Below are 69,474 nucleotides of genomic sequence, written 5' to 3'. Positions count from 1 at the left end.
ATCCTGTCAGCCGGGTTGTTCTCAAGCTGACATTGCTGCAGGCGCCTTCTCCGCAGCCTTTCCTCAGATCTGCCTCCTCGGGGGACTTCTAAAGAGGAGCCTGAGGTTTCTCTGTTACAGCCGGCTTCACTCGCTGCCCTCAAGCAAAGCCTGGGCTCCCAGGGGGCCGCAGGGAGAGGGGGCGGCAGGGGGGCAGTGCCAGGCCTGATGTTTTCGCAGGAAGAGGGGAGGATGGAGGCGGCTGTATCCCAGAGGCTTCCGGATCGAGGGTCAGACTTCGGGCAGGAGCCCCACCAGAGCTGCTGGTCTCCTCCAGTGGTGGTGGAGTCTTGCTCGGATGTGTGGGCCTGAGAGGGGAAACTGAGGCCAGAGCCCAGGGAATTCAAGCTGGTTCTGGTTAGGGAGGAGGCAGAGGGATCTGCGATTTTCTGAGTCTGCCTGGAGATCACAGCTCAGGGTGGATTTACAGAAAGGATAGCTAGGGTCTGCCCTGCTCATGTAGATGAGAAAACCGTATATATGCGCTCATCAGTTGACCTGTGGAACATTCCTAGGTGCTGGGTGCTGGGAGAGAAATGGGAAAGGCAGCCTAGTGAAAGGAATGAAGTGTGAGCTGGGCATATGGGCCGGGTTCCAGCCCAGCTCCACCAGGCAAGTGCTGTGTGGCCTCAGGCCAGTCACTTGGCTTTTCTGAGCCCATCTCTGTCTTCTACAAGGCAGTGGGAGGTGGGACATGGGGGAGGTTATACCACAAGCTACCTTGAAGGATCAAGGTGAAGTTTCAAGGCATAGTCTGAGCACCTGGGCTTTAAGGATGATTGTTAACGACTCTTGTCACCATCCACTGGGGACATTAGAGTCCAGAGTATTTTCTGGGTCTTCAGGAAGGGGTCTCTGTATGCAGGGGAGTGAGCTGAGAGCACACGTCTTCAGGTGAGCGTCTGTGGGGGGTCTGAGTAGGGTCTTGGTAAAATTGTTAAGTCCCTGCATTTGAAATCAAGCTCAGTCACAACATGAACAAACATCCAGGATAGTGGGCTCTGGCCGGCCCTGCCCCTCTGACAGTCCCATCTGCCAGCCCGTGACGTACCTATCCTGCCAAGGGGACAGAGATATGGGAGGCTCCTGGAAACCCAGAAAGGGTTGCTCCTTGAGTCCCCTGTCACCTGGCTCCTCTTTCCTGGAGCCTCCTCAGGCCCACAGCTACTCCCCGGACTAATTTAGAAGGTAGTACCTGAGACCCCAGGCACTCAGCTTCCTGTCCTGGGCATTTGCCTTCAGGCAGAAAGCTCTGAGATGGGGATGCAGCCTGGGTGGGCTTTGAGAGAGAGCACTGGCTCTTCCTGTTGCCAGGATTTACTTAGGTGGGTGGCCTTAGACAAGTTACTAAACCTCTCTGAGCCTCAGTGTCTTCCTCAGTAACATGGGAACATTACTGTTTGTAGCACTGTACTGCGGTAATAAGAAATAGAATGTTGACAACGTTTTAGGTTTCACAAATGGGAAAAAATGTCAAGAAGTCAAAACAGTCAGATCAAAATGTCATATACATATGCCTGGCACCTAAGAGACAGTGAGTAAACTCTCCTTTCTCCTTTCTCTCCTTCCTTCCTCCTGCCTCTCTTCCTCCCTTCCTTCCAACCAAACTGATTTTACCATTCTGCTGATCAATTCATTCCTGCCCTTCAGAGCAAGTCAAATTCCCTCCTGACCCAACCAGGAGGCTTCCAGCTCACCTGTGAGGGAGGGGCTGCCTTCAGGGTCCACTTAGGGCACTATCACCTCCAAGTCTTTAGGAAACCACCAGACTCAGAACTCCCAGGAACTTGCCACAGATGCCAATTCCTGGACATGCTCCACCTGCTGAATTAGCACCAGGGGTGATCCTGGGCATCAGTGTTTCATAGGCCCCCTCATGATTCTGACAGCCACTAGATTTGAAGGCCACCTCCTTGGCTCTCTCTTTTGTACTAGGTCCATGCTGTGTGGTCTCAAGTTTGTCAGGCTGTGTTGAAAGTCCTTGTCTTGGGAATGTGGCTGCTTCTTCTACCAGCCAGGAGACACCCATGGGACAGTTCTGGGAAAACCCAAAGCCACTGGATAGGACCAATACCAGGCCACCTATACACACACCTCCCCCACAGTCTTCAGGAGTTGGGGGCTTCCTGACCCATCTTCCACAGTGGCCCCGGCCTTCCTCAGGTCATTACCTCTGGGTTTCCCCAGCCAATGGTCTGAAATACCACTCGGGCTCCATGTCAAGTCAGACAGAATCTCCCGGCCCTGGCATTCAAGGAGACAGGTTCAGGAGGAGCAGGTTGCCTTCAAACTTCCCTAGAATCTCTCTGCACTGGGGCTTGAGGAGCAGGGCAACTTTGCTTGGCTTCTTCCCTCCCTGGACCATCCCCCAAAGGATGGCTGCCTTAGTGTTTGGGGGAAGGACTGGGAGGGGGCCCACTTCAGGTCTCTGAGGGCTCACATACCCCCTACATTCCAAACCCCACACCCTTCTAACTATTCCCACCTGCCTTCACATGGGTTAAGTTGACCAGAACTCTACCAAGGGAGGTGCCCCTGGGAGAAGGGGGGCAGTGGGATGTGTGAGTTGGAAGTCCTGGCTTTTCACAACCCATTGAGCAGACAATGGCAAGTCCCTCCCTGTCCCTACCCTCCCCTCCCTTCCCTTCAGGGAGCAGCACCTGAAAGCTGGGGCCCCAGAGAATTACTTCTATAGGTGCTAAGTGAGCACAAGGTATGGATCTTTTTATCTGTATTTTATAGGATGAATCCTTTTGTACTGCCCCCAACAGGTGCAGGCTACCTAGGAAGCCCCCTGTCCCAGTGCCACCTCTCAGGGAGTCCCAGCCTCAAGCTGTCTGGCTCTTAAAACAAGCCCATCTGTTTGAGGGGGATTCAGAGGCAGCTGGGAGAGTCCCCAATCACCGCCACTCCTTCCAAGAATGGGAGAATCCTGTTCTAAGGTAGCTTGAGCCATGATATCTGCCCCTGAGGTTATTGGGGGAGGCGGGGAGTGGAGGCACCAGGGAAGACGACTCTGGGAGCCAGATCCTGAAACTCCCATGGGCGTGAGACCAGAAACCCAAACCCTGGCCCCCCACCCAACCCCCCCTAAGCCACCGTCCGGAAAAAATAAACTATTTCCTGCAACCAGCTCCGAAACAAAGTCTATGAGTGAGCTGTGACACATGTTACATAAATAGAAGCCGCAGAGGGGAAAAGCCTGTTTTCTCTTTCATTATTTATCACTCTCTAACCATCTCCAGCTGGGTGAGTAAACAGGCGCATTGGCCCATAATGAGGAACAGACCTCACTCTGGGGCTGCCGTGGGGGCGTGGGTGCGAGTGTGACAGTGTACCCTGGGTCTGTCTGTCTGTCTGTCTCCCCCCACTGAGAGGGGAAAGTGGGAGTCTACAAGGAGCAGGCTTGTGGGAGACATCTGATTCCAGACAGCAAGGGACAGTCCCCCTGGTGCCCCAGCTGGGGTGCCATGTCTCCCCACCCTGAGGGTTGCTTGGGGACCTGGGAGGGCATGTTGGATGAAGGAGGCGTCAGAAAGGGAGAGACTGTGTGGGTGGGGGAGGCTGGGAGGCTGAGAAAGTGCCATGTCTCAGAGTCTGACCCTGGCAGGGTGGCCTCTGAGTGGGGCCAGGGGCTGCGTGGGAGCAGGGCAGGAGCTGGAGGGTGTGGGGGGCTGTCTGTAAGACAGGGACTGAGGGAGAGGGGACCCTGGGAGTGCGGAGCATGCGTGTACCATCCTGGGGGTGTGTATGGCTCTGTGGAACTTTGTGACAATGGGAAAGTGTGAGTGTGTGTGAGCCCTGACGGCATGTACATCTGTGTGTCGCTGTGGGAGCATGATATGTCCATGTGGGAATTTACGGCCATCAGCGTGGTTATGGATTTAATACGGTGAAGTCCTAACCCCCGGCACCTCAGCCTATGATCTTTGGAAACAGGGCTGTTGTCAACGCAATCAAGACAAGGTCATGCTGGGATGTCCCTGCGGCACCCGACGCGATGTGACCAGGGTCCTAGGAAAGAGATGTCCCTGTGAAGATGGAGGCAGAAATTGGGTAATAATCGATAATAAGGTTCTGTTGTTTCAGCCCCCCAGGCGGTGGTACTTTGTTACGGAGACCCGAGGAGACGAACACTCGAGTGTATGAACGTGTGTGTACACTTGAGAGAGGGTAAATAAGTGTGGAAACTATGGGAATGTGTACGTGAGATCCCGGTAGTGAAGATGGGTGTGGGTGTGACTCTCTGACTATGGGAGCGTGTAAATATGTGTGTAAGACCAGGGATTGTGCAAATGGGCATGCTAGTGTGTACACACACACACTCGGTATCCACCTACCATCATCCTGGAAAGGAATCAGCATCCATCCTTCACTCCTGGCTGCCTCTGCACATCTTCAGAACCCTTCAGAACCCGAGGTCAGGTCAGCCCTGGAGGAGGGCTGAGCTGGTCCCGCTGCCAGCTGCCCACAGCCTGCCCCCATCTCGGGGTTAGCCCGACATCAAGATTTAAACCCCACCCATGCATGCAGAGCCCAGAGTAGTGCTCCTCAAACTTCTTGTTTGTGGCCCTGGGCAATTCTCGCCCAAAGCCTGATTTCTCTCTAGCCCAGGGCTACCGAGCTGGTATCAGCTGTCTCGCATGGGGAATTATAAGGGAGACAGGTCTAAACCCTGAATTCTTGGACAGAACTGGCTTCCTGAGCACCTGTGTTCACAGGCCCATCTCAGGTGACCACTGAATGTCACAGAGCCACCTGGACACCAAGCTTCCTGGGTTATGTCCAGACCCATCTGTCCTGCTGGCCAGCTTCTGGCCCCCAACCAGGGGATACCACAGTTGTTCAATTACTCAACATAGCACACACCACTCAACTCTATCTTAGAATCCTCTAAGGTGTCCCAGAGACGTCTTTCTGCAAAACCTCAGACAAGCCACTTATCTCTGAGCTTCAGTTTCCCCTCTGTGAAAAGGGCACAACCACCCATGCCCTGACTATTTTATGGGAATGGTGTCAAGTTTAGGGGGGGTTAATGGACATGAACTTGTCTTATAAAGAAACGCTTTATAAAATGCTCCCACGGGAGCACCTGGGAGGTTCAGTCGGTTTAGTGTCTGCCTTTGGCTCAGATTATGGTCCCGGGGTCCTGGGATTGAGCCCTGCATCAGGCTCCCTGCTCAGCAGGAAGCCTGCTTCTCCTTCTCCCACTCCCCCTGCTTGTGTTCCCTCTCTCACTATATATCTCTCTGTCAAATAAATAAATAAAATCATTTTAAAAAGATTTATTGATTGATTGATAGATTTGAGAGAGAACGCATGGAGATAAGGAGGCACAGAGGGAGAGAGAATATTTAAGCAGACTCTGAGCTGAGCATAAAGCCCGACGCAAGGCTCGATCCCATGACGCTGAGATCACAACCTGAGCCACAAAACCAAGGGTGGGATGCCCAAATGACTACGCCACCCAGGTACCCCAAGAGTGATTTTTATAGATGAACATTTGCCACCAAGTTTATGATAGGGAGCATTAACTTTGAATTCCAATCAAACAAAATGTTAGCCCTCTCCTCCCCCCAAATCCCACTCTTTTCATTAGCAGATGTGTACTTCAAAAAATTATATTCGGTTATTACTATAATTATAATCCCATCAATAAAAACTTTGTGGAAGTCTGTTTTCTTTCTTGTTATATAAGTCCCTACATAATATCCTTGAGGCAGCCTCTTGGCCCACTAAGCCTAAAATATTTACTAACTGTCCTGTTACAGAAATCATTTGCTTGACTCTGCCTCCACTACTGAACTCTGCCATTCCAGAAACAAGTTGGCCATAGTGTGCCAGTCCCCAAAATATAATACACTAAACCCTCGGCCATTTTTATTGGTTTGGAGAGAGGCAAGTAAATTCCTAGACAGGTCCCGACAAGCCAGCGTTTGCTTGAACGGTTCACTGGCCTCGACTGGGCAGGATGTGAGTCTAAAGCTGATGGGACTTCCTCCAAGGACTCTGAGAACAAAGCCCACCCAGGGAAAGGCAGAGTTAAGCAATGTAGAGGACCCAACGGCATTGCTTCAAGTCCCTGGATCCACACATCACCTGCAGTAAGTCCTACCCTTTGATTTTTTGGTTACAGGAGCCAATCAATTCCCATTGTTACATAAGCTTATTTGAAGTGAATTTTCTGATGCTTGCATGGAGACAAAAGCACAGAAGAAGAATGTCTAACCTAGCTCTGGGCATTCAAGGAAAACTTCCAAGAGGAGGTGTCATCTTAACTGGGTCTTAGAGTCAGCCATGAAAGCAGAAAGAAGAAACGGTATTCCAAGCAGAGAGTAGGACATGAGAGTAGGCACATGCCACAAGTCCCAAGTGGCAGAGCTAGGAGTGGCCAGGGATAGAATTTGAGGTTCAGGAAAGGAAAACTCATGTACCAGGCCAATGTGCTTGATTTTAGCCCTTTGGAGATGGGTCTTAAGCAAGGCATGACAAGTTCAGGTTGGCCCTTAAAATAGAATTTTCAACCACTGCTTGGAGGGAGGTGCAGGAAAGGGATCGGGTTGGGAGTGGGGAGTCAATAAGGAGGCCACTGGGATACACCAGGGAGAAGATGATGAGGGTCCAGACCACCAGGAGTGGGGAATGGAGAGGAAGGAATGACTCTGAGAATATTCTGGAAGTGGTGGATCATGATGCTATCACTGAAGAGAAAATGCAAAGGTGGGGCATGTTTTTAGATACAGATGATGATTAGAATCTGGGACGCGTTGAATATGCCATCACTGGCTCACCGACACAGGGGTGGGAATGAGGTCCAAGATAGTGATTGTCCTCAGAGTCACCAACCCACAGATGTGGTTAAAACCACAAGAGGGGCGCCTGGGTGGCTCAGTGGGTTAGGCCGCTGCCTTCGGCTCGGGTCATGATCTCAGGGTCCTGGGATCGAGTCCCGCATCGGGCTCTCTGCTCAGCAGGGAGCCTGCTTCCCTCTCTCTCTCTCTCTGCCTGCCTCTCTGTCTACTTGTGATCTCTGTCAAATAAATAAATAAATAAAATCTTTAAAAAAAAAAAAACAAAACCACAAGAGTGGGTGAGATTGTCCAAGGGGACATGTAGATTGAGGAGAGCAGTGGGTCAAGGCTGGAACCTTGAGAACCACACCAAGCATTTAAGAGGGGGGCAGTGGGAAATGACACAAGCTCACAAAGGCACATGGAAAGGAAAAGTCAAGGAGAACAGAGGGCAGAGTGTGCCAGGTGTGGGCACCCTGCCCATTATCTCCGGGCACATACCTCTAGATGGACAACAACTGCTCTTTGCCAGAGAGTTTTTCTGGCCATGGAAACACCCCTGGCTCCAGTTCAGGGCATGCTGGAAGTGCTGGAGGGTCAATTGACTGGAAACAGCCCTGAACTGATGGAAAGAAGGGGTGAATAGCTAAGGATCCCATTTTTCCTGCCCCATGGTATGGACGAGCTGAGGCCTATCTCATATAACTTCCCGAGGTCCCAGCCAATGGAGGGAACATTCTCATGTGTTCCCAGCCTTCCTTCTCATTTTCCCATTCCTCAACTGGTGTTTCCTGGGACCATTTCCCAAACAGACCCCTTGTGCTTGGATCTTTGTCTTAGAGTCTGCTTCTGGGAGAATCTACACTTGTCACAAAATCCCAACAAGTAGAACATTTCAAGATACTTCCTCCCAGTAACTTCTGTCTTGCGGGGAGGGGGACTTGGGTCATCCCTGCCCCAGGCACATTGCCCATCCCACATTCCTAAAGAGGCAGGCTAATTTGTGCCCTGATCCGGAGGTCCTCAACAGGGGTCTTCCCATTCTGAGGCTGAACAAACTTCACTATCAAAAAATCCTTTCCAGGGGTGGGTTGGGGGGAGATCCTTTTCTATCTCCTCACCTCAGCTTCTCCTGTGTTTATAGGGGCTCCTGTGGTCAGGGATGTGTGCTCACAGCCCTCTGAATACTGCAGAGGCTTAGACTCCCTCAGCCTGATCCCACCTCACCTGGGACCGCTGGCTCAGACTTCTCCTTTTCCAGCCCTCCAGGTGACCCTCACTTCTTTCCAGTCATCCAGCCCTCCCGGTGCTCACCACTGCTCTTTCTGTCTGTGACCCAGGGACTGGCTCTGATGGCCAGCAGTGATCCACAGGGATGTAGGGTGGCCTGGGTGGCCTGGAAACACTCCTCACTTCCAACCTGCTCTTCACCTCTTATCTCTCAAGGCAAAAAACCAAAGAGAATGAACCAGACTTCTGTGGGCAGAGAGCCAGGGCCCTCAAGAAGCCATACGGTAGAGCAATGAAGTGGACACTGGGTGAGTACCAAACCGGGATCTGGACACAGGTACTTTGCTTTTGTGACTGTGGAACTGTGTATGTGTTTCATTGCGCTGTGGGCTTGTCACTTGCCAAGTGAGGACAATTAACAGTACCTGCTTCAATGTAAACTGGTGCAGCCACTGTGGAAAACAGCATGGAGTTTCCTCAAGAAATTAAAAATAGAAATACCGTATGATGTAGTACTCCCACTACTAGATATTTACCCAAAGAAAACAAAAACACTTTGAAAAACTATATGCATTCCTTTGTTTACTGCAGCCTTATTTACAGTAGCCAAGACAGTAGATGAAGGAATAAGGAAGAGGGACTATCACAAAATGGAATGGTACTCAGCCATAAAAAAGGATGAGAGCTTGCCATTTGTGACAACATGAATGGACTTGGAGGGTATCATGCTAAGTGAAATAAGTCAGACAGAGAAAGACAAATCCCTTACGATTTCACTTACATATGGAATTAAAAAAAAACAAACAAACCCAAATGCGTAAACAAAGAAAGCAGAAACAGACCCGTATATACAGAGGACAAACTGATAGCTGAGGACGGGAGTAGGAGCAAGGAACAAATGGGGTGAAGGGAACACAGGCTTCCAGTTATGGAATGAGTAAGCCACGGGGATGAAAGGCACAGCATAGGGAATAGAGTCAAGAGTGTTGTAATAGTTGGTCACTACCCTTGTGAGCAGAGCATAATGCACAGACTTGTGGGATCGCTGCATTGCACACCTGAAACCAATGTCATGTTGTGTGTCAACTAGACTCATTTTTTTTAAATGGGAGGGGATTGGCCTTTATCCCTATGAAAGCTGTATACTACTACTCCCAACGAAGGAAATGCAAATTCCAAAAAAAAATAAAATAAAATAACAGTACCCACCGGACTCAGGCTGGATTCCCCCAGAAGCAGGCCCTGAAGATGACTATTCCGGTACACATGGTTGATTTAGGAGGTAAAGGAAACAACAGTGGGGAAGTGAAGAAGTAAGACAAGGAAGGGAAGAAAGGCGACCAAGTGTACGCCATCTCACTGGCTCCTAGGGTGGGCTCTCCCTGGGCATGTGCACATAACACACTCCACCAGAGGGATGAGGGAGTGGGGGTATTTATACACGAATTCTCACATGCCATGGGTGGAGGGCTCTCCCAGAAGCTGTCAATGCCCCCACACTTCTGGCCTCCCACACAGTAGTAAAGTGGGCTTCAATGCCCAGAGGGAGCCCTCTCAGGAAAGGACAGGTAGGTGCTGGCGATTAGAAGCCTTGGGAGTGGAAGTGGTCAGGGGGAGGGCATAGGAACAGGGCACCAACCGCCTCTGTTGCATCATCTCAGAGAGCTGTTAGGAGGCACAATGAGGTCACAGATGAAGAATGCTTAACACAGTGCTTGATGTACAGGTGATTCATCACTAACTGAGATCCAGCCTCACTCCAGCCTTCCCATGTCTGGCTCCAGCAACTTCCTGCTGCCTAACAACCATGAGGGAGGTCTTGGGGATGGGAGGGCCAGGGATCAGGAAAAGAAGGGACTGGAGAAGAGAAGACCAGAAAGAAGAGGGGGTGCAAAAGAACCAGGAAGGAAGTGGGCCCTGGAGCCCAGGCCTGACATGAAATGTGATTTGGAACAGAGTATGAAAGCCACAGGAAAATGTGGGACACCTACTCCATGGGCCCAGCCAGACACCACATACAATAATGAACATAGAAAAACTCTCTCTTATCATCTCCCCTTATCACCTCTGCCATTTGGGATGGTGCCAAGAAAGAAAGAAAGGGAGGGAGGGAGGGAGGGAGGGAGGGAGGGAGAGAGAGAGAGAGAGAAAGAAAGAAGAGAAAGAGGGAAGAAGGAAGGAAGGAAGGAAGGAAAGAAGGAAGGAAGGAAGGGAGGGAGGGAGGGAGGGAGGGAGAAAATTAGGACACATTAGAACACTGGGGGGATCCAAGATACATGTCAGAAATTCCCGGTTAAAGATGCTTCCTAGGTGGTAGCTATTTCCAGTGTTGAGGCGACTTTGCCTTTGATTTTCCTCCTCCACATCCCATCTCACCCTCCTGTGCCAGCAGCTGAGACCCCAAACCCTATGCCTTCAAATTTCCCCAGGGAAGGAATGTTTCCCTTGCTCAGCACAGAGTTCAGAAGGCATCCTCAGGGACAAAGAAGAAGGGAGCTGGGAGGAGGGAGGAAAGCTGGGAACTCAGCCCGCTGGAGGAGGAGATGGCCCCCGGGGAGTGAGAGTGCCACCTAGTTCCACTTCCTATCCAAGTCCCACCCCACCTCTCTTGCCCCCCACCTCCACTGCCCCTCCAGTCAAGGAAGACACGTTTCCTGCCCAGGTTCTAGAACCCCAAGCTGATACCTTCAGGGCACCAACTTGCTCTGAGGTGTGTCAGGCTTTCATTTTTTTTTTTTTTTTAAACTCTGCTCTAAAGTATCAGATCATAATAAAAATCAAATCAACAAGCATTTACTGTGCAGCTACTATGCAAAAAACACCGTGCTGGGTGCAACAGGAAATTCCAAAACAACTACAATTGTCAGCCACTGACCTCAGTGTGTTATGTAGTTGGAAAGATGAGGCATAAATGATTAAACAGTTAACAACACAATAGAATGTGTTTGAAGTTTCTAGGTGCTTATTAAATAAAAGTTAGCCAACAACACATTGTAACATCCACAGGAGTGCCAAAGAGGAGAGAGAAGGAGGTGTCGGCAGGCCCATGGGTAATCAAGGAACAACAACCCAGCTCCAATCTACCCTGTGTGGACACTAAGGAGAAGCCCGAGTGACTTCTCTTCTTTCCCACCTCTCCGCCAGACCCTCCTTTCTCTCAGAAGAAACATACTAAGCACCTTGCTTCAGGAGTTCAGACCAGAAAGTACCAGAATTGGGATTAAAATCCTAGGGTCTTCACAAGGAGGGAAATCTTGGGGTAGCTCCGGAAGGATGAAGGGAGAGGGGTTCTTTCCTCTGTGCCTGCTCCTTGGCTTTTCCTTGTCTCCAGGCATACCTCCTCTTCCATGGAAGGCTGGGTGCCTGCATAGGGGAGGCAGAAGGGCACTGGGTGGGTGTGCTCTACCCTCCCCCCCATCTTTAGGTGTGTCCTGCTATCTCCCTTCATGGAAATCCCTCCACAGAGAACTCTCACTTGACCCAAAGACGCTGTGTTCTAATTGATGGGAAATTGTTCATTGCTTGTCAAGTTATCGTTCATTTCCTGATCCTTAATGACCGATTTTTCCACCAACCAGCCTAGAGTCCCATGCCCACCACCCCATGGACCAAACCTGAGTCTCTGAGTCCCAAGAAATGACTGCAGGGGACCATGCAAATATCTCCCAGGACCCAGGCACCCAGCCAACATGGCACCAAGCAGGGCAACTGAGCCCCACCCCCAGTCCTGAGAGAGCCTTCTGCCCCATAGCTCCCCCCCACACACACACACAGCTCCCCACAGTGCATGGTCCTCCTCTCGGGGCAATATGGTAACCTGATAAGCTTCCCCCAGGGCTAAGAGCCCCCCTTAAAAGGGGGGCATCTAGAGAGTGTCTTGAGGGTTCCTGGCACAGTTCATTAAGATATCAACCCTTAATGAAGTATTTCTTTGTTTAAATCATCATTTATCTTGGGGAACAGGGGCCTTTGTGGCCAAGGAAAAGGCTGCCCCCTTACAATCCCTCTACCACCTCCACCCAACACAGCCCCCCCACCCCACCCAGGGGTCTGTCAGAGTCTGAAAGACTGGGAAGCAGGGTGGGGAAGAGCATTTGGGAAATGGGGAGGGGAGAAGATTCCAGAGTGGAAGAATCACAGGGGGGAAGGGGGACAACTTGATTGAGCAGGAGGCAAAGGAGGAGAGAGAAACAGAGACCTGGGGTGGGAGGGGTGGGAAGGTGCACATAGAAGGAAGCCCACTACAGTGTGACCACAATAGCCAAAGTTCAGAAACAACCCAACTGTCCATCACAGGGAGGCTGGGCAAAGAAACGAGGGCACTCTGATGCAGTACAATGCTCTCCACCAGGCTTTTCAATGATTGACCTAGAGATACATGTAGCAAGCCTAAATTAATCTCCCCAGCATGAAATAAACACCAAGAACAAAAAGTAAAAGCAAGAAGCAGAAAGATACCTTCTATTTAAAATTTCAAGACACCCAAGTGAGAACTTACTTGGAGGACTACCTACCAGCTGCAAGAAACTGACTGCCTCTGGCATGGGGATGTTGGAGAAAGTGGAAGGAATAGGGAGAGGTCCTCAACCGTATCAGCAACAATGTTGATGCTTATACAGCAGCTCAATTAATTTCACAAAGGGAACACACTCTTGCAACCAACTCCCAAATTCAAAACTCAGAACATTCCCAGACCCCCCAGGAGCCTCCTCTTACTCTCTTTCAGTCATGCCCCCTAAGGTCCAATGCTAGAACCAGTTTTTTGTTTTGTTTTGTTTTTGTTTTTGTTTTTATTTTTTAAGATTTAATTTTTTATTTGACAGAGAGAGAGATCAAAAGTAGGCAGGCAGGGGCAGGGTGGGGGGAAGCAGGGTCCCCGCTGAAGAGAGAGCCTGATGCAGGGCTCGATCCCAAGACCCTGAGATCATGACCTGAGCTGAGCAGAGGCTTAACTCACTGAGCCACCCAGGTTCCAGGTGCCCCTGGAATCAGTTTTTGAATTTCAGAGAAATGGAATCTTACTGGGTGCTTTCTCGTGTCGTGAGTTTATGCTCAACATTGCATGTGTGAGATGTCTCCATGTTGCTGTGCATGGCAACGGTTGGTCCATTCTCATTGCCAAGTACTAGTTCTTGTACACGAAGACCATGATTTGTTCCCTTATTGCACTGCTCATGGCTATTCTGCATGGTGCTGTGGAGAACATTCCAGTGTATGTCTTCTGGTGAACACACATATGTCTGAGTTTTAGGACTGGAGCTGCTGTGTTATGCTGGAAAGTTCTATTCCTTAATAAGGCCAAAACAAAGGAGGAAAGAGGAGGACAAAAAAAGTAAGAGTCAAACCATCAGATGAATGGAAATATAAACCATCTGAGCCTAGATGTATGGGATTGAGGAGACTAATGTTTTTAGACCCCCCCCCCCATACCTCCCGAGTGTCAGACCTGGAAGGAGGAATAAGCTCACCCAGTAGCTCACTTTACCCCACCACAGGGCAGCAGCTGACCCTGGCGAGGGGCCTACAGAGCAGGAAGACCTGGGAGCGCTTCCTGGATACACCACCTCCTAGCTGTGTGACCTGGAGCAAGTTGCCTGACCTCTCTGAGCATCAGGTTCCCCATCACAAAATGAGAAGAGCGACCATGTCTAGGGCGATAAAGCTCAAAGACCCATGAGAGTCAAGTGCCTGGAGCAGAGCAAGCTGAATAAGTATCGGCTGCATTTGTGTGTAGGGTCTGCATTTTTGTGAGGTCAGTTTTCCTCATTTTTAGGTGAGGAAACCAGGGTTTACAAAAGGGAATGGGAGCATGTCTGGAAAACTAGATGATTTGTCAGTGCTTTTTCCTGCCAGCCACCTAAGGAGCCATTCTCCCAGTGTTGTGGAGGAGGAAAGTCAGGCTCAGACAGCATGTAACTTGCCCAGATCACACTGCTGGTAAAGGTCAGAGGCTAAAGCTCAACCCAGGGCTGCCTCATGCCAGCCCCTGTGACAATGGCCTTCCCAGCAGGGCTAGGCCATGGGCTTTCATTCTCCCCATAGTTAATACCCCGGCCCCTTTGAAGGGGATCCTCCTGCCAATTCCGGGTCACCTCCACCTTGGGAGCCAAGGGCCACTCTTAAACCTTCTCACAAAGCCCTTGTACCAGAAGGAAGATCTTCGGAGGGGCTGAGTTGATTTTGGGGTGTTTGTTCGGTACCTTTCTTTGGTGAGGCCTTGTTTTCCTCACCAAAATGCGATTTTTAGGTGAGGATAAGACAGGGTCTTTTGCCTCTCTTATACCCCCCTACTGTGACTCACAGGGTGCTGGAAACTGAGCTGGCTTGAAGATGACCTGTAACCTGAAATGAAAGCCAAAGCATTTCCCAGGGAACCCCCTTTGGGCAAGAGAGCCCCTGTGGGAGGTGCAGAGGGCTGCTGCAGGAAGGTGACAGGGAAAGGAGGGGGGGGGGCGCTGCTGAGAGTCAGACAGAAAAGAGATGGACGAGCTTGTTCCACCTCCCCTCTGCAAAAATCCCTTCTTTTGTACTAAAAGTCCACCCTGAGCCTCTGCAGGAAGGATGGGCAGGAGGCCTGAGGGGCATGGCCACGGCCCGGTTGGACGGACACAAGGACCAGCCAGCTCCAGGCCAGGCCCGGACCTGTCCACCCCGCCCGACTCCCATCAGAGCTGACTCTCCATGGAAGCTAAACTGGATCACGTGGCCAAGGGCCTCCTTTCTCCCAAACCGCGCTCCTCCTCCGGTAAGCTACTAGCGGAGCTGCTTTAGAAAACTTTCATGATGTTCTTCCCCCTCCTCACTGAAGTGGCTCTGGTCAGAATCCTGCTTCACCACTTACCAGCTCTGTAAGCCCGGGCAAATGGCTCAATCTTCGTGTGCCTCAGCTTTCTTTTCTGTGAAATGGACATACTGGTACTCTCCACCTCATCAGGTTCTTGTGAAGATGAAGTACGGCATCTGCCTGGCCTGAACCTTAGCTTTGTTATTTCTTACTGCTACTGCTATTACTATCCTGGGAGGGACACTGTGGAGAGTCACATAAATGCCACTTAGACTCCTCCTTACAATTTCCCACCTAGATACCTGAAGGGTTCCAGAAGGATCTAATTTTGTCTGCCATACCCACCTAGTAGGGCAAAAACAGAGGATCCAGGCCTGGATGGGGTATCACTAACCGTACAACTACTTTTGACTATTTGTACCCGCAGAAAAGGGATGGAATAATTGATGAAAACTGACCCAAAAGGGAGCCTCCTCTCCTAGGTTCCTGTCCTTCCAAATCCTATTGGAAAGACCTCTTCCAAGAGATCCTTCTCTCTCCAGGCAACAGGCCTGACTCACGCTAAGCACCCCCAGCTCACACTCCACGGGGGCACCAACGTGTCTGCCGCTTCTCCTCCTGCCTCAGGTGCTCTGGCCAGAAAAGCTTTCAGGAGCCACTGCCTTCCTGCCCTCCTCCCACAGCAGGGCCCTCAGGGTATTCCTTGAAGATCTGGGGCAGGGGGTGTCTTTCACTTCTCCCCACCTGTAACACACGGAGACAGACAGACGTTTTGGAAGTGGAGGTTTTATTCAGTTTTCCACGGGCGTCTGCTACCAACATACCCCTCCGCCTTGGAACTCGGGCCTTTCCCCATCCCCATTCCCCCATCCCGACTCCCCCAGCCCCGCCTCCGCCCCAACCCAACCCACGCCACTGCCACCACCACCACCACTATCCCTCCCAGCCCCCAGGCAAAGACATTGAGTTTTGTTTGCAATCCGATTTGTCCGGATAATTGCCTCGACTTTGCACTTCGCTTTGCCCGCGTGTATCCGGCTTTGGGCCCCTTCTTCACCGGTTCGCAGGGCACTTTCTGGGAAATTCCCCTTCCGGTAAGGGAGTCAGCGCGCGCCCGGGGTAAGGGTTCACAACGCCCAGAAGAAGCCTCCCCACCTCCCCCACCCCCGATTCAGAAAGCTCACCCCCAGCCCCCATGCAGTGGGGATCAGGAGAGAAGCAAGGAAGGACTCGGGCCCGACACCGGCTCCGGGATCAGGGCCCCCGGCCACTCCCCGCGCCGAGCGCAGCCCGCCGGGAACCAATGAACCGTGTGGGAGCAGGGCTCGGCCGTACCTCCAGACTCCGGGGAAAAGCTGGGGTTTGCAGAGCGCGCCACAGAATTCGCGAGGGCAGGGAGAATCCCTGGGGTCTCTCCACCTCCCCTTTCTCAGGTCCGCAGCCCCGTGTCTTCTTCCCAAGTCCCCACTTTTCTTCCCCTAAAGTTCGGTCCACGTGGTCTTCTCTCGCCCGCCGCGGCGGCCTGGCCCGGTGAAAGCGGCTGCACCTGCTTTAGGCGAATTATGGTAGCGCTAGAAGTTGGTCTCCCCTCCCTCCACCGCTCGCTCGCTCGCTCGCTCGCTCCCTCCTCCCCGGCTCTCTCCGCGCGCTCCCTCCTTCCCTTTCCAGCCCGCGTCCCCCGCCCCCTCCCGCCCCGCCCGCGCGCCGCCCGCTCGCAGCCACTCGCATTCCGGCCTCAGTCGCAGCCCCTCGGAGTCCGGAGCCGGCCGCCCCTGCGGACCGGACAGCGCGACCGGCGGCCGGGACGGAGCCCCCAGCCCGCGAGGAGGGCGCGGCGCAGGCGGCGGCCGCGCGGCGGGGAGGAGCCCGGGCCGGAACCAGGGCTGGGCCGGGGGCGGGGACGCCGGGGTCCCGGAGCCCCGGAGCCGGAGCGAGCGAACAAGCGTCGCGGGAGCACCGGGAAGGAGGAGCACCGCCGCCGGAGCGAGCCGAGCTACCCACAAAGTGCGATGCCCCAGCGGGGCTAGGGCGCGCGGCGGCCGGCGCAGCGCGGCGCGGAGGGAGGACGCCCGGGAGCTGCGCGGCGCCGGGAGGCGCGGAGGGGCAGCCCCAGCGGGCGGCGGCGGGCCCGGGCTGCGACCCGAGCGAGCCCCATGCCCCGCGCGGGCTGACGGGCCGGAGCCCGCACGGAACGGCCGGGCTGGACAGGTAGGTGGCGGGCCGAGCCCGGGGACGCGGGTGGGGGCTGGGCCGGCGACCAGACCAACTCCCTATCTCGCGCACTCTCTCGGCCGCTCGCTGGCTCACTTTGTGTTTGCAAACTGCCCGCCGGAGCCGCGCCGGGCGCCGGGAGGAGCCGGGCCCAGGCCGGCGCACTTTGTTCCAGCCGGGGCCGGCAGCGGCGCCCTGACCCCGCGCCGCCACCACACCCCGCCCCCGGCCTGGGCCCCAGCGGCCCACAGCCGCCTTGGGAACAGGTGGGGGCTACGGCGGGGCGGCGGGAGGTGGGGGCAGCCGGAGGTCGGCGGGGAGGGGGGGTTGGAAAGGCCACTGAGGTCCGCCCTTCCCCCAGAATCTGGGCCCCGCCCCCTCCCGGCCTGGCGGCAGGGAGTGGGGTGTAAGGGGGCGCGACCCCCCCAACCCGGCCCCCGCCCGAGTCAAACAAAGAGTACTTCCCGGCCCGGACTTTCCTGAGCTGGGGAGGGAAGTGGTGGCGCGAGCTCCCCCAACCCAACCCCAGTCTGTCCAGGATTCCCCAAGAAGCGCCGGAGGCAGATTGGGGGTGGGGGGGGAACAGCGGTCTCACCCGCCGCGTCGCCTCTGGTGAGAAGGGGACTTGTTTTGCTGGGCTCGCGCCTTGGAGGTTCCGGGGCCAGTCAACCCGGTCCCCCCATGGCTCGGCCAGCTCGCAGATAGAGCGGAAAACTTCTTGGGGACTTAAGAGCGTCTGGAAACGGCGCCTGTGCTGGAGGGCGGGGGACGGACCCGGCGGATACCTTTATTCACCGCATTTGGGGAGAGCCACCCCCACCCCCAACCGCCTCACCATGTTGGGGGGGAAAGGGTGGGCAGCAGCAGGGTTCCGAGGCCCCCAGGGAAGAGGGTTCCCGAGTAACCAAGCAGGACGCCCCTCAGACTGCCGACCCCAGTGTCTCCTCCCGACGGCCCCCCACGGAGTCACCCCGGCGGCGCTCCGACCCCGCGCTCCGCGTCAACGCCAGACTAACTTGGGGCTGAGCCCGGGCAAAGCCTGTGGCTCTAGAATGTGGGGCGTCTTGAGCGACCCGGAGTCCCGGCCTCCCCGGCAAAGGACCGTGTGATTTCGCGGGACGCGGATTCTGAGACAGAGGCCCTAACGGCTGCGGATGCCTTCCTACAACTGGGGCGACCTCGTGAACACGGCCGCGTCCCTCCCGGACCCTCTAGGTTGTAGGGAAGATGATATGGGAACAAGGAGACCCTGAGCCTATAGAGCGCCCGGCTCAAACCTTGGCAGTCCAGCTTCTCTTGTCAACCCCGCCTGGCAGATTTCCTCGCTCCCTCCGCGCCTGGGGTTTAAGGCGTCTGGAGATCACCTTGTTTCTAGCACCCCAACACCGGATCTCCCTGCAGATTGGCCGCGGAGTCTGGAGCAGGGGTTCAGATGGGGGGAATGAAAGAGCAAACCCGAGTCTGAAGCTGTCATCCTTGCGGTTCCTGAGAAAGCCCAGGAGCATTTTGGCCAATGCGGGTTTTTACAGCATCTTTATCCCCCTTTTCAAGCACTGCCTGGATTGTCCCAGGGCGAACTGTGTTGGGTCTGGGATTGAGGGCCCTGGGAGTAAAGCTTGAAGGACAGCAGGGGTTGGAGCCAGAGACTGGCCAGGGTGCCCCCATCTCCCACGCAGAAAGAAGGTGCAACAGGACCGCTAAAAGGCCTGTAGCAGTGGGAGGGTCTGACCAGTCCCACCTGAAAGCGCAGTGGGTAACCCAGACTCGACACTGAGAATTTGAACCCATGAACCCAGAAACTCACTTTCAGCAGAAAACCAGGACTAAACGATTCTAGCGGCAGGCATTTTAAGCCCCTGACTCCTGGTGAGCCAGCGGGTGGTCACAGGGGCGGGAAAGGCAGGGATGGCCACATCTCAGCTGCCCAAATGAGAGACACACTTGCTTCAGACAGCCCTTGCCTCAGACAGTCCCCACACAAACAGGCAGAAAATTGCTTCAGGGAATGGGAGGTCTGCAGGCTTGTTTTGTTTTAAACTTGAGAAACTTTGTCTTGCCTGGGTTCTGGGGTTCTTTGTCACCTGGCAGGCTGGAGGAAGGGCCCGGGACTGCTGTAGGCACCTGGATGGCTGGCTTGCTCTGGCTGCTTTAGATCTGAGCCTCTCTAAAGCGGGGATGTGCCTCGGGAAGGGGGTCGGGGAGCACTCCCTACCTGGTGTTGCTCCCACTTTTGTCAGCCAGGCAAGGTAGCATGGGGAGGAGAGGGTGCTGTGGGGGCACAGTCCCCCAAACATACCCAGGACCCCAGTAGGATGGGACTCTGCTCCCAGACCCTCAGCCTACTACCTTACCCTGGTCCCCAACCTTAGCCCTGAGTTAGGGGAGACCATGGGAACCGTCCCTCTTGGCACTAAGCCATTGGGTGTCTGGGTGGGGTTTTCTATCCTTCTCCCAGTCCTGGGCAGGTTTCCCAGGAGTTATGGAGTTGGGGAACCCCTGAGCCCTGGGGAGAGAAAGGCCTGACACCAACGCTGGGGAATGCCAGGGGTAGGGCAGGTTGGGCCCTTCTCCAACCTAGACACTGATACCCCCCACCCCTTTCCCCTGCCTTTGGCCAGAAACTTCCTTTCTGGCTGCCAGCAGGTAGGTCCCTTCTTGCCAGGAATGTGCATATCCTGCTGGGCCCCTACTCCAAACACACTTCTTCCTTGGGGTGGGGGTGGGAGAAGGCAGTGGGACTTGGGGGGGGGGCTTCCTTTGATCCAGTAATTCCCCCAAGTGTTTGCTGAGCCCCTGCTCTGTGTGGGCAGGTCCCCTGCTGGGCACTAGAGAGCCCAAGCAAGAGGCTCTGATCCTCCTGTTGCCCAGGTAGGAGAGACAGACAAGATGTCACATCAGGGAGAAGAGAGTGGGAGCAGGGTGTCTGTTTCAGAGGGAGAAGTGTGAGCTGTGGCGGAAAGGACAGGTCATCTCTAGAAGGCCCTGGTGCTCTGCCATACCTGGCCTGGCCGTACCCTCTCTCCCGACGTCCTAACCCTTCTCTGTGCCCCTGCCTTGGTAGTTTGCCTGTCTTTCCAGCTGAAATGCAAACCCCCCACGTCTATCCCCAGCGCAATGACTTTACTTTCCTGATAGCACAAAGCACGCAAAATAAGAATTTCTTCTACCCACGAAGTTCCACACAGCATCTCTTCATGGTCTTTCAACTCTCCCAGCTTCCCCAGAACCAAGGCCCAGCAGGTGCTACTTTTGACAGGATTCCACCGGCCAAAGTGGTTTCCTTGGACTTGGTTCCAGAACTCCGGAGCCCGGGGCAAGGAACTCGGGCCAGCCCAAGGCAGAACATGGGTTAGGGTGGAAAAGGCTTTGGACCCCGCCAGCCATGATGGGACTCCGGGGGAACTTAATTAAGCTCTTGGAACCTCAGTTTTCCTCTGTGTAAAATGGGTCAATAATAACCACCTTAGAGAGTCCATTTGGGAGTTGAATGTAAGGTACCTAGCGCTGACTGAGGAGTGGTTTTTATTATGAGACTCTGAGCATTGCCAGGACGCACGCTGGACTGAATGTTGGAAATGCTTGTGTTTGAACTTCCATTTCACGAGCTGGGGGAAATGAAGCCCAGAGAGAAGAAGCAACTTGTCTGAGGTTACACAGCCGGTCAGTGGGAGAGCTGCGGCTAAAATGTGGGGCTCCTAACTCCCAGTACAACCAGCTGGGCTTGAGCCTCTGCTGTGGGGAAGGGAGAAAGGAGGGGACAGAAGGTCTTCTCAGCTCCTGCCCTCGCTCCTTTACAGTACAGACTCAGGCCTGGGCTGCCCCCTCGGCACTCCCGGTGAGAAGGCTGTGTTTTTTCCTCCTGCCTTCCCTTTAAGGGAGGGTCTAGGTTCAGAACCTGGCATTTCCCACCTCCACATGACCCTGGAATGATGCAGTCATATGTTACCCCCCCAACACACACACACACACACACACACACACACACACACACACACACACCACCCTTTTAAGATGCTCATGGAGACAAAAGAAAATGCAAGGGATAATTCCCCCGAGTGTAGAGAAGGAAAATGGCTGGCACCACCTCCAGAAAGGAAGACTTCTGGGGTTTGGAACCCTAACCTACACAGTCTTATGGAAGAGAGAAGTTCAGCCGCCAGTCTTAGATCACTTCGGGACCTACCTGTGGATGGATCATCTCAAAGAAGCAAAAAAATACTCGACTTCAGCCTAAAGTTCCTGGCTTTTTCAGCATTGCCTTCCTGGATTTTCCATGGGAATGGATCCCTTCACCCAGTCCCGCCATGGGTGATCGTGGAATCACAGCAGGAACCCTTTACTTCCAAGCCCTATGGCTGCGCCTGCAGTGGTCTGGTGAGATGGCACCCAGTGGGCCCCTCACGGAGCCTAGACTCAGGGCACGCCTGCCTGAGCTAGAAATGGAGAGCTCCCAGCAGGGAAAGTGCACACATCAAAATGTCCTGTGCCTCAAGGGGGCCATCCAGGCCTGGGCATAGCGGCTGTTCTTCCTTTCCTTGATCCCCATCCCAGGCCTCCTCCTTTTAGGTCTTTGCCAGGCTGTCCCTCACTCCAGTGCAGCCCCGCACCCTCTCCCCATCCTGGCCAGAGCCATGCAGCCTGTGCCCAGAATCCTGGTAGCTCTGCTGACCTCATAGGTCCCAGTCCTCTACCCACTTGGAGCCTCCAGAGCTGGGGCCTGAGGTGCACTGGGCTCATTGGTAGCGCTGGATAGAGGTAGCTGGGGTTTTCTCCCACTCCCAGCTGATTCCGATGAAACCTGACCTGGGCTACCTTGCAAAATGGGGGCAGGGTGGGTAGGGACAAGATGGTGGGTTTTCCTCACACATAAGGGTGGAATGTGTGGAGTAGTGACCCTTTGGCAATTGTTCAAGGTAGTCAGGGTCAGCAGGTGGAAGTTACCTAGAATTCTCACCAGCAGCAGAGGAGGGACAAAGGACAGCAACTTAAGGGCAGGGTGACTCGGAATGGAGACCAGGAGGACTGCTGTCCAAGCCAAAAACATTGTGGAGCACTTAGTGTGTGCTGTGGCAAACATGAGGGTTGAGGGAAGAGGTTTAATAAGAGGTGACTCGATTGCAACTTGGACAATCAGAAATGGAGCAAACACCACAGGGCTGATCTTTCAGATAGCCCTGGAAGCAGGGCTCTGGTGTGACGCTGGGGGGCCGTGGCAACAGGATGCCTCTGCTGGCCTGGGAGGGCCCTCAGGAGGTCTGTGCTGTGTGAAGGGAAACTGGGGGGCGGTGGGCGAGTGGGCTCCCGTTCTGAGTTCCTCAACCCGATGAGCTCCCTCGAATTGAGTTGCGCAGCTCTGGAGCCCACACTTCCGGGAGAACCAGGCTGAAAGAAATTGGTCCCAAAAAAGGGTAGCGGTGTACTTCCTGCTTTCCTTCAGGGGTTCCCGGGGCCAGATGTGCATCTGCACCCTGCGAGGAAGGACATGCCGGCTGGGGAGAATTTTGGGTAGAGATTGAACGGCGGGATTTGCGGGAGACCCAGGGAGCGGCTGCAGCTGTAAGCGTCTGGGGATCAAAGCTCTCAGCGTGGAGAAGCTCCCTATCTTCTCAAGGCTTTCCATATCACTGGATCCGAGCAGGAAGTGCTTGCGAAGGTCGGATCTTAAGAATGCAGAGTTGGTCGACTTAGGGGAAGCCCCCAGAATCTCCCCCCTGGAGAGCCAGGGCTACTGGCCTTCCCTCCGAGCTCAGCGCACTTGCGGTGGGTTGCTTGCCTCGCCAGCATTGCCCGGAGCTGCTTCGAGCGCATCCGTGCAAGTTGCAGGAAGCTCCTTAATCTCTGAGCTCCAGGATGCTGCATCAGGGCCAGAGCGCCCAAGACACAGCCTGGGACTCGGGACCCACTCTGCCCAGTGCCCTGGGGTCTAGAAAATGTTGAAAGAGGGGGCTGCTGGTCCTTTAGCCAGCGGGAGGGCCGCCTCCTCCCCGAGGGCTACACTCCTCTCACTTGGGGCGGACATCGCAGGTCTGGGTGGTAAACAAGGTCTGGATTCACTGACCAGGGTCACCCGTACGCCCGCTGCTACCAACTTCCTAATCCCGTGTAAGACCTTAGGCATGGCCCACTTCTTTCTGGGCCAAGGTTTTCCTAACTGCACAACTGGGAACTCCGGCAGTCTCTTCTCCCGGGCTTCTCCGGGCCGAAGCTCCGGGTTGGGCATCAGGCGAGAGGAGAACCGGAAGGTCTCCGCGCACTCTCCCTTTGTTCACCGCGGCTGGAGCCTCCTGCCTCCGCGGCTCCTTCCCGAAAGGGGCGCTGTGGAGCGCGGGGCAGGCGGCCCGCGCGGCCCAGGCAAGGTTCCTCCCTTCCCAATTAGGCAGCGGAGCCTGATTAAAAGGGGGTGCTGCCCGCCCCCTCCTGCCCGATCTCCATCGACGAGATTTCCCTTCATCAGAATCTCACATCCTCCAGAAATTAATTTGATGCCTCTTGTTATCAATTAATTGAATCTCGTTGGGAGAGAGAGCTCAGCGAGGCGGGCGGTGGCTTGGCCCTGGTGTGCCGCTGGTGTGCCGCTGGTCTGCCCTCCCCCTCTCATCAGGACAGCCTCACCCCCTCCCCATTTCTCTGTTTCTGCCTTGCTCATAATTCCACTTATTTTCTAAAATAAAGCCACCGCTGTGAATCCTTTTGCCCAGTTTGGCTTGGATGGGTACCCATGGATGGGGCACTGCCTGGGATTCACCCTTCCTGAGCTGAGGAAGGGGCCATGTGGGGGTTCCTCTCCCCTGGGCCCTCTTCCGTCCCTCTGTAAATCAACAGAACCTCAGCCTTGGGGAATTTGGCCCTGACCCTGACCCTGTGTACTCCAGGAGCTGCTTGTGAGAAACTTGGAGAGGAGGACTGGGGGAGGGAGAGCTAGGGACAGACGGCAAGGAGCCTCCCCCACTAGACACACACACCCTAGTTGGAGGAGGCGATACTGGAGGGCCAGGCTAGGGGCCTGTCAGCCAGCAGGATTTTGTCCTTGTGAAAGTTTCATCTATTTTAGAGGAGGTGATTAGGACCTGTTGCCCCTGCCAGGGCTGATCTGCTCAGTGAAGGGGCAGCGGGCACAGATGTGTGGTACCTCCTAGCCACCCAAGAGCAAAGTTGGGCATCTGCAGGAACAAGAAGGTAAATGAGAGATGAAGGAGGAAGGTTCTAGAAGACATCCCAATCTGGGAGGGGGATGTGGCCGGTACAGGGTACAACTAAGTGGTTACCAGACCCTGACTTGGGAGCTGTGCCTTGCTGTTCCACATACCTTCCCTTGTCCTGCTCCTCAGGACAGCCCTGGGAGATTGTCCAGGTGATGATCTGTATTACTCTCATTAATGGTGAGGGACCCAGGCCTGGAGAGGTCATGTAACTTGCCCTGGGTCACACAGCTAACTGAAACGTGCTTCTCTGGAATGCTGGCCATAAGGGCTGAGGTCACAAATTGACCAACTTCACCCCTTAGGAGTTTTGTTGACGCACACAAAGCTTATTACAAGGGTACGTTTCACACAGATATCCCCACTTTGGCTTCTTTTGAAACACCCAGACCCCATCACTCTCAGCCTGCATTTCTGCATGTGGTAAGGACACACTCAGATTGAGTGTCCTGCGCTCCTCACCTGGCCTCCTAGGTGACAGGCCTAGCCCCCGAGGGCATTTTGGGTAGTAATTCTGTCTTGGAGATTTCACCTGTCCTCTGTACTCTCCAAGGAGGAACTGGGGGAAGGGGGGTGGCCTGAGAGACTCTTCAAGGCCTTTACTAGAGCTCAAAGAAGACCTTTAAGGACACCGCGACCCCAGGTGAATTCCCACACACTGTTCAAAACTGGTGGGGGGGGGGGATAATTGTCCCGTTTCTGACCACGGAGGGGATTATAGGGTTTTGTGTCTCCAGGAGCCTGTCCTAAGCTGAAAGCAGCCCATCCCTGCCCCGGTGAGCCTCTCTGTGAAAGTCGTCATCAGCCTCTTACCTGTCTCCCAAACTTACTTACTTTTTGTGGGGGAGGGGAAAGACTTTCTCCCAAGAATAAAACCTCACGTGGCAACAAGAGAGGAACTGGGCAGAAGTCACCTTTCTGAAACTCATTTTGGAACAGGGCAAGAGGGGGAAGGATGCTGAGGCTTATATATTCAGATGTGGGTGTGTTCTGGATGCCCCTTGAGTTGGTCCCCAAGATCCCTGTAAATGCCACATGTAAACATCATCAGGGAGACAGAGAGAGGGCCCAGGGCTGGTCAGGGGCAGGTGGAGCAGGAAGCAGTCAGGGACCCCAGGAAGGGCCAGACCCCATGGTGTGTCCCAGGCTGGCTGAAGCCCCTCCTTTGCTCATGGGAGCCCCCTGGTGCCAAGGGCACTACCAGAACCAGGCTCCAGATGGCCACTCAAGCCCTGGATGAGTCGCCCCTACCCCTTAACCAGCGGGGGCCCCCCCACATAACACGTCACTATTTAATTAGCCGTCTCTGATTAACCAAACTTGGCATTCGGCTTCTCTTGCCCTCATCTTTCCCAGCTCCGAATCAATGGCTTTGATATGCTAATTAGGGAGTAATTTAATTTCAAAAGGCCGCAATTAACAAGGGTGTTGTGGACATGCTGTAGTTAAGCGGAGTAATCTAATTTGCATTAGTAACAAGCAGGGACTAATTAGAAGCTTAATTAGACACTTAGATGGCTCTTATGTTTACTTTCTTAATGAGATGGAGTGGGATCTTTGGTTCTCTTTCCTTTTTCTTTCTTTCTTTCTTTTTTTTTTTTAATTGTTAATTCTTCCTCTTGATGTGGTTCTAGGAAGGAGTGTTGAGGGAGGCCACCTTGCTAGGGCCTGGTGGGAGCATTTCAGGGCCTGAGTGGGTGGAAAGGACACTGGCGGTGGGGGGCAGTGGTGAGGAAAGGTTCAGATTCCAGGGAGATTCCAGAATGACTGCCCTCCGAGCCTTAATGACCTCTGAGGTGGAATTCAGGAGAAGAGCACTGATTTGGGAGTGAGGAGAGCTGTAGGATTTCTGTTGGGCTCAGCCTCCTAGCAGCCAGGTGACCTTGTCAAGTCAGTAAGCATCCTCAAAGTGTCCTTCCCTCTTTATCTGTCAAATGAACACCAGTTTGTGTGTAGAAGAGTGGAGGGGACAGGGTATGGGAAAGGGCTTCAGGGACTCTGTGAGTAGAATGGTTGTTATTAAAATAAAATATAGTCACAAACTGTGTGCCCAGTTTTCTCTACCTTGTGACTCAGCTTAGAAGTCACCTCCCACCAGAAGAGCCTTCCCAGAGTGTCCACATTCCCTCTAGGCACCCACAGCCAGCCCCCCAGTGTCAATGTAACATAACATTTGTAAAGTTGTGCACCATAAAGAGTAGAGGCTCTCAACCCTGGCTGCAATTGAAGTGTAAGATTTTATTTTTTTATTTACTTGAGAGAGAGAGAGGGAAGGAGCACTAGTGGGAGGAAGAGCAGAAGCAGAGGGAGAAGATGACTGCCCGCTGAACAGGGAGCCCCCCATGCAGGGCTCAATCCCAGGACTCTGAGATCATGACCCAAGCTGAAGGCAGACGCTTAACCTGCTGAGGCACCCAGGCGCCGGCTGCAAGTGACGTTTAGGATACTTGGACAAGATTTTTAAATTATCCATGCCTGGGTCCTACTGCCCAGAGTCCAATTTATTTTACACAGGGTGCAGCCTATGTATTGGGTATTTTTCTTAACACTGTGTTTGCCTGGGTGTCTGTCTTTCTCTTCCACCAACCTGTAAGCCTCCCAACAGCAGGGGCTGTGTTTTGTTCCCTCTTTATGCCCACAGCCCTATCTGTGTTCAGTATTAGTTGCAGGCAGAGGCCCACGAGCCTGCTGTGTACCCTCTAAACTCACCCAGGTTTGACAGGGTCTATAGCGTTGCTTTTTGAAAGCCTTATGCAGGATCTGAGAATCTTCTGGAAACAGACCTGAGGAGAATGGAGGGAAAATGCTAAAAAGGTGAGGGGCTCATGTGGGTACATTGCCGAATGGAGGATAAAATTGGTGGAAATTTTATGGACATCAATTAGGGAATAAATGTATTAACAGCCTTAAAATTACACAGTTCTAAAAAAACAAAAAACAAAAAAACACGGTTCTACCTAAACATGTATCTTAAGCAAATAGAAAGGTAGAAAGGTCGAGTATTGCTTTCCTATAAGGGTGTTTATTGCAGCATCGTAGTTAAAAAAAAAAAAAGTATAGTCTGGATGTCCCAACTGTAGGGGATTGGTTAAATAAATTCTGGAACGTGCAGCCCATTCGAGCAACTATGTGACCACTAAAAACTGTTGCTTAAAATATTTGATGTCATGTGGAAATGGTTATGATAGTAAGTGGTGAGTGGAAAAATAGGAAAGTTCAAACCATGTACAGATTATGACCCCAATTTCACTTTTTAAATGTTTATATGCCGAAGAGAGTGAAAATGAACTGACTGGAAGGGGGTGGATCCCAAAGGCTAGCTTTCTGGGTGGCACAATTATGGGTATTACTTTTTTTCTTTATACTTTTTTTTTCTCTTCAAAATTTTCTACCAAGGTGTGTTACTTTTAAGATTAAAAAATGGAGTTACTTGAAACTTGGGAGAGAACTTGAAGCAGCACAGGATGGTGGTTCACCTTCCAAATCAGGGACTTATTGTCACCTTTTGTTTATTTATTTATTTATTTATTTTTAAATGACGTTATTTATTTATTTGAGAGACCAGAGAGCACATGTGTTCTGGGGGCAGAGGGGCAGAGGGAGAAGCAGGCAGCCTGCTGAGCAAGGAGCCCCACGTAGCTCCAACCCCATACCCTGAGATCATGACCTGAGCCTAAGGCAGATGCTTAACTGACTGAGTCACCCAGGCATCCTTGTTGCCACCTTTTAGAGAGGCATGTCCTCACCCTGCCACTTGCCCTAAGTTCCTCAGGCCCTGAAATTTTGTGTGGAAAGGTCTTGAATGGTCCCTAACATCGGGGCGTGTGCCTGCTAATGTGTCATTTCGGGAGAATCTTGGGAGTACAGAGGGAAGCCTAGGGTGCCTGCCTCTGACCCACACAAAGGAGAGTCCCAAAGTACAGGGACAACATGGGCTTAGAGAGGGATTAAGCTTTTTCTGGAACTCAAGAGAGCCCCATCTACTGGGACAAGACACTGTAGGCGTAATCAGAAAGCCAGATACGATGTGACTCACCCTGCTCTGGTTTAGGGACTCACTTTGGAGCTAGAGACATCCTAACCCGTGGGTCCTGCCTCACTTTCTGCAAATGCTGAACCAAGGGCTGTGATGAGAGGATAATAGGATCACAAACCCTAGCCCACTCAGAGTTGAGGTGTAGCAGGACTTTCTGGGCCCCCGTAATCATAGTAACCGCCCTTCTCTGAATGGCTTTTTCATGCAGCGTATTCTGTTTGCAATCACGGCAACCCTGAAAGGAAGGTTTATTGGTATTAGTCCCATAAGACAAATAAGGTCACCAAGGCTCAGTCTGGTGACCTCACTGCTCAGTGCTCTCCATACAGAGAGAAGAGACCAGAAATTGGTCCCCAGGTAAGATGGCAAATGAGTGTGGCTGGCTAAGGAGGGCCAAGGCCAAAAGTAGCTGCTACCCAAACCCTCGCCTCTTCCGGTAGCCTGAGTCAGTGTTCCTTTGGGGCCTGAGCTGAACGAGGGAGGGGGGATCCCCACACCTTTGGAGGACAGATTGGGAAGCATTCTTCTGTTACTTGTGATGTCGGTGCTTATTGCTCTGGAAAGCCCTCTGCTTTATGTCCCTGACACAGGTAAGATCTGATAGCAGGACAGCTAGAAAGATAGGGAAAGTAAATAGGAAATATAATGCGTCTTCGTGCTCTGTTCTCTCTGGCACCCACATCTTTTTATGGAATCTAGCAATGTGTCCATTTCAAAGACTTTTAGCTCTGGAAAAGTCTGAAAGCAGCAACCTCTCATAAAATATGGGCCTTTGCCTGTGCTGTTTGCCCTGAATTCAGTGTACATTTTACCTGGCCAGCATCTAATCACCTTTCATCTCTGAACATAAATGCCATTTCCTCGAAGAGAAGGCCTTCCCTGCACTCCCACCCCCACCCCCCATTAAGTTAGAGTCCCCTGCTTATTCCCTGTACTCACATTTGATGGAACCTACTTTCTTTATGTGAGCTTATCTACTTATTTGTGTCCTTATTTATCATCTGCCTCCCCTCACGGAAACCATGAGCTCCAGCACTTAGAGCCTGGGCCCTGTTCTGCTTGGGTCTGCCCACACACACAGCCTGGCACACTGTACATGCTTAAGTTTCCGGGGGACCAGTGAATGGATGAGAGTCACTGCTGGTGCTATACACTCTTGGCTGTCCACTGGAGGAGAAAGAAGCATGACTTCGTTCACGGCCAAAACTCTACTAGTGGCTAAATTTTCAAAAAGACAATGCCAGATTTACCCAGTGAAAAGGGGTTGGGGTGAACAGGACCTCCCCATTATTATAAATTACCCTCAAAGTATCTAGGGCACTGCTGCACTGGTTTGTTCAAGATTTGGAAACCAGGAGAGGGTAGGGACCAAATTCCGGTGTCTTGCAGTCCTGCAAGATAGATCCTCAGGGTTTGTCTTTGCATTTTTTTGTTTTTTGTTTTTTGTTTTTAAGATTTTATTTATTTATTTGACAGATCACAAGCAGACAGAGAGGCAGGCAGAGAGACAGAGGGGGAAGCAGGCTCCCTGCTGAGCAGAGAGCCTGATGTGGGGGCTCGATCCCAGGACCCCGAGATCATGACCTAGGCCAAAGGCAGAGGCTTAACGCACTGAGCCACCCAGGCTCCCCTTCCCCGCTTTTTTTTAAAGTAAGCTCCGTGCCCACTGTGAGACTTGAATTCACCACCCTGAGATCAAGAGTTGCATGCTTTACCAACCAGGCTAGCTAGGCGCCACCCCCCACCTCCCTGTTGTCTGTCTTAATCAGGCACTAAATCCATGTTGAATGAATAAATGGCCTTGGACATGGATCATCTCATTTTGGCCATGAGGCAGCTCATAAACTAAAGTCAGTGGTCATCACTGAGGAGACCTGTGGTCTTGATGAGCAGCACTAACATCACTTGGGAACTTTTTAGAAAAGAAGATTCTCAGACCTACTGAATCAGAAACTCCAGGCCTCAGGCCCAGCAGTCTGTGTTCTGACAAGCCCTCCAAGGGCATTCTGATGCATTCAAGTTTGAGATCCTCTGGCTTAAGGTTTCGGCCCATTTTGTTCTCCCTTTGACAAAAGCTTCATCTGTCTTTTTTTGCAGTTGGCTTCCTGAGCTTTCTTGGAAGTCGACAGGGCTATACTATTATACTATATATTATAATATATGTATATTATAATATATGTGTATTATTATATATATATATTATAAATATATAATCTAGTTTCCCCCATCATGCGGAGGAGAAAAGGGGGTAATGAACTTGAGTCCAAGTGCCCCGGCAAGTTGGTGACAGACCGGGGGTTAGATGCCACGTTTCCCAACTTTAAGGCTCAGGTTCTCGGCTCTTTCCCAGACCGGGATTGTGCGTTTGCGGAGGGCTGGAAACTGTGACTACTTGTTTCAACTTGAACCACCACCCTTGCTGCGGGTGCGGGTGGGTTACCTGTGGTCACGCCCCCACGGGCCTTGCTCTGGTTAGAGCTGGGGTGCAGCAGCTGTCCAGCTGCGCTGCGTGCACGTGTGCGCTAGGGGCTGCCCCGCCCCCGCCCCCCCCCCCCGCCCCCGCGGGTAAACTCCGGGCATCCATCAGTCTGTTAATTGCGCTAATTAGAGATCGTGGAGGTGTTAATTGGAAAACCCTGGTATTGTGCCTGTTTGGGGAAGAAAACGTCAATAAAAATTAATTGATGAGTTGGCAGGGCGGGCGGCGGGGGTTCGCGGCGAGGCGCAGGGTGTCGTGGCAAATGTTACGGCTCAGATTAAGCGATTGTTAATTAAAAAGCTACGGTAATTAATACTCCCTAGACCATATGTGCCCGCGGAAAAGGCACAAAGGTTTCTCGGCGTGTGGGGCTCCCCGCCCTTCCTCTCACCCAAAACACCCTAGTCCTTGGGTTCTCCTTTTAGCCTCAAGATGGGTAGAACTCGTCACTTCTGTCCTGGGAGGGGACCAGACCGACCAGGAAAGTTACTAGGAGGCGTCCCCTGTGGCATGCCCACCAGGGTTCTTCGAAGGGCCAGGAGCCTCAGGGGAAGTGGGAGCCCCCGGTGGCCCCACAGCCTCCCCCAGAGCGGAAGAGGAGGCTGCGGCTTTGACCCAGCTTCCTTCCTTTCTTTCTAAGGCGTCTGCGGGAACTTTGGGGCCTGGCTCAAGGCTCTGAGGTGCCCTGAGTCCCCAAGGGGTTCTCTGAGAGATGGGAGACTGGGGACCTGCCTAAAGATGGGACTAGAGCCCGAGAGAAATCCTTGACCACCTAAAACAATTCGGCCTCAGACACTTTCACTTGTCCCCAAGAGGTGGTAGAAGAGGGGTCAGGAAAGGCTGGGGTGGGTGCGGGATGAGGGCCTCAATTTTAGCGAATCCTAGAAAGACCTAATTCCCCCCTCCTGACATGCTGTATAAAGGAAGAAAGGCCAGCCAGGTGACTTGGGCAAGGGGTAGTGACTTGCCCAAAGTCACACAGCTGGCCCTTGAAACCCGATGGTCTCTTTCCTGGAGCTCTCTTCTTCTCCAGGTGTCAGCTCCTCTTTTCTGGGGAAATGGGTGACTGGGGGAGGAGTGTGTGGTGAGAGGGGGAGGGGCAGGAGTGAAGGGAGGAGAAAGCTCTTGGAGGGTGCCCCTCCACCCTGGTCCCAGAGGAAGCAGCTAAGGTCCACATAAGGTGGATCCCTTGGACAAGGGACCACAGCCGTGACTCTGATGGGCCATCAGGGGCTCCAACCAGCCATTAGAACACTGTGGCTTCATGTGCACATGCTGGACTAGGGAGTTTTACTCCTGGAAATTTCCAAGACCAAAAAGACTTCCAGGACCACCCCTTCATGTAGAGATGGGGAAACTGAGGCCCAAAGGAGGAAGATAGAGGATTCACAGCTGGTCGTGGCTGAGCCCAGGCCCCTGTCTTCTAGCCAGGGTCCAGGTTCTCAGGGCACTGCTATCAAGGCCTGCCTCCAGCACCACCAACTTCCCCCCCCCTACCCCACCCCCCGGGCCTGCCTGCCCCAGCCCCCAGAGTCTGCACACCCACAAGGTAGAGGACACCTCATTGCTATCGCAACACCCAGTGGAGAGATGGGCAGGAGGCGTGAGGCTACTGGTGTGCTCATCCTCAGAGGGCAGATGTCCCAGGGCAGGGAAGGTGAGGGTGTGGAGATGCCTGGGAAGATATGCAGGTTTGGGTGCGTGTTGGTGGGCGGGTGGGAGCAACGAAGGAGGTGAAAGCCCCAGGAGAGGGCAGAGCGTGCCACATGGGAATTAATGCCATTCATACACCCTGCGGAAATGACTTTTCAAATGCATATAATCTCAAGCATGCAAATGAGAGGCTTGCTTCACCCTGTTTAATATGAATGATCGGCCCTTGAATAGCTATTATTACACGCCACATTGCAGCAATTATGTTGTACACTGGGTGTCGCTCTGTACCCCCCCATAAAAAGACAGAAAAGAAAGGGACACCTCTGTTTGCAGCCTCATTCCTTTCTTCTCCCTTTTTCCAAACTTGCTGTCTGATCTACAACTTTATGGTGTGTGTGTGAGTGTTGGAAGGGGAGGCACTCTCCCTTACCCCAGGGAAGGAACTGCTGGATTCTCTTTCCTTTCTCCTGTGCACACACAGGCACCCCTGAGGCTCTGGTCTTTGTCCCCTGGGGCCCAGGAGTTCTCAGATCTCAGAAAAGCTAGACTTGGAATCAAGGCAGGCAGCTGCTCTCCACCCCCAGCAGGGCCAGGGTTGGGGGAGAGGGAGCAGAGTGGGCCCCTGCTGTCTCCCCATCCCCCTTATGTGTAGCTGAGCCCCAGGCCTGAGTGGGGGAAGGTGCTCTGTAGGCTGCTGCCAGGGATCAGGGTGGGTGGCTTGGAGGAGGGGGCTGGGGCCCTGTGCTCTGACGGGTGGAGGATGGCGCCCACCCCATTCATCATTTGGCAGCCACTGGCCCTCAGGCTGACATGGCTATTAAGGCCTGGGCCCAAGTGCTCAATCTCTTCCGAACCATCACCCCCAACCTCACCCTCGCCCTGGCCCACCTCCTCTTGGAACTCAGGAGTGGGAGCAGCAGCTGGGAGGTGGGCGGTGGAGGGATAAGCCCTTGGAAACACACAGACACGCACAAACATGGGATACCCTAGCAGCATACGGTCACCCAGGAGGCCACACAGATCAATCCATTACGACAAAGATACCTAGAGTCACAGACGGAGAGGGGCACAGGAGCAGCGATGTGGCACATGTGACTGTTGGGCTCCCCATGGACCCTTAACACCTCTCTGTCCCCGTCATGCGCCCCCAGACCCTCACACTCCTCCCAACAGAATCAGCAAGTTTTGGCCCAGCCAAGGCAGGGGGAAAGAGTTCTTCCGGAGTGAAGGGAGAGAATTTCCCTGGCAGGAGGGAGATGCTCTTGGGAGCGGCCACCTTGGGGAAGGAACTAGGGAAATGATTCAGCCTCTCTGGTCTGCTCATCCACTGCCTATTGGGAGACCCTGCGATCCTGGGTCTGCCTAGGCCAAAAGGGGATCAGAAAGGGAAAAAAGAACGAACGCTGGCTACCTTCCTAGGTCCCTTGATCTCTGCGTGATTTGGGCCAAGTCTTGGGCCTCCCAAAGCCTTAGAGTCCTCACCCTTACAAATAAGGCAGGTGGAGAAGGCATGGATTGGAGCTTACCTGCTGCAAGGTGGTTTTACACGCCCTGTTTTACTTACTCCTCGCAGGACTCCAAGAGGCTAAGATTAACTGCTCTACTACTGACAAGGAAACCAAAGTTTGGGGAGGTTTTTTTTTTTTTTTTTTAAGTTAATTTATTTAAGTAATCTGTGCACCCAACATGGGGCTCATACTCATGACCCAGAGATCAAAAGTCACATGCTCTTCTGACTGAGCCAGCCAGATGCCCTGAGGTTTAGGGAGTTTAAGACTCTGTCAAAGATCAGTGGTGGGTGCAGTGCAAAAACAATGAATACTGTTACGCTGAAAAGAAATAAAAAATTAAGAAAAAAAAAACGATCAGTGGTGGGTATCAGCCAGGTCCCTTTTGACTGCGATGCATGTTCCTGTCAAGGGGCTGTGGCTTCGGGGATAGCTGGGAAATGGGGACACTCCAGACTTGGAGAGCAGCGGGGTATACTAAAGGCCCCCATTTGCATCACAGTATGTGTGTTTGTGCATGCATGTGCGCGCGCCCATCCCCCCTCTTCCCCCAGCAGATGTTGGACCCTCCTTGAGTGATAGAAGGAATCTCAGGCCTTCTCCTGGCTACCTTTGACCGTTGCAAACATACCCTCTCTTTCTGGAATGCTTCCACACCTGGAGAAGCAGCTGGGGAGGGAGGGGAGGGCATAAGATTCAGGCCTTGACCCTTTGCCCTGAACTGTCTGGACCCTCAGTTTTTCTATCTGTAAAATATGGATGATAATAACTATCTCTCACCATCTTTGTGAGAAGGAATCATGGTGCTAATAGAAATAGTAAATGTTATGGAGTGTCTGCTTTTGGCCAGGGATTTAGAATGGCAGGTCAGAGAAGTGGAACCACTGGCTGCCTTCACCACCCAGCTCCAGGCCCATTTGAGTGGCTCCCAGTAGGTGCTGGGCAAAGGACAATCACATTTGTGGGACAAGTGTGGATTAGAGCCTTTCTGGGTCCCAGGGGAGGAGACCCTGTAAGGAGGCCCTGCCCTGGGGAAGTCTCTGTCTGTGGGGAACACACACAGAGGTCATTACTAGTTTGGCGGGTTGGGGGGCGCTCAGCAATATGTTTGGTCCCAGTGAATAGCTCCTCCGTGCTTTGCTAGCCTGGCGGGATGATATCCTAGCGGGATGATATCCTAGCGGGATGATATCCTAGCGGCATGCTAGCTTCCCCAATGTCCTAGCCTGGAGGGAGAGGCCAACACGAGGCGCGGGGGTGGGATTCCCTACCTCACCCTCCCCAGGAGCAAGGGTGAAGACATCACATCCTCCCCTTCCCGGCCAAAGTCTCCTGGAAGTCCGGAAAATGTGGGGGAGGAGGGCAGTGGGGCAGCCTCAGCTTCAGTCTGGAGCTGCCCCTTCCCCCAGCCTAGGGAGAGGATGACATCGGGAGGGGGCCGCACCCGGAAAGGGGTCCTAGGAGCCGCTTCGAGGAAGTTAAGGAGGAAGAGATGCCCTAGGATTGGGGGGCAGGGGGCTGTTAAGCGGTGGAGGTGTGTTGTTTGGGGGTAGAGGGGCTTGGGTGGCTGCCCCCGGTTGCCCGCGTCCCGTTTTGAGCCTCAGCCCCTCCCCCATGTCTCTCCTCCCCCTCCAGGTCCCGTTAGAGCGACATGATGGTGGAATCCGCCTCGGAGACAATCAGGTCGGCTCCCTCTGGCCAGAACGGCGTGGGCAGCATCTCCGGGCAGACCGATGGCGGTGGTGGCGGCGGCGGTGGGGCCGGGGCGGCGGGCACTGGCGGAAGCGGCCCAGGCAGGGACTCGGCGGCGGGCCCAGACAGCAACGGCGAGATGAGCCCGGCAGAGCTGCTGCACTTCCAGCAGCAACAGGTAGGAGCGGGCGCCCCTCCCTGGCAACCCCGAGGAGCAGAGGGGCTCGGCCTGGCCACTTCCCACTCTCTTTCTGGCGACATGGGTCCCAGGTTTCTGCCAAGCAGCCTCACTTGTAACCCTCTTGAAAAGATCCAGCCTCGAGGGACTCCCTCTGCGCCCTCCCACACCAGTGGCCATCCAAAGGCAGGGGGAGAGTGGCGCTCCCAGGAGAGAGAAGTGGGACCCAGGAGGCCCAGAGGTCAGGAAGCTTGGACCCATCTCAGGAATGTCCACAAAGACAGAGAGACTCCTGGAGAAGAGCGTAAGAATGTGTGTTTGCGCTCTCCTCCTGCACATTGGCTAAGTGAACAGGGTTGCAGGAGGGAGACCCCTTTCTAGGGTACATGTTCCTTGGAGGAAGGGGCTGTGTATACAGGGGTATCTTCACTTTCTTTGTTCTGTAAAATCTCCCCCACCGCCTTCGCTGCCTGGGCCCTATTCCAAGCTGTGAAGAAATTAAGCTTCCAGGCACCAGAGTCCAAAGCAGCTAGGAAAAGGCCAAGGGTAGGAGGCAACGGCAGGCCTCCATTTTTAGGGGTCAGGCTGGGAATCCCTATCTGCCTCCCCCTTCCCTTTCTCCCCCCTCCATCATTCCACCCTAAACTGCAGAGTTCAGGAGTTCAAGACCAGCCGCTAAAGTTTGAGAGGCCCTGGGGTGGGGATCCTGGTTGGTGATGACAGAGCAGGGGCCCCAGGTCCTGGCCCCACAGCCCCACCCCTGGAAAAAGGGAGAATCATGCTTGACAAGTTCAGGAGAACCGGCCCAGCCAGCCTTGGCCTTGGGATTCTCCTCTTATTTGATTGCTCCTCCGAGCTCACTGCTGGCACTGCCCCTTGGGGGCTCTGCTGGGAAGAGTCACGTCCCCACCCACATCCCCACCCCTGCTTCAAGTGTACACAGATGTGTATTCCCACCTTGCCCTGGTGTTCTCTCCCAGGCTCAACGTGGAGCTCCTCCCCCAACTCCATAAGCTCCTCAGCGGCCCTTTCCCACCACTCTCTGTGGAATGGAGGTCAGACTGGGAGTTGCACCATCCGAAGCCGGCACCCTGCCTGGAGCTGGTTAGCCACCATTAACACAGAAACTGAACCAACCCAAGTTAAGTCCCAGCCAGTCCCTTAACCAGCTGTGCAACCTTAGCGAGGTCCTGGGCCCCGCCCTGAGCCCTGGCCTCCTGGATGCCTAAAGCATAGGATTTTTAGGATCAGGTGCGATTTGAGCTTGAAGTCCACACACACAATGAGTGGCCCATGTAGATGCTCACAGAATTGAGGACTTCAGAAATCACTTCCTCTTACAGACCGTGGAGACCTGTCACCTTCCCCTGGGGAGATAGCCCTTGGGAGTTTGCTGGCATCTCCCAAGGCTTGCTAACAAGCAGGATCTCTGGGGAAGAGACCAGAGTTTGTGACATCTACTGGGGACAGAAGGTCAAAGGGCCACATCTGACCCTTATGAAAATAATAACAAGACACACCCACCAGAAATCTCCCCAGGCCACCCATTTTTTATAACCACCTCTTCCCTTCCGCCACCTCTGTGCACACAGGGCTAGGAAAGGTTTTGAATGTGGTGGGGGATGGGACGAACTCGGGAACTACTGACACTGGAAAGTGTCTTTTAAACAATTATTTTTCAACTGCAGGGTGAACACAGATTATCTGTAAACTGGGGACATGTGTGGGCTGGGGAGAGACAGAACTTTCTGTACTGGTCAGGTTTCTTCGCTCTGCATCACACACAAGCCATGTTTTGCCATCTATATTCCACGTTCAGGTTATTCCTGTTTGTTTTGGGGAGTATCCCAAAGTCCTGGAAAATCCTATATCTGTTTCACAAATAAACCGGGGTGGAGATTTGGAGGCAGGCAGAGGGCCGTTTTAGCCGTTTGGGCTCACTATAGGCCTGGGGCCTGGGGCCAAGGGAAATAGACTTAAAAAAGTTCTGTTGGCTCCGAACTCTGAAAGAACCCCCACAAAACTAAAATGATAAGTTTTTTCAATTAACAGGAAAGTCTGTGGCCCGTCCTTCTAGCCCCAGTCTATGAGCCAGGCTTTGGGGGAAGTTTCAGGGGTAACGCTTTCTGGTACCCCCCCAACAACAAATGTTCCTGACTATTGGTGGGGTAGATTAACTGTAGAAAAGAAAGCCTGGCCCAGTGGGTTCCTCCTTCCTCTGCTGGGCCTCAACCAGGAAGTACTTTGAGGACAAACAAACCAATAACCTTGCCTCCATTTGGTGCTTTGGGTCTTTCTCATACACGTGCCACTTAATCACCGTGCCAGCCCTGGGATGTGGGTGTTATGATTCCCATTCTGCAGATCAGGGGACACTGACTGGGCTTGGTGACATGGGGACAGCTGCAGCTAGAGCTCAGCACAGTCTCCTTTTGGCTGATCCCCTGTCACACAGTCCCCTATCGGAAATGGAAGGAGTGAGGCCTGGAACATAGCAGATGCTAAATAAACGTCCGTTGCTGAGTGCCTGAGAGCATTCCATCCCCAGCCCTAAAAGCTCTTAGACAAACGAAAACAACACAGCCCGCAGGCCCTAAGTAGCCACTCTAGAGGAGGGAGGTCGAGGGCAGGTGTGCAGGCTGTGCACTGTTCCCATTCCTCCTCCTCAGGCCTCCTTGGGCCTCCTTGGGCCTCCAAGCCCCTCTCCCTCTTCCCGTCTGCTGGTCTCTGTGCCTCCACTCTGGATAAACAAGCCCTGGAAATGCAGGCTTGGCCTTTGGGAGTAATGAGTTGACAGAGGGGAGGGAGATAAACAGGGCGAGTCAGAAGTCAGGCCAGTGACATGACTGGAGGCTGAGACAAACAGTGCTGAAGAGGGCAGCCGCATCACTTTGGAACAAGAGCAGGCACCGTTTCCATGCAACAGCAGGCCCGCGGCTTGTTCAAACAGAGGCTGGGGATGGGTGTGGGGGGGTCACATGGCTGGGCTGCCAGGCCCTGTCTGACCAGAGAGAGGGTCCCCACCTGGTTGTCCCCTTCTCCTAGCAGCCAAGGCCCTCGCCTCCGCCTCTCAAGCCCCTGTCTGCTGAGTGGCAGAGCCCCACCACCTCCACGCTGTCCTTAGGGCTTGCACCAGCTCTCCAGTCTCACGCCCTTATAGGGAACCGACTGTGGGAAGGCTCTCAGTGTAGGAGGCCTGGGAGTGTGCATTCATTCAGCAAACATGCCTGGAGCCTTATTTACACCGGGCTCCCTGCTGGCCAGCTGGAGCTGATGACCCCAGCTGCTATTCAAGAATACCTTAGACCCAGTAGACACGCCAGCTGTGCACCCATCCCCTTCCTTCACCCAGCAAAGTCTTCCTCATTGCTCCTTCTGCCCCTGTTTTCCCTCTGAGGTTTTTTCTTTGAAGGTTGTTCTTGCATCTTACCCTAATCTGATTTCACCTGGATGAAATGTCCCCAGGACGGGGGTGGGGGGGGGTTCCCCAGGGACAGCACAGAAACCCTTTGGGCTCTGATGGGGAGCAGTGAGGGTTGGGACAAGTGTGGGAGGCGGCGGGCCTCAAGAGGCCTTGGGGCCATGGCCTGGCCGCCCTGGCCCAGGGGGGCTGGGAGGGCTGAGCCGGCGGGGTGGGGGCTGCCAGAGCTGCTGGCGGCAGCGCTGAAAGGCGTCCTGGGCCTCTGGAGCCTGCACTTCCATTGTCCTCTGGTTTCGGGGGTGACAGGTCAGTGAGGGTCACAGGAGGGTTGCCTAGCGTCTGAGAACTCCCACTGCAGTTGCTGTGACAACCGGGGCCAAATCCCACCCTGTTCACATCCTGTGAGGACATTCAGAGGGGTTGGGGGGCTCTGCACATTAATGGGCTTTTAACTCACCCCCACCTAAGAGATGGGGGGGATGTCAGGGCACGGAGGAAAAGAAGAATGGAAGACATTTTTGTTCCCCTCCTGCGTCTGGCCCTCCTCTGCCCAAGCTACCTAGGGGGACGGGATGGGAAAAGGAGGCTTATGGGGTGAATTAGCACACATACGCCCACATCACACACACTGTCAACAGTGGTCTTTAGTCCTCAGGTTGGGGGACGATTTCTCCTTGGGGCTCATGCCCCCAGACCCTACTTACTCCTCCTCTCCAGTCTCACACCTTGTGGACTCTGCTCTTTTCTTTTAGTTAGGATGACACTCTCCCCAGGAGGTGCTGGGGACCTGGAGGGAGAATGGGGGCCCCAGCTCCCTGGAGGGGAGACTTAGGAACCTGTCTGTGAAGCCCTTGACTCCCAGCAGCTGCAGCATAGAGTGGACTTGCCACCACCAGGACATAGAGGGCTGGGAAGAAGGCCGCCACCCACGTTATAGGGGTCATGGGGGGAGAGGCCCTTAACTCCCCACGTCTTGTCCCAGTCCTGGGTTGCTAAGCCGAAGGCCACCCTTGTTTTATGTGTCTGTGTCAGGGCAGAGGCGGGTGGGAAAGGCAGAGGAGAGGCTCCGGGCCCAGGAAAAGGAACCCCCAGGGTCTTGCTTTGCTGGGACTAGGAGGGAGCCAGCCCACCTTACCCCCAGCCTTCCCTTCTGGTGTGGAATTCTGACACTCTCTCTCTCTCCCACCCCCATTTTATGCCAGGGTTCTTGTGGGTACCGATCTATCCAGAGCTTGGGGACGGGAGAATTTGGGGGAGGGGTGCCTGAATGTTTCCTCTTCTGAGTGTGAAAGGTTAAAGTGGGGAGGGCCACCCCTCAGCGGGTCAGTGGAAGGCCTTGATTCTGAGCAGCCCCAGGGGGATTCCTTGGGAAGGGATTGCCTGCCCCCACATGCACCACTCTGTGTCCCACACTTGAGTCTCCTGCAGAAGCACTAGCGTCAGGGTCATGGCTGGGCTCACAGTGGCTCTGGACCTGGAAAGAGACGTGCTTCTGGAGAGCCCACAGTAGCTGGCGGGCAGCTGAGGCAGGTCTGGGAGGTGCCCGAGCAAGCAGTGGCGGGGGGGGGGGGGACGACAGGCAGCGCTACTACCACCCTGCTCTGTTTCCCTGCTTCCAGATCCAGGGAGGGAACCAGGGAGCCGGAGAGGAGCTCCTTTCCTAGCTTCGGAGCCTCTGGGTCACTTGTTCATTCTTATCTCCTGGGACAGGGAAGCCCTTGGTGGCCTTGGTGGGGAAGGGGGCCTGAAACCCGGCTGTGTACCCGGGCTCTGAGTCTCCCACCCACGTGGGCCTGCCTGTATCAGTGCATTGCTGGTTTTCATTTTAATGGTTCTAATTTGAGAATGCGCCGATGTCATTTTTACGAGGTTGGTGTAAAAAAAATTTACAGCCTTTCCAAAAAGCTTTTTTTTTTTTTTTTTTTCCAAGGGAAAAAGGTGTAGAATCACTTCAGGGGTTTTATGGTCTCCTCTCCCCCATCCTCCCAGCCCCCCTTTTCTGTGTCGTGTCGTTTTTCCTGCCTCTGCTGGAGGACAAAGCCTAGCTAGTCAAGAACCTGGATCTCCCCAGGTCAGTACCTTTAGTGGTTGGGTCCACTGACCTCTGACCCTTCTCCCTGGGCCCCTTCCCTCTGCTCTTTGGCCTCAGAGGAGTTGCATTTCCAGCCATGGACAGAGAAGTGTTTCCTGTTTAATTCCAATCAACAAGTATTTATTAGGCACCTACTGTTTACTAGCAGTGGGTTAGGTATCTGCCCTCAGAGATTATATCACTGCCTGTTTAAAATCCTCTAGCATTTCTTCCTCAAGCATAGAGTGCAATCTAAAACCCTTGTCCCTGTATGATCTGGCTACTGCTCACCTCTGGGTCTTCCTCCCAGGCAGGCTCCTTAGCATGGCCACTCAGGCCTTGGTAGTTCATGATGCTTCGAGCTTAGTCCCGCCTCAGGGCTCTTGCACCAGTGCTTTTGTCCCCCAGGAATACTGTCCCCTGAACAAGTTCTCTCCTAAAACTCAATGTCTCTTCAGAGAGGCCTTCCCTGGCCACGTAGCTTAAATAGGCAGCCAGCCGTCCTGCGTGAACGCTCCTGGAACACTAACCACCATCTCTTCTTAGCCTCCTTCTCTTTGTTTTCACGTCTGGTTCATCACCTTAGAACGGGATCCCTGTAAAAGCGAAGACCCGGAGTCCCCCGGAGGCTGGGATGGTGGGAGCGCCCTATGGGGCTTCACACATCCTCGCTAGAGTACTACAAATGAATAGGGAGTCGTAGTATGGCTGAGTGGTAAGGGAGGCTGGGGACAGGTCATGGGCTTTCCTGGGGCTCTTTTCAGGTTTGGGATAGGCTAACCACCACCTCCCTAAGTGCCCTCCTGTGCCCCTTCCCCTAAATCTAGACAGCCCTGGTGGAAATTAATTATCAAGACAATTTCTATCTCGGTTTTGCCAGAATTAGCTAGGTGCAGACAAAAGAAGTTTGGATTTTATTTTGGCTTCCCCTCCCCACAATCCAAATTAAACCAGAATTTGCCAGAAGTTCCTCCATCTTGCCCAGCCACTCGTGGCTCTGCTTCCCTGCGCAAAGCCCATGTCAGGCCCAGGGGATTCAGTTTCTGCCTCTGCTATTGTGTGACTTTGGGCATGTCACTGTCTCTCTGTGTGTCATTTCCACATCTCCAAAGTGAACTACAGCTGTGCTTCATAAACCATTTAGCTTAAGATCCATCCTAAAGGATACATTTTCTTGGAGCCCTAGCGCACAGTTTCTTGAAACAATGCTTCTGCTTACCTAATACCTCTGATGCTTCCTTATATGTGAGTGTGTGTGTGTTTTCCCATTTTTTTGACCTACTAAATTTCTATTATGACCCACCACTAGATCATGACCAGCAATTTAGAAAACAGGAGACTAGATGCCCTCCAACACTTGGAGCTCACCGGGTCTGTGGGGTTCTGCTGCTCCACTCTCCAAGGTCAGCCCTTTCAAGCTGGCCCCTGAGCACCACATCCCTGCCCTCCCAATCCTCAGGCCACAGAAAGGACCAGTAAGCAGCCCTGCACCTGGCCTCCATTGAGAGGATGCCGGTCTCTCCCCGCTGAATTCTCAGAGACAGAAATGAGAGTGTGATCTCACCCCGCGGACAGGAGACCCTCCTGCTCCAAGACTTGTTTTTCTCCTCATAGCAGTTGCCCTCCAAGCTCTGGCTTCATTCCCCTCCATCCTGACCGCCCTCCCTGGACGCCATCCGTTATAAGCCATTTGTTCCTAATTGTGGAGATCCTGCTAATGACTTCTGACGCGGGGGTGGCGGGGAGGTGGGGGGTTGGTGAGGGGGAGAGTTCGCCTTCATTAGCAAGACATTTCTGGAGCTGGAGGGGGAGAGGTGGGGCGTGGAGGCTGAGGGAGGTTTTGGTGAGTGGGTCCTCCCAGGTGGCACTAACAAATGACAAAAGGTGGCTGGTGAACAGTAAAGACAAAAGTTGGTGTCCCTTCTGGACCCACTGGGTGCCTGGCACTATGCTAAGTACTCCATGGGCCTCGTGTACTCTTCACAGCAGCCCTGGGGACTAAGGGCAGGGTTATGCCTATTTCGCAGAGGAAGAAACTGAGGGTCAGAGAGGTAAAGTGACTTACCTAGGTCACACAGTGTATGGTGGAGCCAGGATTTGGATCCAGATCCCTGACCAGGGTCTATAAACTGAATGGCCTAGTACTGCTTCTTTTGAAGGAAAACTGGACCTTATCCCCTAAACCACAGAGCTGGGGATGAGGCTTTGAGTCCAAGGGGTGGAGAGAGGGGATTGAAGAGGCCGGATGACTCCCAGTTTTCCATTCTGCCCTGAGCACACACCCCGCCCCAGGGTTTGCAATGATGGCTTCTCCTTGGTGTGGGATTCTAAACGCCTTTTCCCACCCCAGGCTGTATTTGGGTATCTCTGGCCCTCAGGGAAGGGACATGGGGCCAGCTTTCCGAAGGTTCCTATGTTGGTTCTTGTCTACCTGCCTGCACCAGCCTTACCTCCCCTTCACCCCTAGATAGTTGGAAGCACCCAGGCTCGGGGGAGAGCAGACTCCTAGGCTTTGAGGGACCGTGCACAAGCTCCTGAAGGCCCTGCAGGGGTCAGGGGCACTGGGCAGCCAGAGGTGTGCGGACTCCATTTCCTGCCCATGGAAACTTGGGTCTCAGTTTCCTTCCTTGTCTGGAGGATGGAGACCGTGACACAAGTCCTGCCTCGCTCAAGGTGATGAGGCTTCAATCAGATGTAGTCCTCTACAAACGCCAGCTCTTGAACTCTGTCCCTTGGCCTGCCGCCCCTGTCCAGCCTGGACCAAAGTGAATTGCACAGATGTGTCCACCGTCTGCTGCTGGCCGGGGAGGTGGTTCACGGGTGCATTTGCCAACATCTGTGTTTTCAAGGGGGCTGTGACCTGGTCGGCATCATCAGAGAAAGTGGAGCTGGCTGTGCTGGGGTAGGGGCCGTCATCCCCCACGTCTCTCAGCAGCGGGCAGCCTGGCTATACAGTCAGGCCCCAGGACCAGCAGCCAGCGTAGATGAGGTCTGGCGTGTTGGGAGTGCTGGATGGGACTTCGGTGGGGCTTCAGGAAGTCTTCAGCCTACCTGCTCCCTTGGGTGACCGCCCTGGAGGAGGGCATCCTGGACCAGAGGGACCCTCTCACTCCCAGAGTGCTGTCCCCAGCCATGGACAGTGGTGTGGCGTGGGGCATGGAGCAGCACTGGAGTACGTCGAGTGGACAGGGTCCTGTCCAGGCCATCTGGAGAAGGGATCTTGGACCTCAGGTCCAGGGTCTGCCCATTGCCCTTGCCCTGGGCACCCATGGCGTGATTTTTCAGTGGTACCCAAACCATTCTAAATTGGGTCAGGGCTGAGCACTAAGCAAATGACACGAAATGACCTTGGGTTATGCACCATCACCTCTCTGTCGCCTCTAAGCATAGGGCCTGTGCATGGTGGGTAGTCATGCATGTGAGTAAGTGAATGAATGAATGAATGAATGAAGTGCCCACAGGGCCCTGGGACTCCTCCAGCCTCTCCTGCTGCCCGGGAATGGTTTCAGGGTGCCTGGACTTGCTGGGCGATTTCATTCCTCTGCACAGTGGGGGTCACTGTGCCAGGAACACACTTCAGCCTCCCGTTCCAGCTGAGGACCTCGCCCCTCAGAACTCCGGTCAGGGGCAGCGAGTGCCGCCACCTTCTCTGGGCTCTAGGGCCCGGTGCTCACCTCCACCCCGGCTCTGATGGGCGACTGTCCTTGCAGCTCCATAGCTGTAAGTCCTAGGGCAGGCCAGGTTCTGTGTGTCTGTGTCTTGGCACCCAGCACAGCCCCTCGAGTACAGCAGTGGCCCAGTAACGTGAAGGAGGATGTGAGTGGAGGCAATCCCAGGAGGGTCCAGCCTTGGCTGGGCAACTGTCTCTTGGCCTGCAGGGGAGGAAAGGCCCGGAGTGGGAGGAGGGCAGGAGGGTGAGTGAAGGGTCCATCGCAGATGAAGACCATAAGGCCTGTCGTTGTTTCCTGTAAATCTTGTAATTTCGTGCTCCAGGGGACCACAAAGTAAGAGAGTCTGTGGGGAGTGAACCCAGCTCCCCGGCCCACCGCCCCAACTTCCTCTGGAAACCCCTCCCCTGTGTTTCCCCTCTGGGTCACCTAGGCCAGCCGGCTTCTCCAAGGCTTTCTCTTCCTCCAACTCGCCCCCTGACCTCTGGCCCCCTACCTCTCTACCCCACCTCCACCTTTTTGACAGAGAGCATGTGTCTGACTCATTAGACCTGGAGGGGATCACTCAGGCACCAAGAGGCCGGGCTCCTTCCCAATGACCACGTGGCCACCTCCCTTCCTTCCTGCACCGCACCCCCCATCCCCTTTCCATAGCTTCTCAGAGCCTTTTGACTCCAAGAGGTCAGAGTTCTACTTTCTGAAGTGAATCGTGCCGAAGAAACCCCAGGCCACTTGTCCAGGGGAAGAGAGGGGCTGGGGAAGGCCTGGGATCGGTGGGGGGGGCTGGTGAGGGGCGCACTCATGTGAGCTCCAGGTATGCTGGGGGCCACTAGATACACCAGTGAGTGTTTAGAGACCGTGCTAAGAGAAGCTAGGTTCAAGGCTGGGGGCGGCTCAGCTGTTCAGTGGCCGTAAGGAAGGGGCTTCGAAGGGCATGTGTGAACATGCAGTGAGTACTCGGGAGCGTTTGCCGGGCAGTGAGTGTGTATGAGCGTGTCACATAAGGTTTTGCCTTGTTGGTGCACATGACGAGGTCAGAGAGCAGAAGTCCACATGAGGACAAACACAAGTATGTGTGCGTGGACAGAGGTGAGGGGCCGCAGTGAGCAAGTGTCGTTATGCAGGCATGCTGGGCAGGAGGCCATGCTGGCTGCTGGCTCACTGAGCTGAGGGGGACAACCCACATTCCTGAGAAGGGAAGGGAACGGACCCTTCACGAGACCGCCTTGGTGCCCAGCTTGGGTCCTTTTGTCCCCCTGGAGTTTCAGAGATGGATGGTATCCCGGGTTTGCAAAAGACTGAAGCACAAAGACAGTGTAACGTGCCCACACCAGTCATACTGCTGGGCAGTGCCACAGCTGGGATTCAAACCCAGGTCTGTCTGATGCCAGAGTCCCGGTCAGAGGCCTGGACACAACTGTCTGGGGAGCATGAGGGAAGACAGGTGTTGTGCTCCTGGAATGTGGATTCAGGACAGGTCCCCATGTTCCCTGCCTCTGAACCCTGCACTGATCCAGAGTGGGGCAATGGAGGGCTTGACCATCCTTACAGAGAACTTCCTGGGCCTCCCTCCCTGAGCCCCCCACCCTCCCACCAGACCTCTCACTGCTCACCTTCCAGGCTCAGGGATGGGCCAGAGCTGCTCCCTCTGCAAAGTCCATGCATTTCCCACTGCTATGACCCTGCCAACTCCCAGTCCAGTCCAAGCCACAGGGGCCTGAGCCCGGACCACCACACTGAGGTCAGAGCTACTCGATGGAAGTTCAGACACACCCTTGAGGACTTGACCAAATTCCTCCATACCACCAGGCCCTGCACCCAGATCCCTGGACTCAGAAGGTCACACCATGCTCAGAACCTGAGACTCCGCCCTGATCCCCCTCAGCTGGGTGCAGTGACCCCAAGTGAGTGCTACTTCCTTCCAGTCCAGACTGGCCACCTGGCTGAGGCTTCTGGGATCCTGGGCAGATTATTCACCTCCTGGAGACTTTGTTTCTTTAGCTGTAGAATGGAACTGATAATCCCTACCTCATAGCCTCACAGGAAGGATTCAGTGAGATCTTGCATGTAAAGGGCCTGACATGGAGTAGAGGCTCAGCAAGTACTACCTAGTATTAGTACCTGGAGTCCCTCTGTTGTGCTTTCCACTGGGATCCTTTTGTGGCCACTGTCCCTTCTGTTTGCTGTCCCCATTGAGGCCCAACAAAACCTCTCAGGTCCCAGAGTGAGGCCCGTATAAGCTCTGATCCCCATACCCTGGCAGCTCCTCTCAGGGACTCCTACCTATAGGCTTAAGGGCAAGTCCAAGTGCCCCTGTGACCCTCTCATCACCCCCAGAACCTTCCACCTTAGCCTGGCTTCCTCCCCCTTACTGCCCCGATTCTCCCTGAGCCTTCCGATCTCGCACTGCCCCCTCCAGGCCCTCCAGGCCTTTGTTGGAGCAGGTAGGCCCTGTCCTGACAGCCCACTGTCCCCTCTCTTGCAGGCTCTCCAGGTGGCCAGGCAGTTCCTGCTGCAGCAGGCCTCGGGCCTGAGTTCCCCTGGCAACAATGACAGCAAGCAGTCGGCCTCTTCCGTGCAGGTGAGGAGGAGGGCAGGGGAGGCGGGTGGAGAGGGTAAATTGGCCCCCGAGGGATGGGCAGGACCAGCTGGAGGATGGCTCTGGCCAGTCCCCAGTGCCACAAAGTAGGCAACTTTCCAGAAGCAAATGCAGTCAGTGCAGGGGTGAGGTGAAGAAACTTCACTTTCTCTTGTCTCCACCCCATGGCCCAGGCCTTGCTCTGCTCCGCGTCTTTGTGTGTGTGGCTCGGAGTTTGTGTCTGCAGTCAGCTCTTGCCTTCTCCGGCTACCTCCTGCTTGCGTCCTTTCCCTGGCTCTACCCTCTGGGTCCCCGTCCCTTCTCAGGTTTCTGTTTCTCCATCCCCATGGGTCACTTGGCCTGCCCCTCTCTCCCTGGCTCTCTTAGCTGCTGAGGTCACCACGTGCCTCCTCCCCATCTCTCACCCACCAGCTCGCTCTCTCTCCCCCAGTTTCCTGTCTCTCGGTGTCTCTCTGTCTCTTTTGTTTTCCTTTGCACAATCTGCCCTTTTTTCCCCCTTTCCCTTCCCCCAGCTTGCCGGCCCATCTGGCTGACTGGGGGAGGGGAGGTCTGTGGGACGTGGGGGGTTGGGGGGAAGCCGGCCTTCTGTTTACCTTTTGTGTCACAAAGAACTTGGGAGAATTGCGGTCTGAGTCGGGTGGGTCACGATTCGGGCAGCCAGTTCCCCTCCCCCTGGGCCCTGCAGCCTTGCTTCCTCGATCCTCCACCTCCCCCCTTTCCCCACAGCAGCAGGGGAGGCTCGGAATTGGGGAGAGGATTAAGCCAGGCTTTGAAAGGAAGTTTATCTAGGGGAGGAAGGGTAAGCACGACCCTGAGCTAGGAGCTCTGGAGTTTGTGGGGGTGGGGTGGGGAAGGAAGGAGGGAAGTGAGGACAGCAGGGAGGAGATGGACCCAGGACAAGGCTTTGTCCCAGGATGGGGATTCCAGGGCTCTGAGGAGTATCTGAGTCTTATGTCATACAAGCTTATGTTTGGAAAATGGTTTGAACAAGTTCAAGGTGGCCGACGGGTGTGGGGCCTGAGCAGTGGTCCTCTTTTAGAAGTCTTGAACCTAATGAGACAGCCCTCAAGAGGGAGGAGTTGGGCCAGGATAGGTGGTGGTCTGGGTGGGGAGGTGAGAACAGATCTGGAAGGTAAATAATGGGAAGAAGAGAAAGTTCTCACACCAGAATGATATAGAAGGTTCTCATACCCATATCGTGTCAGGACTGGGCCCCTTTGAATTAGGGGTCTCCCAACGCCCCCCACCCCCAACACACACACATATTTCCCCGGGTCTGAAATGGCTACTGCTCTGAGTCGTCCTCACCCTGGGCCGGGCCTCACACCCTCTTCTAAGAACAGGGAGGGGTGGGATGGGGTAACAGGAATGTTCCCCTAGCCAGAGAGGGCCTGCTGACCCAAGGCAGGAGGGAAGGAGCTTGATGGTAGTTGGAGGGACTGAGGTCAGGCATCAAGAAGGACTTTATTACAGGGGCACCTGGGTGGCTCAGTTGTTGAGCATCTGCCTTTGGCTCAGGTCATGCATGATCTCAAGGTCCTGGGATCGAGCCCCCGCATCGGGCTCCCTGCTCAGCAGGGAGCCTGCTTTTCCTTCTCCTACTCCCCTGTTTGTATTTCCTCTCTCGCTGTGTCTCTCTGTCAAATAAATAAATAAATTTTTTTTAAAAAAGGACTTTACGGCTGGCTATGAGGGATAGGAGATCTGAAATAACTGAGAGGGGAAGGGAGGCTAATGGAATCTGCCTCAGGAGAGCCCCTTCCCCAACACAAGAGCAGCCCTGGAATGGCTTAGAGTAAGAGGTGGAGGTTTGGTCAGAGAGACAGAGCAAATGATCCTTTTCTCAGCCCTCCTCTCTCCTTGCCTCCTCCTCCAAATCATTGACTGATTCATCCATTCGTCAAATACTTGCTCAGGACTAATGAAACTAACAGCATTTACAGACTGCTGACCATGGGGCAGACACTAAGTGCTTTCCATGTGTCATTTGTCTCCCTTTGTCCTCACAATCCTGTGGGGTCTAGAGATGCTGTTATGAGCAGATAAGGAGACCTTGGCCCAGATAGGTTGAGTCACTTGTCCAGAGTCACACAGCTAATAAGGGACAGAGCCGGGATATGACCCCAAACAACTGGCCCCAGAATTTAGACTTGAATGTCTGCGCTGTGATGTCATGTGTGCTCAGCACAGCAGTGAACGCCAGCAGTCCCCAGGTGCAGAGTCCCAGCCAGATGAGTCTCTGGGTTCAGGGAGATGGGGTTCATGGGCCATGTCTGAACTTCCCCAGGAGCCTGGAGATCCAGCTGTGGACCCTCTTCCAACCTGGACACCTTCCTTGCCTCTCATTCCCATCCTTAAGTTCACAGTTTCTAAGGAGGTGAAGCTTCTGTCCCTGAGTGGGGCCCAGGGCCTTCAAATAACTTCTCTGTGAGTGAAGTGGTCAATGAAAAAAGATAGATGGCCACCCGTTTCCGGTGGCCCCCACATGACAAGGCTCTGCTCCCCAGGGCGAGGCAGGATAGGCTACCTCACCTCCCCCCTCCCGGAGCCAGCTTCTGAAGTTTCTAGAACCATGTTAGTCTCCAGCTCCAGCCTGGAGATGGCCTAGTTTGTGCCCAGGCCTGGGCCCCAGGCAGGGAGAAGTCAGTTACAGAAGGCAGCAAAGTTAGCTGGGAGTTTTGGGGTGCAGAGGGGATGGCGGCTAGGGCCAGGCCCCTTAGCTCTGCCCAGCCTCCATGCAGCTTGTCATTGCCCCTGGGGCTGACCCTTCCAGAATTTCTGGAAATTCATCTTGGTGCCCCACCGCTTCTTCCTTGCTGCAGCCCCAGCCCAGAACTAGTCCGGGGACTTCCTTCTGGTCATCTGCAAGGGAGTTTAACCTAAACCAAGCTTCGGCCTGGTGTCCCCACTTGCGCCAGTGACCCTAGACCACACTTGAGGGGTTGAGTTTGGGTCCTTGATTCTTACACCAAATTGCATCCTTAGGGTGCTCAGCCTCCCCACGGACAAGCATCCTCTCTGTAAGCCGCCAGCCAGCCCAGCACACTGTACATACTGTGGGTGGAGAGGACCCAGGGGCCTGGGCCGTGGCCCTGCGGGAGGGGCTGGAGGCAGCTGTGGGCATTTAGCCCACGGCTCACACTGCCAGGCCTTTAGTAAGCATTTAGCCACCCTGGCCACTCTCCAGACAGTGACTCATGGGCCTTGCTGAGCTGACAAGCTGACAGTGTCTATCCTGACCCATCCCAGCCTAGCGAGGGGTCAGCGGGGACACCAGGGGAGCTCCAGCTCTGTCCTCAGAACCCTGAGGGGTGTGGAGGGATGGTGTCAGCCAGCCCAGGAGTTCAGCAAGCACTCGGCAGCCCTCTCCCTGACCTCTCTTGACCCCCTGGGCCCCGGCAGACTAGTACACACAAGGCAATCCAGGCGTCTCCGCAGCCGCTTCTCCGGCCAGCTGTGCGGCCAGCTGTTCGGCCAATTGGCAGGGACGGCGGGGGCTGGGGAGGCCTTCCAAGGTCATCTCTTCCATTCCCCTGCATCCAAGTAGGAAAGCCCCAAGGAAGGAAATGCCACATCCTTTCTTGTATGCCACTCACCGTGACTCACAGCCCTGTAGTGTCTGGGCTGTCTCCCTGCCTGGGCCATGTCCATCTCCAGTTCAGTCCTCCCAGGATGAGAAGGTCAGGCCCTGGCCATGTGGTGCCTTCTGGGGTTGGAGAAGTCATGGAGAAAGGAGAGTGAAAGGAGGAGAAGAGGAAAACCCAAATGTTTTACAAAGTAGTTTTCTCTACATTTGCTTAGAATTTAATGGGCTGCAAATAACTTTCACTTGCCCCTATTCCCACTGTCCCTTTGGGGACAGGTCAGGTTATTTAAGTTCTCTAGGTCTCAGTTTTCTCATCTGTAAAATGGTAATGATGATTAGACACCCTACACCCCTCCCCATTTGCTGTGAAGATTTAGCAGAGTGCCTAAAGGCACCTAATTAGCAATTAGCAGTCTGGGTGGAAAACGTGAGGTGAGGTGATTTCAAAGAATAGTTAGCCTCAGGAACAAGAGCCTAGGTCACCTGACTCAGAAATCCAGGACTCTGAGCTCCCTGCCACCATGGTGGGCACCCCTGAAGGAGGAGAAAAGAAAAGGACGGCTGAGCGGCCTCCCAGCCTCAAGGGCACCCAGCAAGGGATACAGGCTGCCTCCGCAAAGGGTGTGGGTCTGTGCCACTGTCTGCCCCCTCACTCAGGCCCCTCCAAGAGTGAGGACCAGAAGACCCCCATGGCCTGGCTTTCTAGGGTCTCCTCCAGGTACAGTTGTAAAAAGGGAAGTTAGCCTTTGGCTCTCCAGCCTCCTCGACCCCTCCACTCCCTGGATAATTCAGTTTCCACCCACACTTCCTAACCTTCCTCAGTATCTGCTCCGAGGTAGGGAAATCAGTGTGGACACAGGGAAACACCAGGAGCCATGGAGTTCACAGACCCGGGCTTGAATCCCAACCCTGCCACTTAAGGCTCCTCTATAGAGGCCCCGGGGGCCTTCCTTCACACACAGCATTCCCCGCTAAAGAGCCAGGGTGTGTCCCTGCCAGGGCTGTAGGCACAGAGATGGCTGAGATAAAGAAGAGCCCAGGGCTGGGGCTCAGCCACAAGTTATTGGGGTGAGGTGTAAGAAGAATTGGGAGCCCTGGGACTTCCCCCAAGTTCCTGGACCCACTACACCTCCTGTGCCACTCCTCTTCCTGGGGATTCCCTAATTGGTGGTTTGAGGCTGAGTCCTTCTCCCCCTCCCCCAGCTCCTCCTCCCCTGCCCTACCCGTGAGGCTGGGGTTGGGGGAGGTGACAGGGGTCACCAGTCCCTTGAGGATATAACCTGTCACATCCTGCCCAGACAAGTCCAGCAGGATACTCCCTACCTGGGCCGCCAGGACCCCTCCCTCCCCACCCTTGGGCTGCCAAAGGGGCCTCTGAACTGCTGGGGTAGGTTTTTCAGTTCAGGGGAGTAAACGCTCAGTGAGTGCCTGCTGTGTGTGGGAAATGGTTGGGGGTAGGGACGGGGTGCTTCGAGAGCTTGGCAGCAGGAGGGGAGATGAGACCAACTGGGCTCTGAGCCCTATCAGGGCACCCGTCCTACCAGAACAGTGGGACAAGACAGCCTTGCCACTTGGGCCTCCCTGGCGATGACTACCCCAAAGCCTGGGGATTTCAGGAAGGTGGAGCGGAGAAAACAATGATGTTAGTGCTTTTCCAGGAACCTGTTAGCTGGTGGCTAGGTTCTCTGAGCCTCCTCCAGAGGCCTAAGCCAGGGCAGGGCATGGAGAGCTCCTCTACTCTGAGAATCCTGCCTGTTCCTGCTGGAAGGCGTCATCTCCACTGGTTCAGTTCCCGGTTTAGCGTTTGAGGAAACTAACACCCCAGAAGTGGCTGCAAGTGACTTGCCTGGAGGGCACACAGCAAATTCCTCCCAGAGCTAGAAGTAGCAGCCCACGTCCTGGCTTCCTGCTTGGTATTCTTTCCAGCCCACTTTGACTTGACAACACCTACGTACAGTACGCTGTGGCAGGCCCTCCCTGGGTCAGCTCTGGCTATGTGTGTGCCCTGCCGATGGCCATGCCAGGGTATGTGATGTGTGTGCGATCGGAACCAGAATCCAGGTCCTCATGCCATGGGGACCGCAGACTGCTCTCCGGCCAGGCCCACCGAGGACATCACGCTCTCTGAACATATACCGAGCTAGAACTGGGAATGGCTAGGTGTTGCCCATCCCCATCCCTAAGGGAGAAAGCCTGCCAAGCATGGATATGGTTTCTACGACTGGTGTCACTGGACATAGTGCCTCCTGCGATAACAGCACCCCGCTTCCCGGGCACCTGCTGTATGCCGGGTTCTGTTTGAAATTTCAGCTCACTAATCTTCATGAGAGCCTTAAGAAGTGGGCACTGTTTTTACTTGCCCTTCAGAGACAAGGGAATGGAGAACAGGGAGGTAAATCACTTGTCCAAAGACACACAGCCCGTAGGTGGCAGAGCCAGAATTTGAACCCAGCGGTCTCCCTCCAGTCCTCATGGCCACACTGTGGGTGGGAGTGAGAGGAGCAGGCTAATGGGGCCCAATCCCACAGGTGCCTGTGTCGGTGGCCATGATGTCGCCGCAGATGCTTACCCCCCAACAGATGCAGCAGATCCTGTCGCCCCCACAGCTGCAGGCCTTGCTCCAGCAGCAACAGGCACTCATGCTACAGCAGGTGAGTCTGGCCCCAGGGCAGCTGGGAGGTGGGAGAGAGGAGGGTGGGGTGGTGGAGGCTCTACAGCCTCCCATCTCGCACCCTGTTTACTGCCAACATCACTGCTGGCCAAAGCCGGGGAAGAAACCAGAGAGACCGCTCAGGCTGGATGGATCTGCATTCCTCCAGGGCAGCTGGGGAGAGGTCAGGGGTCAGGCACCCCCATGCTCCCCGTCTCACCCGCCCACCTCTGTATCCAGAACCCCAGGGAAGGGCAGAGTACTGGAACATCCCGGCATCTCGCTGTGATGGATTCAGGAGACCCACAAAGAGGCAGGGGTGCTCACAGCTGTGGGGTGAAGCCCCCCCGGCCCCCATCCCTGCTCCGCTCCCTCCCCACCCAGGCCCTGCTGGGGACCCTCAGAGCAGACTGAGGAGAGCGGGCATCTCCCCACGGGGTGTCTCTTTCACCACCCCAGTGAGACTCCCTACTTCTGCCTCCAGGAGCCCCGTCACAACAGGGCCAGGGCTGTTCTGGGGTCCGCAGTCCCCGGCCCGTGGTAACCCACTCGCACCCCTGCCCCCCTCCACCTCCCACCCAGCTGCAGGAGTACTACAAGAAGCAGCAAGAACAGCTTCACTTACAGCTTCTCACCCAACAGCAGGCTGGGAAGCAGCAACCCAAAGAGGTAAGGGGCCTGACGTGCCCCCTCAAAGGACCGCTGCCCCGGGCCCCTCCTGGCCAGAGGCTGGGAGCCCCACAGTGGCCAGGAGAGAACTGCCTTGTGGGCATAGGAGACAGATCAGGAAGCGCTGGGAGGGAATTATGGGGCAGGGGGGAATGGGAACTGGGGGTGCACAGTTCTCCAGCTGCCCACGTCCCCACTCCGTCCTTGCCTCATGTTGTCGGATTAGTGAGGACGGGCCTCCGGTGTCCCTTGCTCATGACCAGCTGCCTTGTTGTCAGGTCCTTTCCTACCCACTTGTCTCTTAGTGACTTAGCACCTCAGCCCGCCACACACCCTCCCCCACCCCCGGGTTCTGGTCCCTCAGTAAACCCCTTGCGCTGCTCCCCCCAACCCTGCCCCAACCTCTGCCACTTCTTGTAATATCAGGCCCTTCCCCTCCAGAGAATTCCCCGGCCTCGCCTGAGCCACTGTGCCCCCTGAGCTTCCATACCAGGCACCTGAGCTCCCCCTCCATGTCCCAGACATGTGCCTCCCTCCTGCTGGCCTAACCACAGCCAAGTCCTGGGTGGCTTCTTCCCAGAAGGCTGCCCTGCTGACTCCCAGTCATTTCCCAGTGCCCTCAGCCTCCCCCTCAAGGTCTCATCCTTGTTGCCTTCCCTGCATTTTCTCTAGGCTGGCTTTACTGAATAGCTAGCCCCCCACTGCCCCCCCAGGGCAGGGGGCCAGGCAGAGACGTCCCTGCCTCCCAGGCACCCAGCACAAGCTTGGCTCCTGGGGCTCAGCAAAGACCTGCTGATGGGCTGACTTGTCGGTGCCTGTGTGAAGAACTGACTGGCTGGGAGGCTGGGGGAGGGGGAGCGGGGGCAGGAGACAGAGAGGGAGAGATGGAGCTCCAGACCTACAGTGAGCAAGCGAGCAAGTGTGCGCCTGAGCAGTAGAGATGCGACTCTTCCCCAGGCCTGTGTCCCGATGACCAGCTGATGCGGATCTTTTAAAGTCCCGTCAGACTCTTTGATTCCCTGTATCTAAGAAGCAGGAGAGAGGAGCTGGAGGGGGTAGGCCCCCTCCTCGGCACAGGAGGGGGGCACCCGCGCATGTGGGAAGGGTGCCCGTCAGGCGGGAGTGGCCCCTGGAGCCTGACAAGCTCATCGATCATTGTGATGAGAGCCCCCCCCCCTTTTCCAGGCGAGCACAGCTGCGGCGCGGGGAGCCGAGGCGGAAAGAGGGGGGCGGGAGCAGGGAGGGCGTCGTGCTGAGCGTCTGGGTCTGCTGTGTGTGTTTGCGCGCCTGCGTGCGTGGTGCGTGCGTGCGTGTGTTTACTGCGAGGAGGCATGCAGCCCTATGGAAGCTGGGCCGGGAGCAGAGAGGCTGCAGCGGCGGACGCCACTACGACAGCTCCAGGGGCTGAGAGGCCCTGGGAGGGGGTGGCCGCGGGGTGGGGGCCGGAGGGCGTGCCCGAGGCTGATGGTACCCCTCTCGGCCCGCCCTCTCGGGCCCCCCACCAGGCCCTGGGGAACAAGCAGCTGGCCTTCCAGCAGCAGCTCCTGCAAATGCAACAGTTGCAGCAGCAGCATCTGCTCAACCTGCAGAGACAGGGGCTGGTCAGCCTGCAGCCCGGTCAAGCCTCAGGGCCCCTCCAGACCCTCCCGCAAGGTGAGTGCCCCCCAGCCCAGACCTCCCCACCCACCCCATTCCATGGGCGCCTGGGGCCCTGCCAGCCTTCCCACCTCTCTCTCCCGCAGCAGCCGTGTGCCCGACGGACCTGCCCCAGCTGTGGAAGGGCGAGGGTGCCCCCGGGCAGCCCGCCGAGGACAGCGTCAAGCAGGAGGGGCTGGACCTCACCGGCTCAGCCACCACCGCTACCTCGTTTGCCGCCCCCCCCAAAGTCTCACCCTCCCTCTCCCACCACACCCTGCCCAACGGACAGCCCACTGTGCTCACACCTCGGAGAGACAGGTGCGGGGCCCAGGCCGGAAGAGGGCGCTGCACACCTGCCTGGCGGCAGCCCTGCTCCCTGAGAGATGGCACCCCTGGGTGAGGGACAGGGAGGGGGGAGGCGGAGCTCGTGGACCCGGAAGTTTACCCTTCTCCCAGGGCACACAGCATTGTTCTCAGCCTCTGGGAAACCCATGTGAGGGACAGAAATTTCACCAGCAGGGGGGCCTGGCCGAGCTGGACCCAGGGCCGTTGGGGTCTCCAGGGTCCCTGACTGCTGCCTCTCTCTTGCTCTCCTAGCTCCTCCCACGAGGAGACGCCAGGCTCCCACCCCCTCTATGGACACGGAGAGTGTAAGTGGCCAGGCTGTGAGACCCTGTGTGAAGACCTGGGCCAGTTTATCAAGTAGGTGTCACCGCAACCCTCCATCCCCCCCCCCCCAACAGCAGACTTTCCACAGGGCCCTTCATCCCGCCCCCCAGCCGGCCACCTAGCTTGCCCTTCTTTGGACCTTAGCCACCAGCTGTCCTGCTGTCCTCCCCTCCAGGGCGCCTAGCCTAGCTCCTTCCCTGCCCCCACCAGCTCCCTGATCCCCAGCCCTCCATCTATATTTGCAGGGGCCCGCAGCCTCAGTAAACCCCATACCCAGGCTCTCAGAGCCCCTCAGTGCGGGGGTGTGAGGAGCAGGAGAGGGCGAGGGCGACCCCCCCTCCCCCCGTAGCCCTTCCCTGCTTCCCCCAGACTCAGCCCAAGAGACTGACAGCCTAGTGACAGGCCGGAAGGCTGGTGGACAGGCAGGGTGGGAGGCAACCAGCTGCCACTGCCGTGCCAGGCTCTGTCACTGACTGATTAACTCCGCTGTCTCCCAGACCCTTGCAGCATCAGGGTCAAACAAATTGTTTTCACGCTTCGTCAGAGGTTTACTTAATTAGTTCATTTGCAATTAGATCTCTCTGTAGCTGGGATTTTAGCAAAGACATCAAAGGAGGCTGACGAGAAGGCGGCTTCCTTGGTTGCCCTGTTGCCCCGTTTTTGTTTTGTTTTTTTTTTATTCCCACCTCTTTCCCTTTGTATCTCTTGGTCTGTCTGCTTTCCAGGCCGTGGGCGGGCTGGGAGCACGGGATGGGAGGGTGGTGGCCACAGGCAAAGCAGGGCCAACTGTGTCTTCTCTGCCCCCTCCTGCCCCAAAGACACCTCAACACAGAGCATGCCCTGGATGACCGGAGCACAGCCCAGTGCCGGGTGCAGATGCAGGTGGTCCAGCAGCTGGAGATCCAGGTGCAGCTCTGAGGATGCTCAGTGGCGGGCTGGGCGGGGGTCGGTGCGGGGGACGCCAGGCCCGGCCCCACCCTCAGCACTGACATCCCAGGAGGGCTTTAGAGGGCCTTGCGGACAGGGGTCATCTTAAGCTTTCTTGCTCCTAAGTGCCAAGGCCATGAGGTGATTGTAGTTAGAGTCTCAGGAGCAAGCCGAGGGGGGGTGGTTTGCGGTGTATCTGCTGGGAGTCCCAGAAGAGCAGCGTCCGTGTAAAAACCATAAAAGTGCTGACAGCTAACATGTGGAGCCCTTACTTGGTGCTGACTTAAACACATTACCTGTAGAACTCCGGGAATCCTCTAAACAGCCGTATACGGCTGCTATTCTCATCCCCACTTTAGAGATATGGAAAACTGAGGCCCAGAGAGGTGAAGTGACTTGTTGCTCTGGTCACTCACCCCAGCGGGTGGCCGAGTCGGGGTCAGAAGCGTGGCGGTCTGGCCCCCGAGTCTACACCCTGTAGTACTCAGGACAGTCCAGCAGGCAGAGTGAGGGACATTTACCCATTTCCCTCTGGCACCTAGCAGAGCGCCCTGCCCTGAGAGGGTAGTTGTGAAAGACCTATTGAATTTATGAATGGGGGTGAATGAATCATTCATCCATTCCTGTGTTTCCATTCATGGTGGCGAGGCCCCTCTCACACACAAGTGCCACTGAACTTGGGTGTTGTTCAACCACAGCCTCTGCCTTGGAGGAGGAGAAAAAGCATGTGTTGTTAGCGAGGGGGCCCCTGACCTGTAGCTTGAGCCTGGGACTCATGGTCTGGAGGAGAAGTGGCGAGGCCTTCATCGGGCCGGCAGCCCCAGGCCCTGGCCTCGAGGTAGCAGGGGACAGAGCAGAGCCAAGGCCTTCTAGGAGCAGGGGACAGTGGGAGCCAGAGGCTGACATGTGAAGGAGAGGAGTGGTGGGAGAGGGGTTTTCTCGGGTGTCTGGTTGGGAAGAGGTGGGATGTGGAGGAGGAAGAGGACTGGACCCCTTGGGGGCTCAGCCCTGGCTCACCTCCCCCCTCTCCACAGCTCGCCAAGGAGAGCGAGAGGCTGCAGGCCATGATGGCCCACCTGCACATGCGGCCCTCTGAGCCCAAGCCCTTCAACCAGCCCGTAAGTGACTCTCCCCTCCCTGCGACCCTCCGAGGACCCCTGGCACCCCCACCCTGGGCACTGGGCTCAGCACCCTCCCCATTGCTCACAGCTGAACCCAGTCCCCAGCTCCTCCTCATTCTCCAAGGTGACCGTCTCCGCAGCAGACTCGTTCCCAGATGGTCTCGTGCACCCCCCGACCTCGGCTGCTGCCCCCGTAACCCCTCTACGGCCCCCAGGCCTCAGCTCTGCCTCCCTGCACAGCGGGGGCCCCACCCGCCGGAGGAGCAGTGACAAGTTCTGCTCCCCCATCTCCTCAGGTAAGGACTGCCAGGAGGGTCATTTCCCCCCGAGCTGGATCCCCCATCTGGCTACCCCACCCTCTGCCTCTCTTCCCCAGAGCTGGCCCAGAATCATGAGTTCTACAAGAACGCCGATGTCAGGCCCCCCTTCACCTACGCCTCCCTCATCCGTCAGGTGAGCATGGAAGTAGATGGGGGGGCACCCAGGCTGAACCCCCATCTCGGAGTCTCAGCCTCCATGAGAGTCCTGGGGCCAGAGGAGATAGCCCCTCCTGCACCTGTCCTCTCTCTCTCGGGCTTCTTGCTGGCTGTACGGCCTCTCACCCAGGCTCCATCTGAGTCTGTGCCGCTCGTGTGGGCGTCTCTTTGGGTTTTTGCTGCTTCCACCCCCTGTGCTGTTCATTCTCTCATTCCCATGTGCACACGCTTCTAGGAGACTGTTTTCTGGTGGACTCAGGGTCACTCAGTTGGTTGCACCTGCCTGCCTGCCTCTCCCTCCCTCCTTCCCCACCAGCCCCCTCTCTCTCTGTCACATACACACACACACACACCCCTCTGTTCACTCACGTCCTTGATGCTCACGTAATATTCTTATGAATAGACATTTGCACAGATGTCCTCTTGCTGTGACCCCCCCCCAGCAGGCACACGCATCCTCACAGGTACCCTCATACATGCACACACCCCCCACCTCATGCTTAGGGAGCCCTTTGCCAAAATCAGGATAAATTGTAAACAGCCCCCACCCGGTGGCTCTCTCTCTCCCAAGAATACTACTTCATTTTCATTGCAGAGTGGGGGCACTTGACACCAGTTGCCCTCCAGAAGGAATTCATGTGCTCCTTGCACAAATGCATAGCCCTCACAGCTCATGTTTCCTAGCCCGGAAGCAGCCTGCCCCACTCAGGGGATGGACGACACCCACCAGTCCTGTCCACAAGCCTCTGTAGCGGGCGTCCTCTGTTCTCAGGGTGGGAGTTGGGCCAGGCAGGAGGGAGAGAGCACAGGCCTGTGACCCTTGAAGGCTCAGACTGAGGGTCCCTCTGCTTCTCTTTGGCCCACAGGCCATTCTGGAAACCCCCGACAGGCAACTGACCCTGAATGAGATCTATAACTGGTTCACCAGAATGTTCGCCTATTTCCGGAGAAACACTGCCACCTGGAAGGTGAGGCATGCTCCCCTCATCCCCTTGACACCAAGGCCACATCACATTTCATCCCCTCAGAGGTTTAGTTCTGCAGAAATGGCCCCAGCTGGGCCTGGGCCACACCATAGGTCCCTGCACCCCCACCTCAGCGTGGGCTATGGAATGTTCTCTAACTGCCCCTTAATAGCCCCTTCTTTCCAGCCTTGTGCTGCCTGCTTTCTGGCAAGAAATCCTCCTCTTCCCTGGAGTGCCCCCCCATAGGCCCCACAAAGTAGGGCCTCCAGGAGTTAGTAGTGCCCCAGCCTGTTAGGGAGGCTTGGGGTGACACTCTCCAGAGACCCTAAGGGTCTGGGTACCTTGGCTAAAGTTGCCTGTTCTGGAGCCAGGGGTGGGGTGGGCCATGTGCAGGCACAGACACAGGGACAGCCGAACGAGACCTGTGGACTGCGTGCCGAGACATAACCACAGGCACCCCTGTACTCTCCCCAGCTCTGCCATGGCAGCAGGAAGTTAATTGTCTCCATCCAATTAGTCATTTCAGCACCTTCGGCCATAGAGTTTTCTCAGGGGACTGGAGGCAGGGAAGGAAGGGACCCTAAAAAATGGGACACCGAGATGTGGACTGGGGCACTCAGCCATTCATTTTCCCATAGCCAAGATGGGAGGGGTGTGTGTTTGTCTGTCTGTCTGTCTGATGGGTGAGAATATTAGTGTCTGTGCAGCAGAGTGGAAAGTGATATCTAAATTGGGAGGGGGTGGAGGGAAGGAGAAGGGAGCGTTGGCGCCCTGCGGGGAAGGTTAGAGGCTGGAAGGAATCCTTAGCTCACAAGCTTAATTAGATCCCTGGCTCTTGAGTCCCCCTGCTGGCTAGCTCAGAAGCTGCAGCCAAACAGGCTACCTCGCCACCAGCGACCAGCTTTCAACAAGTGTCACCGAGGCCCCCTCCCCACCACTGCCCAACTGGGTGGGGTCTGCATAGGGCCCAGTCTCCTCTAACCCCAAAACGTGCTAACCGCAGCAGGAGAGACTGCTCCGTGACCTTCCATATCCCTGCGCACCCAATTCTCAAAGCTGGGGAAAGAGGCTTGGAGGTTGGGACGGCAGCTCTGATTGGCTCTGAGTGATGTCATTTCCTGCCAACCACAGTCCTGCCCTCTCCCTGAGCTGGCAGGGCCTTGTTGGGACCACCAGGTCCAGTCTCCAGCCTCTGGGACAGTTTGGATATCAGGTTTTAGAAGATAGAGTCCTATACAGACATAAAGGGTCGTTAATGATTGTTATCTAATGTTTATGTTCATAATGCAGGTTAATCCTTTACCTGTAGGGGTGAGAGTAGAGAACCTCATTTCCATTAGACAGCTCAGGGGCACAGTGTCCTTCACCCCCCTACCCTCCTTTCCTGTTCTCTCCTTTCTCCGGGATCAGGAGAAGCTGGTTTGGGTGACTTCCTTAAACCCCTCGAGGACTGTCTTGAAACCCCTCCCATTTAGCCGAGCTCCTTTAGGCCTTCCATGCCCCCTTCCATGGTCGCCCAGCCAGGATCATCCCAGTGGTCTCGCACCCCCGGGGTCTTCACCTCCTCATCCCGTCGCCTCATATAGGTCCCAGCGCAACACCAGCTGAACAAGCAGGCGACCTGTCTAGTGAACAGTGCTCAGCTGCTGTTTCTTCCACTTCAGGCACTGCCTGTGTCCTCCCCTCCCTGTGGCACAGCAGAATCTCTCTTAGCTTGAGGTCCACTTTGACCTTCAGGACTTTTGCAGCCAAGCTTCATTCATGTTCCTGGGGAAATGTACCCTGTCTACACCTAACTGTTCGACTTCTACCAGCCACCCATATATCTGCCCCTTGAAGTCCCTCTTCTCCTCAACTCCTCCTCTTCCATTCTCCCTCTTTCACTCTCTCTGGCCCCCACCCCGAGATGCTGTCCACTTCAGGGCAGAAGGGTCGGGAGCCAGCATGGGCCAGGCCAGCTGCCGTTCATCCGGGGACAGAGCTGCCATCTGCCAAGCTGATGGTCCCCCCCAGCCCTCCCCCTGTGTCCATCCCCTCCCAGGGCCCATGTTGTGGGCCCGTCCTTTTGTTTACGCAGCCCCCGCCAGACCCCTTAAATTGCCGTTAATGTTTCAGCGTAACGAATTAGTCTCTCATCACGAATCAGGCTTCGAAATGAGGGAAAAAAGCCCCGGTGAGGCCATCCTCGGAAATTGGGGTCATTCTCATTTGCAAAGCGGAGGATCGGAGCCCCGTAATGCGGGCAAATTTATTCCGAGGCAGGAGCCCCGGCGTGATTAGGCCCTTTGTAATTATCGCTCCAAGAGATTCCACTCCAGCCGCCCGCCTCCCTCGTGGATTAGCAAGCGAGTCGGAAAAATACACAGGATTTAATTAGAGGCAAATTAAAATTGGTAATGAAATCGGGCCAGTTGCAAGTGGCAAGAGTTGGAAGGGAGAGAGGGAGAGGGGATCTCCAGGGGCATGGGCTGCCCGCCCTGCCGGCTTTCTTCCCCGTTTAGAAATGTAAAGAGGAGACAAGGATGGGGACAAGGCAGTGGGGGAGGCTGAGGGAGGACAGGTAACAGGGACAGGGATGGGTGGGGAGCGGTGGTGAAGCTGAGGAGAGTACAGGGACAGAACTGAGGGACATGGAGTGAGTGGGCTCGGGCCCTCATCTAGGCCCCCCCCCGGGGGGGGGAGCTTTGGGTCAAGCGACCCCCCCCCACCCAAGTGTCCTACAATTCAGATGGCCTCAATTCCTGAAGTCACCCCGCCAGGAGGAGGTAGGAGCGACAACGTGACTTTTCCTCTTTTCTCTCCTCTCTCTGCCTCGCAGCTACCAAATCCATGCTCTTCTTTCTCCCAGTTTATTTCAACAAGTATGTATGTGAGGCCTGTATGCCTCCTGCTCTTAAACTATCCTCAAAGCCATGGCTCCCACATTCCTAGAGGCTGAAGAAGGTTGCAGCGAGGGTTCCTGATTTATTTCCAAAACTTGTAAAGCCTCGTGGGAATGCTACATGCACCTAAGCTAACAGGCCCCAGGCTCACTGACAGGCCACGGCGACCAGGGGTCCCGAGTGACAGCTGCGTGTGCCTGATCAGTGCTGCTGGGAAAACATGATTTCTACCCGGGTAGTGTTCAGTTGGTAGACAGAGTTTTCCGAAACACAGCAGGGAGAAGGGGAGCCAATCATAGAATGGGCTGTCTGCAGTGAAGACCTTGGCAGTCCCTGGGTCAAGGGCAGGAGAGAGGCAGGGGGACTTCTCCCCCTCGGCAGCCTGTGTGGCCCTGGGCCTGGGGAGGTGGGAAGTGGTGGGGCTGCGGTGGGGCGGGGACATCCCCCTGTGCTTGCCGGCGCAGGGAAGGGGCCCGAGCAGGTTGCCTCTGAGCATGTGCCATCATCGCACCCCCAGAACGCTGTGCGACACAACCTCAGCCTGCACAAGTGCTTCGTGCGCGTGGAGAACGTCAAGGGCGCTGTGTGGACTGTGGACGAGCGCGAGTATCAGAAGCGGAGGCCGCCAAAGATGACAGGGTACGTAGGCCCAGCCCTGAGCAGAGGCACCCACCTGCAGCATGGACCGGGACACCTCCCCCATTCTCTCCAGGACTCGCCTGTGTACCCAGTCCTTCCTCCTTTGGAGGTGGAGTGGGGAGAAGAGGGATGGAGGAGCGCAGGGGAGTCCAGAATCCAGAAGTGACATGAAGGGGCAGGTGATCTGTCCCTATTTCTGACTGAGGAAAGAAGCCTGGGGGCCTGGGATCAGAGAAAGAGACCCAAAGTACCCGTGGCCAGAGTTGGGACATGGACAGATGCCAGCTAGAAACTCTGGCTTCCCGTGCACCTCTGCTTCTCACTGGCTGTGTGACCTTGGGCCAGTTCCTTGACCTCTCTTAGATGCTCTGTAAATGGGGAAAGGGGATTCATCATTATGGTAGAGGGACAGCCTTGAACCACTGCTTTACCCGACCCAACTCCTGGACACATTCCCGGGCATAAAAGTCTTTGGTGTGGAGCACACGGGGACCAGCAGCGCACATGGCTATTAGATGTCCCTAAATTCAGGATGGCAAAATAACGTGGGTATTACAGATGTGGGCCTATCCGGGCTCTAGCTTCGACCTGTTGGACCCCAGAAACAGCAGAGAAACCCCGCTGGGGTGGCATGATGTGAAGACCAGCATGGGAAAGGATCCGTGTTCCCCCTTGCCAGCTCCAAGACACTGCACCTGCCCCAGAGCCCCAGGGAGCCTCGACCTGGGAGCTGTGAAGGGGGCTGTCCCTCCACGCTGCGCCCCATCAGCCTGAGGCTTGAATAGGACTTAGAGGTGGTGCTGACCCTACTCTGGCCTCCTAGGTTCAGGAATGGAATGGTCCCTGGCATGAGCAGGGCCTCACACGGCTGTACTGCGAAGGGGGAATAAGTGAGTGAAGGAACCAAACAGTGCCTTCTCTGTCTTCCAGGAGCCCCACCCTGGTCAAGAACATGATCTCGGGCCTCAGTTACGGAGCACTTAACGCCAGCTATCAGGTGAGTGTTCCCTGGGCCTTGATCCCTGGCTGTCCGGCCCCCCCCCACACGCTGACCCTCCCCCACTCTCCCCTTCCAAGAACCCATCTGTCCAAGGAGGGGCAGAAGGGTGAAGACCACTCTGGGTGACCTGAATCCCACCCCTCTGCCCCGGCCCCACTCGGGGCTCAGCCCCCACCTCCGCTGTCAAGGCTGGGTTCGGGCACAGCAGAGAGCAAGGAGGGAGGTTGGCATAACCAGTGGGGCCCTGTTCCCTGGTTTGCCAGTCTTGGCGGGGGAGGGGTTCTTTGCCCTCCCTCTAAGGGATCGGTTAGGCCCAGGCTCCCAGGGAGGCTGGGAGGCAGCAGGTCAGGGTCATGATCTGGCCTCCAGAGGGCAGGGCACAAAGACTCCAGGAGGCTGGCTGGGGGTGGGGCAGGGACCCACTGGGCCAAGTGGAGCTGGCTCACTGGACCAACCCTGTGCCCTCCAGGCTGCCCTGGCCGAGAGCAGCTTCCCCCTCCTCAATAGCCCTGGCATGCTGAACCCAGGCTCTGCCAGCAGCCTCCTGCCCCTCAGCCACGAAGACGTGGGTGCCCCCGTGGAGCCACTGCCCAGCAACGGCAGCAGCAGCCCCCCTCGCCTCTCCCCACCCCAGTACAGGTGAGCATGCAGCATGGAGCCCACACCCCAGTGCCCCCCAGATGCCCCTGCAGGTGGGATCCCCATCTTATCACACACACACACCCCCCACGTACACACACCTGTCTTCCCAGGACAAGTGACCTCGCTCTCTCTCCCTTCTTATTCTCCTCCCTCTTCCCCCTTTTTATTCCCCTCCTTCCCGCAGCTTTCTTCCTCTTCTCCTTCCTCCTCTCTACTGTTTCATCTCCCCTCCTGCCTACGGAGACCACCTCTGTCCTTCCCAACCTCCCCCTTCCTCAGAGGAGAGCTCCTGTGGAGATCAGACCGAAGACATCAGGCCCCAGGGGCTCAGGGATGATGCGGTCGTGGGGAGGCGACCTGGGAATACCCCCACTGCACCCCCAAATTCTGGATGTTTGAGGGGCAGGGGAAGGCCCCTGAGGTGGCCACACAATCCCTTCACAGCCACCAGGTGCAGGTGAAAGAGGAGCCAGCCGAGGCAGAGGAAGACAGGCGGCCGGGCCCTCCCCTGGGTCCCCCCAACCCCAGCACCGCGGGGCCGCCAGAAGACAGGGACCTGGAGGAGGAACTGCCAGGAGAGGAACTGTCCTAAGGGCCTCTAGGGGCAGGCTGGGCAGGGGTGAGACCCCTCCCTCCGGAACCCAGGCCCCACCTTCCCCCACTCCTCAGCCCCGCCCAAACCTCAAGGCACTTCCAGGACTCAGATGGGAGGGCTGGGCCAGCAACTCCCCATGTGACCTGACTGACAGACGCTCGGGGGCAGGGACGGTCCCGCCCCCGAGGGGGACACAGAACCCTTGGTCTGGGACCGGTAGAGGACTCGGAGGGCCCAGACCCTTCCTCACCCTCCCCTCCATCCAAATACCGCCTCCCCCCAACCACCAGCAGCAGCAGGGCCCTCCTCCCCCACCAGCTTTCCCCTACAGGGCCCCTCAGCGCCGTGGAGACCCGCAGGCGGGGCTAAGCCACCCCTCTCAAACCCAGGGCCCCTCGCACCTGGCTCTGGCAGTGTTTTCTGGCCGGAGGCCCCCCACTTTCCCAATTTGTGCTCCCTTCCACCTTCTTTTCCGTACTGTGAAGTCTCCCCGCTGCCCCCCAACTCCCGCCCTGCCCTGGCCTAGGGCATTGCGGGCGGGGTGGGGGGGGGGTTGCTGAAGTTTCAGACCATCCCCAGAAGAAACCGGCCGCCTCTGCTATGCCCACTCCAAGGCCACAGCTGGGGCAGGAGAAGTTGTGTGCGCTGTGGGGGTCGGTGGAAGCAAGGCTGCCCGGCCGGAGACCCTGCCCTCGACCTGAGACAGAAACCAAGCTGAGCTGGGCTTCTGCCCCCTTCACGGGGTGCTCCTCAGCTTCTGCCATCCCCCACAACAGAGGAAGAGGCCCAGCACTGGCCTACTGACAGGGTCTGTGCTGGGTGTACTAATGGAGGGGGAGCTGCTGAAAGGAGCTGTGTGGCCCTTGAGGCTGGAGTTGGGCTCAGAGGGGCTGCCAGAGCCACCAGAAGCATCCTGCCTCTGTCCCAGGAGAGGCCGGGCTGAAACCAGGCTTGAGGGGCAGGTGGCTGCTGTGACCCCATGGGTCACCCCCAGCCTACAGGTCCCCCATTGTAGTCCTCCCTCACCCTCCCTCCGCCCCCCTCCCTGACACCCCCCCCCCCCGCCCCGCCTGGGGGCCCTGTTCACCCCCACTCTACTCTTGGCCAGCCCGGAGGAAGGCAAGAGGGCGGAAGGAAGGAGGTGCACTGCCCTCAGCACCCCAAGGGGTTCCCCTGTCCTCAGGCAGTGGACCTCAAGCCCTAGTGCCCACCCTGGGCTTCTTTCTGGGGGCTCTCCAGACCCCTCGCAAGGACCAAGTCCCCCATCACGCTGGGAGTGTGGATTCCAGCAGAGGAGCTGGGAAAAAAACAAAAACGTAAGACTCCACAGACCCCCTATGGGGGACCCCAACTTGGGCCAAGGACTGGGTGTGTTGGATGCTCATGATACCCCAGGCCAGGCCCCTTTGCTGAGAAGACTCCTTGAACTATTTCCCAAGAACCCCCCACATACACCCCTTCACAAGCCACCCCTCCTGAGAGGCAGGGGGCCCTCCGCCCCCTCCCCATGTACTCCCCACCTGTGTTCTGTTTGACCAGCACAGAAATATTAAACGTCCTCTATTCACCGGGCCCTGCGTGTGTCACCAAGGTGAGGGGGGAAGGACATGAAAGTGGAAAGATTGTTCTGGGGTCTGAGGGCAGCAGGCCCTGGCGGACGGTGGGAGCCCCCCAGGGGGTGCTTTCTGGGAGTGCATGAATGGGCCAGGTGTGGGGGGTGGCCCTCTCTGCTCCTCCTGCCCCCCCACTTCCACTGTCACCCACGTTCTCTGGTGTTTTCTCTCAAAGCAGGTCTCTGGGTCACTCTGCTTTTTCCCAAGGTCACAATTCCTTCTTGTGCGTCCTGCCTCTTCCTCCAAGGGTGTATTCAGAGGGTGTATTTCCTTCAGGGCTAGAGAGGGTTCCTGCCACAGGGCCACCAGCTCTTAAGATGGGAAGTCTGTCCCCCTGCAGGCTCAGGTGCCCTTCTGGGCCCATCACCCCGTCTTCGCAGGGGCTACCTGGCTAGGGGCGTGTGTGCGCACATGCGTGTGGGGCTGGGGTTGTAAGGGAGTGCGTGTGAGCCACCTGGTGTGGGGCTGGTGTCCTGGGGGGCTCAGGGTCAGAAAAGGGGTTACTCTAATGCACAGGTAGGGGCACCCTGGACAATTAGGGGAGGAAAGGAAGGAAGGAAGCCAGCCTAAGCTGTTAAACCGAAGGTGTGTTGTGACAGGTCCATCAGCCTTGCCTCTCCCTGCAGCAGGAGAGACCCGTCCACCTCAGCATCCAGAGCCCATCACCCACCCGTTTCATCTACCAGTTCCTTCTTCAGCACCTTCCAAACACTTCCTCCTCAAGGGCATGGCCCCCAGACCTCTATGCTGGGGCAGGGGCCCCAAGAAAGAATGTGTGTCCTTGAGGGGAAGCAGGGAAATAGAAGGGCGGGTATGGAGAAAGCAACCCATTTGGAATCAGTCACCCTTCCCCCAAACCACCAAACTGCCGGAACTTTCCAAAAGCCAAACTTGGGGAGGGGGGACCCGGGGAAGTGGGGTGGGAAAGGGGGATCTGGAAATGGGAGTCTTCGCTGACTTCTGTCTCAGAACCGTCTTGTCCTTTCCTACAGCTTTCCATCTGATCTGTTATCTTCTGCGTCTCTCCCATTTCTCTGCTTCACCCCTGCCCACACCACCTCCTCGCCTTGGCCCTAATCCTCCAGACACTTGCACGAGCCTGGGGTGAATTCCCCATTCCTCCTCAGGGCATCTCAGAGGGCCTGGCCAACTCAGGCCAGGGGAGCTTGGCCTGGAGTCTGAGTACCCTCCAAGCCTCCACCCACAGGCTGGCCCTTCCCGGAGAACTAGCTGCTCTGTCATCTGCGTCGACAGCAGCTTCCCCTGAAACGTAATAAAACAATTACTTACGATTTCATGCCGCCACTTCCCCTTGGGAGACCCATCAGCCCCCTCCAAAGCCCCAAATCCAGAGGCGTCTGCTGCTGAGCTCCCGGCTCCCTTAGTCTACCTTGGGAGAAGGTGGTCTCTGGTTTACAGACTACCCCCATGGACGTCCTTCCTGCACCAGACACGACGCCCAGCCTCACTCCCACAACAGTCATTCCAACAGTCCAAGTTCAGTTTCTCCTGCTTCGACTAGAGTTTTGGTTTGGGTCTTTGTTTTTAATTCCTTCCCCAGAGGTACAGCAAATGTCTGGTCAGTGCACTTGGACATGGACTGAGGATCTATCTCTGGCTTTGACTGAGGAGGAGAGGGGTCTTGTAATATAAGCAACAGGAGACTGCTGTGGGCCACGACCTTCTGAGTGTGCCGGGCTTACAACTCCATAACTCATTTTCTTACTGATCTCACAGGTTCCAGGGGTCCCCCTCCCATGACCTTCTTCTAAATAAGAACGAACCCTCCTAAGCCCTCATGTTCTGCTGTCAGGAAGTTCTGCCTACTGTCTCGTCTCCT

The 69,474-nt window shown here is 55.6% G+C and overlaps 1 protein-coding gene across 3 annotated transcripts; it reads left to right on the top strand.

The window, feature by feature from the left end:
* The first annotated feature begins 16,743 nt into the window (after nucleotides 1-16,743).
* On the top strand, nucleotides 16,744-67,063 carry LOC111147544 (forkhead box P4). Of its 3 annotated transcripts, none has more exons than XM_022503634.1 (17): nucleotides 16,744-17,052; nucleotides 35,569-35,803; nucleotides 47,449-47,544; nucleotides 53,677-53,799; nucleotides 54,381-54,467; nucleotides 55,973-56,120; nucleotides 56,210-56,423; nucleotides 56,703-56,807; nucleotides 57,593-57,680; nucleotides 58,736-58,819; nucleotides 58,911-59,118; nucleotides 59,199-59,275; nucleotides 60,165-60,266; nucleotides 63,663-63,784; nucleotides 64,715-64,781; nucleotides 65,254-65,423; nucleotides 65,871-67,063. In XM_022503634.1, exons 2-17 carry the CDS (start codon nucleotides 35,585-35,587, stop codon nucleotides 66,016-66,018), a joined length of 2,058 nt encoding a protein of 685 aa, XP_022359342.1. In that variant the 5' UTR covers nucleotides 16,744-17,052; nucleotides 35,569-35,584; the 3' UTR covers nucleotides 66,019-67,063. The 3 variants fall into 3 exon arrangements, with proteins under 3 accessions (XP_022359342.1, XP_022359344.1, XP_022359343.1); XM_022503636.1 differs by having other exon boundaries at nucleotides 16,746-17,052; nucleotides 56,213-56,423; nucleotides 58,947-59,118; XM_022503635.1 differs by having other exon boundaries at nucleotides 16,746-17,052; nucleotides 58,947-59,118.
* The last annotated feature ends 2,411 nt before the right edge of the window (nucleotides 67,064-69,474 follow it).

This window comes from Enhydra lutris, unplaced genomic scaffold (assembly GCF_002288905.1).
Source record: "Enhydra lutris kenyoni isolate GAN:26980312 unplaced genomic scaffold, ASM228890v2 scaffoldscaffold17, whole genome shotgun sequence".
NCBI lineage: Eukaryota > Metazoa > Chordata > Mammalia > Carnivora > Mustelidae > Enhydra > Enhydra lutris.
This window is presented reverse-complemented; position numbering and strand designations above follow the sequence as displayed.

Excerpts from the sequence above, each read along its gene's own strand:
- LOC111147544 (XM_022503634.1), top strand. The coding sequence starts at position 35,585 with ATGATGGTGGAATCCGCCTCGGAGACAATCAGGTCGGCTCCCTCTGGC. Across the intron at positions 59,119-59,198 it reads CTGCTCCCCCATCTCCTCAG|AGCTGGCCCAGAATCATGAG; the intron begins GTAAGGACTGCC and ends TCTCTTCCCCAG. Across the intron at positions 59,276-60,164 it reads ACGCCTCCCTCATCCGTCAG|GCCATTCTGGAAACCCCCGA; the intron begins GTGAGCATGGAA and ends TTTGGCCCACAG.